This window comes from Carettochelys insculpta, chromosome 1 (assembly GCF_033958435.1).
Source record: "Carettochelys insculpta isolate YL-2023 chromosome 1, ASM3395843v1, whole genome shotgun sequence".
Classification (NCBI taxonomy): Eukaryota; Metazoa; Chordata; order Testudines; family Carettochelyidae; genus Carettochelys; species Carettochelys insculpta.
Genome location: NC_134137.1, coordinates 131439099 through 131509888, shown reverse-complemented (window position 1 = coordinate 131509888; position 70790 = coordinate 131439099).

The following is a 70790-nucleotide window of genomic DNA, read 5'->3' as shown; positions in this document are numbered from 1 at the left end:
TAGTCCAGGAGGTCTCCGACCCTGGTGATTCCACCTAGGACCAACCTCCGGCGCACCACGGGAGACTCCGCCGCCTGCACACGAAGGTGGGGGTTGTGTAGCAGGGGCTCCGCGAGGAGGTCTTCCCCCGGGGTGGCCCCTAAGGACCTGGAGGCTGCGAGCAGCCGCCAAGTGCGGAGGAGGTCCTGGTAGAAGGCCGGCAGCTCCGAGAGGCCTCGCGGACGGTCTCTCCAAGATAAATAAAAGAGCTGCCGGTCGTATCGGAGCCCTCGGTGACGGCGGAGGAAAGCGTGCGCCAGCGTACTCCATGCCGGACTATCTGCACTGTTGGTGTTGGCGTTGAGAAGTCCCTGCAGGGCCCGGAGGCGGAAGACATGGACCTGAGTGCGCATGCAGGTCAGGCCCTGTCCTCCCTCCTCCGGGGGGAGGTGGAGTACCCCTGCAGAGACCCAGTGCAGTCCTGGCCAGAAAAACTCCAGGATTAACTTCTGGAGCTGGTCCAGGAACTTCGGGGGTGGGACCAGGGTGCTGAGGCGGTACCAGAGCATGGACAGGACGAGTTGGTTCAGCACCAGTGCTCTCCCCCGTAGGGAGAGACACCGGAGCAGCCCTGTCCACCTCCGTAACCGCTCAGCGACCCTGCCCTCTAAACCCTGCCAGTTTTCCGGCGGAGAGGGGTGCGTGGCAGATAGAAAGACGCCTAGATAGAGCAGCGGACCCGCGCTCCACCGGATGGCCTGAAGCGCGGGCGGGAGGCGGCTCGTCTGCCATCCAGTCCCGACCACCAGGCCAGAGCTCTTGACCCAGTTGACCCGGGCGGAGGAGGCTGCCGAGTAGATAGCTTGGCAGGCCTCCAGACGCGCCAGGTCTCCCGGGTCCTGAACCACGAGGAGCACGTCGTCGGCGTACGCCGACAGGACTAGCCGCAGCCCTGCCTCTGGAAGCACCAACCCCATCAACCGTCGACGAAGGAGACAGAGGAAGGGCTCGATGGCCAGAGCGTACAGCTGTCCTGAGAGCGGGCAGCCTTGTCGTACTCCCCGTCCGAAGCTGACCGGAGCGGTCAGGGTCCAGTTGAGCTTGACCATGCACTCCGAGGCAGCGTACAGCACCCGGAGAAACCCGACGAAGCGGGGTCCGAAGCCGAAGGCCCGCAGGGTGCCCAGGAGATACCCGTGGTCCACCCTGTCGAACGCCTTCTCCTGATCCAAGGACAGGAGGGCGAACGACAGGCCGTCCCTACACCCAAGCTCTAAGAGATCCCGGACCAAGGACAGATTATGGAGGATGGTGCGGCCCGGGACGGTGTAGGTCTGGTCGGGGTGGACCACGTCCTGCAGCACGGACCCCAAGCGACGGGAGATGGCTTTGGCGATGATCTTGTAGTCCGTGCTGAGGAGCGAGATGGGACGCCAGTTCCTGAGGTCGCGGGGATCCCCCTTCTTGGGCAGCAGGGCAAGGACGGCACGCCTGCATGACAGGGGGAGGACCCCGCTTTGCAAGGCCTCGGCCCAGACGCTGAGCAGGTCTGGGCCGAGGACGTCCCAAAACACGCGGTAAAACTCCACGGTCAGCCCGTCCATGCCCGGGGATTTGTTGGTGGGCATGAGGCGGAGGGCTTCCGAGAGCTCGGCCAGAGTGAGAGGGAGCTCCAGCCGGTCCCGGTCGCCCGTGCTGACCGACGGCAGTCGGTCCCAGAGCACCCCGCAGGCGTCAGCGTCGGTCGGATCCGGGGAGAAAAGGGTGGCATAGAAGGCGCGGGCCCTCTCGCGCATCTCCACCGGATCCGTAAGAGGGGTGCCGTCCTCCGCAAGAAGGCAGAGGATGTGTTTTTCGGCACCCCTCTTTTTCTCCAGGGCGTAGAAGAAGCGGGAGCCGCGGTCCATCTCCCGGAGGAGTTGGATTCGCGACCTCACCAAGGCCCCCTGTGCCCGGAGGGCGTCGAGGGCCCTGAGCTCGTCCCTCTTCTCCTGGTACGTGCCGCAGAGGGATGGATCGCTGGGGCTGGCGGCTAGACGCCTCTCCAGCTCAAGAACCTCCCGTTCCAGCTGCCCTATCAGCGCATCCCGCCGCCGGCTGGCCCCCCGAGTATAGTCGCGGCAGAAAAGCCGCGCGCGCACCTTTCCCAGATCCCACCACCGCCGTGCCGAGGGAAAGGCACGCCGTTGCTCGCGCCAGGCCAGCCAGAACTCCCGGAAGGACGCCTCGAAGCCCACGTCCTCCAGCAGGCTGTTATTGAAGTGCCAGTAGGCCGACCCCCGCTTCCCCAGCGAGAGGGAAGCCTTCACGGCCACCAGGTGGTGGTCCGAGAAGGGGGCCGGCCGCACGCTGGAGGCGTGGGCCCGGGAGAGATGGTGCCGTGAGATGTAAATGCGGTCCAACCGGGAGTGTACAGATTTATGGCCCACCACTCGGACGCAGGTGAAACCAGCGTCGTCGTCCGAGTGGTGGCTGCGCCAGACGTCCACCAGGGAGCGATGGATGAGAAGCTCCCTGAGGACGCCCGCGGCGGCCTGGCCATGCTCGGTCCCCGTGCGGTCCCGCTCCTCGAGGGTGCAGTTGAAATCCCCGCCGAGGACCAGGCACTCGCGAGGATCGATGGTGTCGAGGAAGGCGGCCGCCTGCCGGAAGAAGGGAGTTCTCTCCGGGTGGCGTGTCGGGGCATAGACATTGACGAGATGGAGAGGCAGCCCCTCCACCCGCACCCGGAGATACAGCAGGCGGCCGGGCACAACCTCGACGCTCCCCAGCACCTCGGGCCGCAGGTCTGGGGAGAACAGGGTCGCCACCCCGGCCCGGTGGGCCGAAAGGTGACTAAAGTGGACCCCGTCTCCCCACTCCAGCCGCCACTTAGCTTCGGCGGCTGGGGTAGTGTAGGTCTCCTGTAGGAAGGTGACCGAGTACCCCCCCTCCCGAAGGAAGGAGAGCACTCGGCACCTACGGAGACCCGACCCGCAGCCCCTGGCATTTAGAGTGGCAAAGAGGATCGGCGCCATTTGGAGGGCTGGGGAGGATCCTCGCCGGAGGGAGTACCGACGGTTCCCGTGGGGCCACGCAGCAAACCGTGACCAACCCCGAAGGCGACGAGGGCGTCACGGAAGCTGCGGGCCCGTTGGTAAGCCGAGGCGTCCCTCCTCCCGGTCCCCCTGCCCTCCTTGAGAAGAGCCCTCACGGATTTCAGGATGGTGTGGAAGTCCCCCCAGCGCTGGAGGGCGAGAGCAACCTTGTTCTTGGAGCCACGAATGTCCTCCAAGAACCGGCGCATCTCTCCCACCAGCGCATGGGGTGCCGAGGCCTCGGGGTCTCCAGTACCCGTCGGCCTCGTGTACCCTTGGGCCCCACGGCCAGAGAAAGGATTGGGGTGGGGACTGGGGTCTGGTTTTGGGGGGGATGAGGGCGGCGGAGGGAGAGCAGCCCCGGAAGTGCTGGGAGAGGGCGATGTAGGGGGGGCCTCCCGAAGGATTACGGTTTCGGGGGCAGGTATGAGTGGGCAGGGGTCGAGGGGAGGGGTAGGAGGAGGAGGGGTGGGGGGGAGGGCAGGGGGGATGGGACTCATCAAGGGAGGGGAAGGTTCATGAGGGGGAGGGAGGGGGGGCAGTGGGGGAGGGGGAGGAGGAAGTGGAGGGGGAGGAGGGTCTGGAGGGGGTGGGATTGCAGGTCCTGGGGCGGGGTGTTGGCTGGGAGAAGGTGCGGGGATAATGGCGGGTGGTGGGGCTAAGATGGGAGCAGGAGCGGGGATATGGAGAGAAGGTGTCTCGGGAGGAGGGGCTTCCTCGGATGGTGGGGCGGGGGAGGGGGATAGGGGCGAGGTGCCGACATACTCGGCAGGAAGTGCCAACTGGTCGAGGGGGTGGGTGTTGGGGTCCTCGGTTTCGGGGCCAAAGGTGGGGGGCATGGGGAACTCTGCTTCCCCCAGGGTGCCCAGGGGCTGGCCAACTCCCGTGGGGAGGTCATCTCTGATTAAGGGGGGGGTCGCCTCCTGCGACGTCCCAAGGCAGAGGGAGGCATTGGTGGATGAGGGATCACTGGTAGACGGTGAGGGGGAGAATGGAGGGGGTGGGGGTGAGTGGATGGACGGCCCACAGGCCTCCAGTAGGAGGCTGTCCACGTCCAGGGCCACCGGGGTGAGGCCTAGGGCCTCGACCTCCTGCGAGAGGAGGGCGAGGCCGGGGCTCACCTCCTCCGGACGCTCCACAGCAGTAGTCTGGGTCGCGGCCGGAGGGGTGTCAGGGGAGGGCGCGGGTGTGCAAAAAACCCTCTCAGCTTCCTGAGGCTCTGGCTCCGGGGCGGAGGGGGTGTTGCCGTTCTCAGCCGCCACCGCGGCAGCCCCCGTCGCCCCCGGCAGATGATCGGCAGCCGGGGGTTCGGCAGGTGGGTCTGGGCTGGCGGCTCTTTTTAGCGCTTTGCGCGGCGCCTCCACCCCGTCCTCCGACAGGGTGGGGTGCCGGGTGCGCGCACTTTTTTTCTTTCGTTTCCCCCCCACCAGCACCCAGCCCTCCGAGGAGGCGGGCTGGGCAGTAGAGGAGGAGGGGCCAGGGGACAGGGCCGACGAGGAGGGAGGCAGGTAAGAGGGGGGCGGGGCGGCAAGGGGGAGGGACGACCCGCCCCGGGACGGGCCCCCTTCTGGTCCTGCCGCCGGCCCCTCCTCCCTCTCCTCCGCAGGCCCGGCTCTTGTGCCCGCTCGGGCGCCAGCGCCTGCTTCTTCTTGCCCGGCACCATGCGTCCGGGCATCCTCCGACGCCCGAGCGGCGATGGATCCGTCCGGGACGAGAGGAGGAGGGTCGGTCCCGGGGCCTGTCGCGGTCGGGGCGCCGCCGATCCCGTGGCTGACGCCCCCCGGGTCGGAGGAGGTCCCAGGCTCCCCTTCGTGCCGGGCCAGGGGGCAGTCCCTCCGGACGTGCCCCGCCGCCCGGCACATAAAGCACCGGGCCTCCCCCAGGGTATAAAAGACCCGGTACTGGGCCCCTTGATAGGGCACCAGTATAGTCCCCTCCTGGGCCACCCCGCCCCGTGCTGCCGCCGGCGGCAGTTGGACCCGGGCCTGCCGGCGGAAGGAGAGCACGTGCCGTAGGGCGGGGTCTCTACAGCCTAGGGGGAGGGGACTCAGGACCGTCAAAGGCCGGCCCAGGGCGGTGAGGAAGGGCAGAAGGGCAGAGTTGGGAAGGAAGGGTGGAACAGAAGAAAAAACCACCCGCACGCCCAGGTCTTCCAGCGGCTCCAGGGGCACGTGCACGCCCCCAACCGCCAGGCCCCTCTCCACCGCCTCCTGGGCGGCGGCCTCCGAAGCCAGGAAGAAAACGATCTTCCCGAACATCCGGGAGGCCGCCACCACGGCCGCGGGCCCCACCACCCGTGCCAACGCCCGCACGTAGGTCTCCACGTGGGGCGAGGCAGCCACCAGGAGGCAGCGGACTCCGTGCCTCCTGGTGAGCGCGGGGAAGGGGCCGCGACCGTTGGGGATGGTAGTCCCGGCGGAGGCAGCAGGAGCAGGGTGCGAGGCGGCGGCCGCCGCCTGGGCGTATGACCTGGGGGCCGAGAGATCGGGGCCCCCAGGAGCGGTGGAGGGAACAGGGGGAAGGGGAGAAGGGGAGGCTGCACTGGATGTTTGGGCAGCCTGGGGGAGAGTCCCCGCCACGGGAGGTTTGGCCTTCCGGGCGGGGCTCTTGCCCTTTCTTTTCCCCTGGCCCCTCCTGCCCTTTTGGGGGGGGGGGTTTGGGGCTGGGTCGCCAGGGGGCGCCGCGGCGGAGGCAGTAGGAGCCCCGGAGCCTGCGCCCGCGCCCTCAGCCGACGTGGTTGTGATGTTCTGGGCAGCCCTGGACGAGTGGGCCGCCATTTCGGGGAGAGGAGGGGTGACAGTGGAGGGGAGAGGGAGGGAGGGGTCACCAGATGACCCTCCAGTGGGCATGGGGGCCATATTGGTGGGTTTGAGGGGGAAAAAGTTCATTGGGGGTGGGGGCCTTTAAGAGAAAGCGGGGGAGGGGGAGGAGAGTGGAAGGGAAGGAAGGAGTGAGGCGTGGCTGCCCCTCCCCCACCGGCTGGGCTGAGGACCCAGTCAGACGGGGGAAGGGCAGGGCAAGGGGAGTGAGGGCAGGGAAAGGGAGACACAAAAGAAAGACCACAACTCCCAGCACAAGAGGGTAAGATGGCTCCTGTTTCTGCACTGGGGTGTGGAGGGAGTCAAAGTTTGTGTGTGTGTGGGTTGTGGGGGGGCCTCAGGCGCTTAAGTAAACAGAAAAAAGGGGGGGGGAAGGGGCGTGGGCACGTGGGGGAGCAGGGAGGAGGCACAGCCCACTTAAGGGGGATGGCGGGGTTAATGGGGAGAGGGGTGTGCCCACGTGCGCCTGAGGGGTGGGCCCGTAGCAGCTGCTGCTGCAGAGCCTCGAGATGGCAGGGGAGAAGGCAGGGGCAGCTGATTGGAAGGGCCCAGGTGGAGGGGCCCCAGCGGCAGCTGGGTGTGGGGGGGGCAGTAGGAGGGGGGGGTGGCTGCAGGGGTGGGGCAGGGGCCACGCCCTAACACCCCACCCCTGGCTATGCAGCTCCCCCCCGGAGCCCCGGTGGAGAGGGGCCCTGCCCAAGCTCACCCCTCCCCAAGCCACTCCACAGGAGGCTGTGTGGAGGGAGCCCAACCGCCGCTTTGAGAGAGCCCCCTACCTTCTCCAGGTGGTGAGGATGCAGCAGCTGCTGGATGGAAGGTGGGCCCAAATGGGGGGCCAGCAGTGTCTCCCCCAAAAGATGGAAGAAGGGGGGGGGGGGGCCCCTGCTGTAGGGCAGGGGGCAAGAGGCCCCCACCCTCCACCCACTCAGCAGTTCCTAAAAGGACTGGGTGAGGGTTGGGGGGAGAAGATAGACCCTGCCTGCCCGAGGCAGGAGGGAGGCTGACCCCAGAAAGGGGAGGGGGGGGGAAGGCAGCCCTGTGGGGGCTTCAGCCAGCCAAGGCCCGCCAGCCCCCAGATGCTCGCCTTCCAGCCGTGGGAGAGGGTCCCACGGCGGCGGCGGCAGCAGCAGCAGCAGCAGCCCTGCAGGAGCACCTGCAGCTGGTCTCCTGCACCTATTGGTGTTCCTGGGGGGAGAGGTGTGGGCAGGCATGTCCTGCCCACGGCTAAAAGGCCCCTCTCACAGTGAGGGGGGGCCCACTAAAAACCCAGTCACCAAATAAATACGGGGGACAACAAAGGAAAAAAAACAGGGATGGGAGTGAGGGTCAAAGGTTTAGAACGAGGGAGCCGGAAGGGGATACCGAGCAGAGGGCCCCGGACAGCGCCCACCGCTCCTCGAAGGTGTCCAGGGAGTTGGTGGACGCCGCCCAGAGGAACTCCGCTCGGATTCGTGAGCGAAGGGAGGAACGGAAGTAGGCCCCACAGTCGCAGGTCGCCCCCTCTGCCAGCCTCCTCTCCCTGGTTTTGTAGATGGCCATTTTGGCCGTGGCCAGGAGGAGGCAGACGAGGAGGTCCCGCGACTTTGTGGGGCCGCGGACAGGGTGTGACAGGATAAGGAGGTGCGGGGAGAAGTGCAGCCAGAACCTCAAGAGGAGGTTCTGGAGGAGCCGGAAGAGGGGCTGCAGCCTGGCGCACTCAACGTAGATGTGCGCCAGGTTCTCCCTCATGCCGCAGAAGGTGCAGGTGTCTGGGATGGGGGTGAACCGTGCCAGGTACACGCCCGTGCTCACCGCTCCATGGAGGATTCTCCAGCTGATGTCCCCGGTGGGCCGCGGGACCAGGGTGGAATAGAGGCTGGCCCACCGGGGCTCCCCACCCTCCGATGGCGGCAAGAGGTCCCGCCACTTGTGGTCGGGGCGGGACACGAGGGTGGGGAAGTGGAGCGTGTGAAGCACGAGCGCGTACAGAAGGTGTCTAGGCGCGGTTCGGAAGGGGACCGGCTGCAAGGTATGCAGCCGGCTGGGGTGGTGGAGGGGAGGGGGGCGGGCAGGATCGCGAAGCCGGGGGCCCACGGAGAGGTCCGGAGGGCTAGGAGTGAGAGGGGGGCGGGGCGCACCCTCTCGCAGGACCCGGCCGAGGTAGACGTGAGCAGTGGGCGGCAGGGCGGCCTTCACCTCCTCGAGTACGCGACGGGGAGAGCGTAGGCAGGAGAGCCCCATGCGCTGGGCGAGCGCCGGGGCCTCCATCCAGTCTCCCCGGTCGTAGTCCAGGAGGTCTCCGACCCTGGTGATTCCACCTAGGACCAACCTCCGGCGCACCACGGGAGACTCCGCCGCCTGCACACGAAGGTGGGGGTTGTGTAGCAGGGGCTCCGCGAGGAGGTCTTCCCCCGTGGTGGCCCCTAAAGACCTGGAGGCTGCGAGCAGCCGCCAAGTGCGGAGGAGGTCCTGGTAGAAGGCCGGCAGCTCCGAGAGGCCTCGCGGACGGTCTCTCCAAGATAAATAAAGGAGCTGCCGGTCGTATCGGAGCCCTCGGTGACGGCGGAGGAAAGCATGCGCCAGCGTACTCCATGCCGGACTATCTGCACTGTTGGTGTTGGCGTTGAGAAGTCCCTGCAGGGCCCGGAGGCGGAGGACATGGACCTGAGTGCGCATGCAAGTCAGGCCCTGTCCTCCCTCCTCCGGGGGGAGGTGGAGTACCCCTGCAGAGACCCAGTGCAGTCCTGGCCAGAAAAACTCCAGGATTAACTTCTGGAGCTGGTCCAGGAACTTCGGGGGTGGGACCAGGGTGCTGAGGCGGTACCAGAGCATGGACAGGACGAGTTGGTTCAGCACCAGTGCTCTCCCCCGCAGGGAGAGGCACTGGAGCAGCCCTGTCCACCTCCGTAACCGCTCAGCGACCCTGCCCTCTAAACCCTGCCAGTTTTCCGGCGGAGAGGGATGCGTGGCGGATAGAAAGACGCCTAGATAGAGCAGCGGACCCGCGCTCCACCGGATGGCCTGAAGCGCGGGCGGGAGGCGGCTCGTCTGCCATCCAGTCCCGACCACCAGGCCAGAGCTCTTGACCCAGTTGACCCGGGCGGAGGAGGCCGCCGAGTAGATAGCTTGGCAAGCCTCCAGACGCGCCAGGTCTCCCGGGTCCTGAACCACGAGGAGCACGTCGTCGGCGTACGCCGACAGGACTAGCCGCAGCCCTGCCTCTGGAAGCACCATCCCCATCAACCGTCGACGAAGGAGACAGAGGAAGGGCTCGATGGCCAGAGCGTACAGCTGTCCTGAGAGCGGGCAGCCTTGTCGTACTCCCCGTCCGAAGCTGACCGGAGCGGTCAGGGTCCAGTTGAGCTTGACCATGCACTCCGAGGCAGCGTACAGCACCCGGAGAAACCCGACGAAGCGGGGTCCGAAGCCGAAGGCCTGCAGGGTGCCCAGGAGATACCCGTGGTCCACCCTGTCGAACGCCTTCTCCTGATCCAAGGACAGGAGGGCGAACGACAGGCCGTCCCTACACCCAAGCTCTAAGAGATCCCGGACCAAGGACAGATTATGGAGGATGGTACGGCCCGGGACGGTGTAGGTCTGGTCGGGGTGGACCACGTCCTGCAGCACGGACCCCAAGCGACGGGAGATGGCTTTAGCGATGATCTTGTAGTCCGTGCTGAGGAGCGAGATGGGACGCCAGTTCCTGAGGTCGCGGGGGTCCCCCTTCTTGGGCAGCAGGGCGAGGACGGCACGCCTGCATGACAGGGGGAGGACCCCGCTTTGCAAGGCCTCGGCCCAGACGCTGAGCAGGTCTGGGCCGAGGACGTCCCAAAACACGCGGTAAAACTCCACGGTCAGCCCGTCCATGCCCGGGGATTTGTTGGTGGGCATGAGGCGGAGGGCTTCCGAGAGCTCGGCCAGAGTGAGAGGAAGCTCTAGCCGGTCCCGGTCGCCCGTGCTGACCGACGGCAGTTGGTCCCAGAGCACCCTGCAGGCGTCGGCGTCGGTCGGATCCGGGGAGAAAAGGGTGGCGTAGAAGGCGCGGGCCCTCTCGCGCATCTCCACCGGATCCGTAAGAGGGGTGCCGTCCTCCGCAAGAAGGCAGAGGATGTATTTTTCGGCACCCCTCTTTTTCTCCAAGGCGTAGAAGAAGCGGGAGCCGCGGTCCATCTCCCGGAGGAGTTGGATTCGCGACCTCACCAAGGCCCCCTGTGCCCGGAGGGCGTCGAGGGCCCTGAGCTCGTCCCTCTTCTCCTGGTACGTGCCACAGAGGGATGGATCGTTGGGGCTGGCGGCTAGACGCCTCTCCAGCTCAAGAACCTCCCGTTCCAGCTGCCCTATCAGCGCATCCCGCCGCCGGCTGGCCCCCCGAGTATAGTCGCGGCAGAAGAGCCGCGCGCGCACCTTTCCCAGATCCCACCACCGCCGCGCCGAGGGAAAGGCACGCCGTTGCTCGCGCCAGGCCAGCCAGAACTCCCGGAAGGACGCCACGAAGCCCACGTCCTCCAGCAGGCTGTTATTGAAGTGCCAGTAGGCCGACCCCCGCTTCCCCAGCGAGAGGGAAGCCTTCACGGCCACCAGGTGGTGGTCCGAGAAGGGGGCCGGCCGCACGCTGGAGGCGTGGGCCCGGGAGAGATGGTGCCGTGAGATGTAAATGCGGTCCAACCGGGAGTGTACAGATGTATGGCCCACCACTCGGACGCAGGTGAAACCAGCGTCGTCGTCCGAGTGGTGGCTGCGCCAGACGTCCACCAGGGAGCGATGGATGAGAAGCTCCCTGAGGACGCCCGCGGCGGCCTGGCCATGCTCGGTCCCCGTGCGGTCCCGCTCCTCGAGGGTGCAGTTGAAATCCCCGCCGAGGACCAGGCACTCGCGAGGATCGATGGTGTCGAGGAAGGCTGCCGCCTGCCGGAAGAAGGGAGTTCTCTCCGGGTGGCGTGTCGGGGCATAGACATTGACGAGATGGAGAGGCAGCCCCTCCACCCGCACCCGGAGATACAGCAGGCGGCCGGGCACAACCTCGACGCTCCCCAGCACCTCGGGCCGCAGGTCTGGGGAGAACAGGGTCGCCACCCCGGCCCGGTGGGCCGAAAGGTGACTAAAGTGGACCCCGTCTCCCCACTCCAGCCGCCACTTAGCTTCGGCGGCTGGGGTAGTGTAGGTCTCCTGTAGGAAGGTGACCGAGTACCCCCCCTCCCGAAGGAAGGAGAGCACTCGGCACCTACGGAGACCCGACCCGCAGCCCCTGGCATTTAGAGTGGCAAAGAGGATCGGCGCCATTTGGAGGGCTGGGGAGGATCCTCGCCGGAGGGAGTACCGACGGTTCCCGTGGGGCCACGCAGCAAACCGTGACCAACCCCGAAGGCGACGAGGGCGTCACGGAAGCTGCGGGCCCGTTGGTAAGCCGAGGCGTCCCTCCTCCCGGTCCCCCTGCCCTCCTTGAGAAGGGCCCTCACGGATTCCAGGATGGTGTGGAAGTCCCCCCAGCGCTGGAGGGCGAGAGCAACCTTGTTCTTGGAGCCACGAATGTCCTCCAAGAACCGGCGCATCTCTCCCACCAGCGCATGGGGTGCCGAGGCCTCGGGGTCTCCAGTACCCATCGGCCTCGTGTACCCTTGGGCCCCACGGCCAGAGAAAGGATTGGGGTGGGGACTGGGGTCTGGTTTTGGGGGGGATGAGGGCGGCGGAGGGAGAGCAGCCCCGGAAGTGCTGGGAGAGGGCGATGTAGGGGGGGCCTCCCGAAGGATTACGGTTTCGGGGGCAGGTATGAGTGGGCAGGGATCGAGGGGAGGGGTAGGAGGAGGGGAGGTGGGGGGGAGGGCAGGGGGGATGGGACTCATCAAGGGAGGGGAAGGTTCATGAGGGGAAGGGAGGGGGGGCAGTGGGGGAGGGGGAGGAGGAAGTGGAGGGGGAGGAGGGTCTGGAGGGGGTAGGATTGCAGGTTCTGCGGCGGGGTGTTGGCTGGGAGAAGGTGCGGGGATAATGGCGGGTGGCGGGGCTAAGATGGGAGCAGGAGCGGGGATATGGAGAGAAGGTGTCTCGGGAGGAGGGGCTTCCTCGGATGGTGGGGCGGGGGAGGGGGATAGGGGCGAGGTGCCGACATACTCGGCAGGAAGTGCCAACTGGTCGAGGGGGTGGGTGTTGGGGTCCTCGGTTTCGGGGCCAAAAGTGGGGGGCATGGGGAACTCTGCTTCCCCCAGGGTGCCCAGGGGCTGGCCAACTCCCGTGGGGAGGTCATCTCTGATTAAGGGGGGGGTCGCCTCCTGCGACGTCCCAAGGCAGAGGGAGGCGGTGGTTGAAGGATCACTGGTAGACGGTGAGGGGGAGAATGGAGGGGGTGGGGGTGAGTGGATGGACGGCCCACAGGCCTCCAGTAGGAGGCTGTCCACGTCCAGGGCCACCGGGGTGAGGCCTAGGGCCTCGACCTCCTGCGAGAGGAGGGCGAGGCCGGGGCTCACCTCCTCCGGACGCTCCACAGCAGTAGTCTGGGTCGCGGCCGGAGGGGTGTCAGGGGAGGGCGCGGGTGTGCAAAAAACCCTCTCAGCTTCCTGAGGCTCTGGCTCCGGGGCGGAGGGGGTGTTGCCGTTCTCAGCCGCCACCGCGGCAGCCCCCGTCGCCCCCGGCAGATGATCGGCAGCCGGGGGTTCGGCAGGTGGGTCTGGGCTGGCGGCTCTTTTTAGCGCTTTGCGCGGCGCCTCCACCCCGTCCTCCGACAGGGTGGGGGTGCCGGGCGCGCGCACTTTTTTCTTTCGTTTCCCCCTCACCAGCACCCAGCCCTCCGAGGAGGCGGGCTGGGCAGTAGAGGAGGAGGGGCCAGGGGACAGGGCCGACGAGGAGGAAGGGAGGTAAGAAGGGGGCGGGGCGGCAAGGGGGGGGGACGACCCGCCCCGGGACGGGCCCTCTTCTGGTCCTGCCGCCGGCCCCTCCTCCCTCTCCTCCGCAGGCCCGGCTCTTGTGCCCGCTCGGGCGCCAGCGCCTGCTTCTTCTTGCCCGGCACCATGCGGCCGGGCATCCTCCGACGCCCGAGCGGCGATGGATCCGTCCGGGACGAGAGGAGGAGGGTCGGTCCCGGGGCCTGTCGCGGTCGGGGCGCCGCCGATCTCGTGGCTGACGCCCCCCGGGTCGGAGGAGGTCCCGGGCTCCCCTTCGTGCCGGGCCAGGGGGCAATCCCTCCGGACGTGCCCCGCCGCCCGGCACATAAAGCACCGGGCCTCCCCCAGGGTGTAAAAGACCCGGTACTGGGCCCCTTGATGGGGCACCAGTATAGTCCCCTCCTGGGCCACCCCGCCCCGTGCTGCCGCCGGCGGCAGTTGGACCCGGGCCTGCCGGCGGAAGGAGAGCACGTGCCGGAGGGCGGGGTCTTTACAGCCTAGGGGGAGGGGACTCAGGACCGTCAAAGGCCGGCCCAGGGCAGTGAGGAAAGGCAGAAGGGCAGAGTTGGGAAGGAAGGGTGGGACAGAAGAAAAAACCACCCGCACGCCCAGGTCCTCCAGCGGCTCCAGGGGCACGTGCACGCCCCCAACCGCCAGGCCCCTCTCCACCGCCTCCTGGGCGGCGGCCTCCGAAGCCAGGAAGAACACGATCTTCCCGAACATCCGGGAGGCCGCCACCACGGCCGCGGGCCCCACCACCCGTGCCAACGCCCGCACGTAGGTCTCCACGTGGGGCGAGGCAGCCACCAGGAGGCAGCGGACTCCGTGCCTCCTGGTGAGCGCGGGGAAGGGGCCGCGACCGTTGGGGATGGTAGTCCCGGCAGAGGCGGCAGGAGTAGGGTGCGAGGCGGCGGCCGCCGCCTGGGCGTACGACCTGGGGGCCGAGAGGTCGGGGCCCCCAGGAGCGGTGGAGGGAACAGGGGGAAGGGGAGAAGGGGAGGCTGCACTGGATGTTTGGGCAGCCTGGGGGAGAGTCCCCGCCACGGGAGGTTTGGCCTTCCGGGCGGGGCTCTTGCCCTTTCTTTTCCCCTGGCCCCTCCTGCCCTTTTGGGGGGGGGGGTTTGGGGCTGGGTCGCCAGGGGGCGCCGCGGCGGAGGCAGTAGGAGCCCCGGAGCCTGCGCCCGCGCCCTCAGCCGACGTGGTTGTGATGTCCTGGGCAGCCCTGGACGAGTGGGCCGCCATTTCGGGGATAGGAGGGGTGACAGTGGAGGGGAGAGGGAGGGAGGGGTCACCAGATGACCCTCCAGTGGGCGTGGGGGCCATATTGGTGGGTTTGAGGGGGAAAAAGTTCATTGGGGGTGGGGGCCTTTAAGAGAAAGCGGGGGAGGGGGAGGAGAGTGGAAGGGAAGGAAGGAGTGAGGCGTGGCTGCCCCTCCCCCACCGGCTGGGCTGAGGACCCAGTCAGATGGGGGAAGGGCAGGGCAAGGGGAGTGAGGGCAGGGAAAAGGAGACACAGAAGAGAGACCACAACTCCCAGCACAAGAGGGTAAGATGGCTCCTGTTTCTGCACTGGGGTGTGGGGGGAGTCAAAGTTTGTGTGTGTGTGTGTGTAGGTTGTGGGGGGGCCTCAGGCGCTTGAGTAAACAGAAAAAGGGGGGGGGAAGGGGCGTGGGCACGTGGGGGGGCAGGGAGGAGGCACAGCCCGCTTAAGGGGGACGGCGGGGTTAATGGGGGGAGGGGTGTGCCCACGTGCGCCTGAAGGGTGGGCCCGTAGCAGCTGCTGCTGCAGAGCCTCGAGATGGCAGGGGAGAAGGCAGGGGCAGCTGATTGGAGGGGCCCAGGTGGAGGGGGCCCCAGCGGCAGCTGGGTGTGGGGGGGGCAGTAGGAGGGGGGGGGTGGCTGCAGGGGTGGGGCAGGGGCCACACCCCAACACCCCACCCCTGGCTATGCAGCTCCCCCCCGGAGCCCCGGTGGAGAGGGGCCCTGCCCAAGCTTACCCCTCCCCAAGCCACTCCACAGGAGGCTGTGTGGAGGGAGCCCAACCGCCGCTTTGAGAGAGCCCCCTACCTTCTCCAGGTGGTGAGGATGCAGCAGCTGCTGGATGGAAGGTGGGCCCAAATGGGGGGCCAGCAGTGTCTCCCCCAAAAGATGGAAGAAGGGGGGGGGGCCCCCTGCTGTAGGGCAGGGGGCAAGAGGCCCCCACCCTCCACCCACTCAGCAGTTCCTAAAAGGACTGGGTGAGGGTTGGGGGGAGAAGATAGACCCTGCCTGCCCGAGGCAGGAGGGAGGCTGACCCCAGAAAGGGGAGGGGGGGGGAAGGCAGCCCTGTGGGGGCTTCAGCCAGCCAAGGCCCGCCAGCCCCCAGATGCTCGCCTTCCAGCCGTGGGAGAGGGTCCCACGGCGGCGGCGGCAGCAGCAGCAGCAGCAGCCCTGCAGGAGCACCTGCAGCTGGTCTCCTGCACCTATTGGTGTTCCTGGGGGAGGTGTGGGCAGGCATGTCCTGCCCACGGCTGAAAGGCCCCTCTCACAGTGAGGGGGGGCCCACTAAAAACACCCAGTCACCAAATGAATACGGGGGACAACGAAGGAAAAAAAACAGGGACGGGAGTGAGGGTCAAAGGTTTAGAACGAGGGAGCCGGAAGGGGATACCGAGCAGAGGGCCCCGGACAGCGCCCACCGCTCCTCGAAGGTGTCCAGGGAGTTGGTGGACGCCGCCCAGAGGAACTCCGCTCGGATTCGTGAGCGAAGGGAGGAACGGAAGTAGGCCCCACAGTCGCAGGTCGCCCCCTCTGCCAGCCTCCTCTCCCTGGTTTTGTAGATGGCCATTTTGGCCGTGGCCAGGAGGAGGCAGACGAGGAGGTCCCGCGACTTTGTGGGGCCGCGGATAGGGTGTGACAGGATAAGGAGGTGCGGGGAAAAGTGCAGCCAGAACCTCAAGAGGAGGTTCTGGAGGAGCCGAAAGAGGGGCTGCAGCCTGGCGCACTCAACGTAGATGTGCGCCAGGTTCTCCCTCATGCCGCAGAAGGTGCAGGTGTCTGGGATGGGGGTGAACCGCGCCAGGTACACGCCCGTGCTCACCGCTCCATGGAGGATTCTCCAGCTGACGTCCCCGGTGGGCCGCGGGACCAGGGTGGAGTAGAGGCTGGCCCACCGGGGCTCCCCACCCTCCGATGGCGGCAAGAGGTCCCGCCACTTGTGGTCGGGGCGGGACACGAGGGTGGGGAAGTGGAGCGTGTGAAGCACGAGCGCGTACAGAAAATGCCTAGGCGCGGTTCGGAAGGGGACCGGCTGCATGGTATGCAGCCGGCTGAGGTGGTGGAGGGGAGGGGGGCGGGCAGGATCGCGAAGCCGGGGGCCCACGGAGATGTCCGGAGGGCTAGGAGTGAGAGGGGGGCGGGGCGCACCCTCTCGCAGGACCCGGCCGAGGTAAACGTGAGCAGTGGGCGGCAGGGCGGCCTTCACCTCCTCGAGTACGCGACGGGGGGAACGTAGGCTGGAGAGCCCCATGCGCTGGGCGAGCGCCGGGGCCTCCATCCAGTCTCCCCGGTCGTAGTCCAGGAGGTCTCCGACCCTGGTGATTCCACCTAGGACCAACCTCCGGCGCACCACGGGAGACTCCGCCACCTGCACACGAAGGTGGGGGTTGTGTAGCAGGGGCTCCGCGAGGAGGTCTTCCCCCGTGGTGGCCCCTAAAGACCTGGAGGCTGCGAGCAGCCGCCAAGTGCGGAGGAGGTCCTGGTAGAAGGCCGGCAGCTCCGAGAGGCCTCGCGGACGGTCTCTCCAAGATAAATAAAGGAGCTGCCGGTCGTATCGGAGCCCTCGGTGACGGCGGAGGAAAGCATGCGCCAGCGTACTCCATGCCGGACTATCTGCACTGTTGGTGTTGGCGTTGAGAAGTCCCTGCAGGGCCCGGAGGCGGAGGACATGGACCTGAGTGCGCATGCAAGTCAGGCCCTGTCCTCCCTCCTCCGGGGGGAGGTGGAGTACCCCTGCAGAGACCCAGTGCAGTCCTGGCCAGAAAAACTCCAGGATTAACTTCTGGAGCTGGTCCAGGAACTTCGGGGGTGGGACCAGGGTGCTGAGGCGGTACCAGAGCATGGACAGGACGAGTTGGTTCAGCACCAGTGCTCTCCCCCGCAGGGAGAGGCACTGGAGCAGCCCTGTCCACCTCCGTAACCGCTCAGCGACCCTGCCCTCTAAACCCTGCCAGTTTTCCGGCGGAGAGGGATGCGTGGCGGATAGAAAGACGCCTAGATAGAGCAGCGGACCCGCGCTCCACCGGATGGCCTGAAGCGCGGGCGGGAGGCGGCTCGTCTGCCATCCAGTCCCGACCACCAGGCCAGAGCTCTTGACCCAGTTGACCCGGGCGGAGGAGGCCGCCGAGTAAATAGCTCGGCAAGCCTCCAGACGCGCCAGGTCTCCCGGGTCCTGAACCACGAGGAGCACGTCGTCGGCGTACGCCGACAGGACTAGCCGCAGCCCTGCCTCTGGAAGCACCATCCCCATCAACCGTCGACGAAGGAGACAGAGGAAGGGCTCGATGGCCAGAGCGTACAGCTGTCCTGAGAGCGGGCAGCCTTGTCGTACTCCCCGTCCGAAGCTGACCGGAGCGGTCAGGGTCCAGTTGAGCTTGACCATGCACTCCGAGGCAGCGTACAGCACCCGGAGAAACCCGACGAAGCGGGGTCCGAAGCCGAAGGCCTGCAGGGTGCCCAGGAGATACCCGTGGTCCACCCTGTCGAACGCCTTCTCCTGATCCAAGGACAGGAGGGCGAACGACAGGCCGTCCCTACACCCAAGCTCTAAGAGATCCCGGACCAAGGACAGATTATGGAGGATGGTACGGCCCGGGACGGTGTAGGTCTGGTCGGGGTGGACCACGTCCTGCAGCACGGACCCCAAGCGACGGGAGATGGCTTTAGCGATGATCTTGTAGTCCGTGCTGAGGAGCGAGATGGGACGCCAGTTCCTGAGGTCGCGGGGGTCCCCCTTCTTGGGCAGCAGGGCGAGGACGGCACGCCTGCATGACAGGGGGAGGACCCCGCTTTGCAAGGCCTCGGCCCAGACGCTGAGCAGGTCTGGGCCGAGGACGTCCCAAAACACGCGGTAAAACTCCACGGTCAGCCCGTCCATGCCCGGGGATTTGTTGGTGGGCATGAGGCGGAGGGCTTCCGAGAGCTCGGCCAGAGTGAGAGGAAGCTCTAGCCGGTCCCGGTCGCCCGTGCTGACCGACGGCAGTTGGTCCCAGAGCACCCTGCAGGCGTCGGCGTCGGTCGGATCCGGGGAGAAAAGGGTGGCGTAGAAGGCGCGGGCCCTCTCGCGCATCTCCACCGGATCCGTAAGAGGGGTGCCGTCCTCCGCAAGAAGGCAGAGGATGTGTTTTTCGGCACCCCTCTTTTTCTCCAAGGCGTAGAAGAAGCGGGAGCCGCGGTCCATCTCCCGGAGGAGTTGGATTCGCGACCTCACCAAGGCCCCCTGTGCCCGGAGGGCGTCGAGGGCCCTGAGCTCGTCCCTCTTCTCCTGGTACGTGCCACAGAGGGATGGATCGTTGGGGCTGGCGGCTAGACGCCTCTCCAGCTCAAGAACCTCCCGTTCCAGCTGCCCTATCAGCGCATCCCGCCGCCGGCTGGCCCCCCGAGTATAGTCGCGGCAGAAGAGCCGCGCGCGCACCTTTCCCAGATCCCACCACCGCCGCGCCGAGGGAAAGGCACGCCGTTGCTCGCGCCAGGCCAGCCAGAACTCCCGGAAGGACGCCACGAAGCCCACGTCCTCCAGCAGGCTGTTATTGAAGTGCCAGTAGGCCGACCCCCGCTTCCCCAGCGAGAGGGAAGCCTTCACGGCCACCAGGTGGTGGTCCGAGAAGGGGGCCGGCCGCACGCTGGAGGCGTGGGCCCGGAAGAGATGGTGCCGTGAGATGTAAATGCGGTCCAACCGGGAGTGTACAGATGTATGGCCCACCACTCGGACGCAGGTGAAACCAGCGTCGTCGTCCGAGTGGTGGCTGCGCCAGACGTCCACCAGGGAGCGATGGATGAGAAGCTCCCTGAGGACGCCCGCAGCGGCCTGGCCATGCTCGGTCCCCGTGCGGTCCCGCTCCTCGAGGGTGCAGTTGAAATCCCCGCCGAGGACCAGGCACTCGCGAGGATCGATGGTGTCGAGGAAGGCTGCCGCCTGCCGGAAGAAGGGAGTTCTCTCCGGGTGGCGTGTCGGGGCATAGACATTGACGAGATGGAGAGGCAGCCCCTCCACCCGCACCCGGAGATACAGCAGGCGGCCGGGCACAACCTCGACGCTCCCCAGCACCTCGGGCCGCAGGTCTGGGGAGAACAGGGTCGCCACCCCGGCCCGGTGGGCCGAAAGGTGACTAAAGTGGACCCCGTCTCCCCACTCCAGCCGCCACTTAGCTTCGGCGGCTGGGGTAGTGTAGGTCTCCTGTAGGAAGGTGACCGAGTACCCCCCCTCCCGAAGGAAGGAGAGCACTCGGCACCTACGGAGACCCGACCCGCAGCCCCTGGCATTTAGAGTGGCAAAGAGGATCGGCGCCATTTGGAGGGCTGGGGAGGATCCTCGCCGGAGGGAGTACCGACGGTTCCCGTGGGGCCACGCAGCAAACCGTGACCAACCCCAAAGGCGACGAGGGCGTCACGGAAGCTGCGGGCCCGTTGGTAAGCCGAGGCGTCCCTCCTCCCGGTCCCCCTGCCCTCCTTGAGAAGGGCCCTCACGGATTCCAGGATGGTGTGGAAGTCCCCCCAGCGCTGGAGGGCGAGAGCAACCTTGTTCTTGGAGCCACGAATGTCCTCCAAGAACCGGCGCATCTCTCCCACCAGCGCATGGGGTGCCGAGGCCTCGGGGTCTCCAGTACCCATCGGCCTCGTGTACCCTTGGGCCCCACGGCCAGAGAAAGGATTGGGGTGGGGACTGGGGTCTGGTTTTGGGGGGGATGAGGGCGGCGGAGGGAGAGCAGCCCCGGAAGTGCTGGGAGAGGGCGATGTAGGGGGGGCCTCCCGAAGGATTACGGTTTCGGGGGCAGGTATGAGTGGGCAGGGGTCGAGGGGAGGGGTAGGAGGAGGGGGGGTGGGACTCATCAAGGGAGGGGAAGGTTCATGAGGGGGAGGGAGGGGGGGCAGTGGGGGAGGGGGAGGAGGAAGTGGAGGGGGAGGAGGGTCTGGAGGGGGTAGGATTGCAGGTTCTGGGGCGGGGTGTTGGCTGGGAGAAGGTGCGGGGATAATGGCGGGTGGTGGGGCTAAGATGGGAGCAGGAGCGGGGATATGGAGAGAAGGTGTCTCGGGAGGAGGGGCTTCCTCGGATGGTGGGGCGGGGGAGGGGGATAGGGGCGAGGTGCCGACATACTCGGCAGGAAGTGCCAACTGGTCGAGGGGGTGGGTGTTGGGGTCCTCGGTTTCGGGGCCAAAAGTGGGGGGCATGGGGAACTCTGCTTCCCCCGGGGTGCCCAGGGGCTGGCCAACTCCCGTGGGGAGGTCATCTCTGATTAAGGGGGGGGTCGCCTCCTGCGACGTCCCAAGGCAGAGGGAGGCGGTGGTTGAGGGATCACTGGTAGACGGTGAGGGGGAGAATGGAGGGGGTGGGGGTGAGTGGATGGACGGCCCACAGGCCTCCAGTAGGAGGCTGTCCACGTCCAGGGCCACCGGGGTGAGGCCTAGGGCCTCGACCTCCTGCGAGAGGAGGGCGAGGCCGGGGCTCACCTCCTCCGGACGCTCCACAGCAGTAGTCTGGGTCGCGGCCGGAGGGGTGTCAGGGGAGGGCGCGGGTGTGCAAAAAACCCTCTCAGCTTCCTGAGGCTCTGGCTCCGGGGCGGAGGGGGTGTTGCCGTTGTCAGCCGCCACCGCGGCAGCCCCCGTCGCCCCCGGCAGATGATCGGCAGCCGGGGGTTCGGCAGGTGGGTCTGGGCTGGCGGCTCTTTTTAGCGCTTTGCGCGGCGCCTCCACCCCGTCCTCCGACAGGGTGGGGTGCCGGGTGCGCGCACTTCTTTTCTTTCGTTTCCCCCCCACCAGCACCCAGCCCTCCGAGGAGGCGGGCTGGGCAGTAGAGGAGGAGGGGCCAGGGGACAGGGCCGACGAGGAGGAAGGGAGGTAAGAAGGGGGCGGGGCGGCAAGGGGGGGGGACGACCCGCCCCGGGACGGGCCCTCTTCTGGTCCTGCCGCCGGCCCCTCCTCCCTCTCCTCCGCAGGCCCGGCTCTTGTGCCCGCTCGGGCGCCAGCGCCTGCTTCTTCTTGCCCGGCACCATGCGGCCGGGCATCCTCCGACGCCCGAGCGGCGATGGATCCGTCCGGGACGAGAGGAGGAGGGTCGGTCCCGGGGCCTGTCGCGGTCGGGGCGCCGCCGATCTCGTGGCTGACGCCCCCCGGGTCGGAGGAGGTCCCGGGCTCCCCTTCGTGCCGGGCCAGGGGGCAATCCCTCCGGACGTGCCCCGCCGCCCGGCACATAAAGCACCGGGCCTCCCCCAGGGTGTAAAAGACCCGGTACTGGGCCCCTTGATGGGGCACCAGTATAGTCCCCTCCTGGGCCACCCCGCCCCGTGCTGCCGCCGGCGGCAGTTGGACCCGGGCCTGCCGGCGGAAGGAGAGCACGTGCCGGAGGGCGGGGTCTTTGCAGCCTAGGGGGAGGGGACTCAGGACCGTCAAAGGCCGGCCCAGGGCAGTGAGGAAAGGCAGAAGGGCAGAGTTGGGAAGGAAGGGTGGGACAGAAGAAAAAACCACCCGCACGCCCAGGTCCTCCAGCGGCTCCAGGGGCACGTGCACGCCCCCAACCGCCAGGCCCCTCTCCACCGCCTCCTGGGCGGCGGCCTCCGAAGCCAGGAAGAACACGATCTTCCCGAACATCCGGGAGGCCGCCACCACGGCCGCGGGCCCCACCACCCGTGCCAACGCCCGCACGTAGGTCTCCACGTGGGGCGAGGCAGCCACCAGGAGGCAGCGGACTCCGTGCCTCCTGGTGAGCGCGGGGAAGGGGCCGCGACCGTTGGGGATGGTAGTCCCGGCAGAGGCGGCAGGAGTAGGGTGCGAGGCGGCGGCCGCCGCCTGGGCGTACGACCTGGGGGCCGAGAGGTCGGGGCCCCCAGGAGCGGTGGAGGGAACAGGGGGAAGGGGAGAAGGGGAGGCTGCACTGGATGTTTGGGCAGCCTGGGGGAGAGTCCCCGCCACGGGAGGTTTGGCCTTCCGGGCGGGGCTCTTGCCCTTTCTTTTCCCCTGGCCCCTCCTGCCCTTTTGGGGGGGGGGGTTTGGGGCTGGGTCGCCAGGGGGCGCCGCGGCGGAGGCAGTAGGAGCCCCGGAGCCTGCGCCCGCGCCCTCAGCCGACGTGGTTGTGATGTTCTGGGCAGCCCTGGACGAGTGGGCCGCCATTTCGGGGATAGGAGGGGTGACAGTGGAGGGGAGAGGGAGGGAGGGGTCACCAGATGACCCTCCAGTGGGCGTGGGGGCCATATTGGTGGGTTTGAGGGGGAAAAAGTTCATTGGGGGTGGGGGCCTTTAAGAGAAAGCGGGGGAGGGGGAGGAGAGTGGAAGGGAAGGAAGGAGTGAGGCGTGGCTGCCCCTCCCCCACCGGCTGGGCTGAGGACCCAGTCAGATGGGGGAAGGGCAGGGCAAGGGGAGTGAGGGCAGGGAAAAGGAGACACAAAAGAAAGACCACAACTCCCAGCACAAGAGGGTAAGATGGCTCCTGTTTCTGCACTGGGGTGTGGAGGGAGTCAAAGTTTGTGTGTGTGTGTGTGGGTTGTGGGGGGGGCCTCAGGCGCTTGAGTAAACAGAAGAAGGGGGGGGAAGGGGCGTGGGCACGTGGGGGGGCAGGGAGGAGGCACAGCCCACTTAAGGGGGATGGCGGGGTCAATGGGGGGAGGGGTGTGCCCACGTGCGCCTGAGGGGTGGGCCCGTAGCAGCTGCTGCTGCAGAGCCTCGAGATGGCAGGGGAGAAGGCAGGGGCAGCTGATTGGAGGGGCCCAGGTGGAGGGGGCCCCAGCGGCAGCTGGGTGTGGGGGGGGCAGTAGGAGGGGGGGGTGGCTGCAGGGGTGGGGCAGGGGCCACGCCCTAACACCCCACCCCTGGCTATGCAGCTCCCCCCCGGAGCCCCGGTGGAGAGGGGCCCTGCCCAAGCTCACCCCTCCCCAAGCCACTCCACAGGAGGCTGTGTGGAGGGAGCCCAACCGCCGCTTTGAGAGAGCCCCCTACCTTCTCCAGGTGGTGAGGATGCAGCAGCTGCTGGATGGAAGGTGGGCCCAAATGGGGGGCCAGCAGTGTCTCCCCCAAAAGATGGAAGAAGGGGGGGGGGGCCCCCTGCTGTAGGGCAGGGGGCAAGAGGCCCCCACCCTCCACCCACTCAGCAGTTCCTAAAAGGACTGGGTGAGGGTTGGGGGGAGAAGATAGACCCTGCCTGCCCGAGGCAGGAGGGAGGCTGACCCCAGAAAGGGGGGGGGGGGGGGGGGAAGGCAGCCCTGTGGGGGCTTCAGCCAGCCAAGGCCCGCCAGCCCCCAGATGCTCGCCTTCCAGCCGTGGGAGAGGGTCCCACGGCGGCGGCGGCAGCAGCAGCCCTGCAGGAGCACCTGCAGCTGGCCTCCTGCACCTATTGGTGTTCCTGGGGGGGAGGTGTGGGCAGGCATGTCCTGCCCACGGCTAAAAGGCCCCTCTCACAGTGAGGGGGGGCCCACTAAAAACCCAGTCACCAAATAAATACGGGGGACAACAAAGGAAAAAAAACAGGGATGGGAGTGAGGGTCAAAGGTTTAGAACGAGGGAGCCGGAAGGGGATACCGAGCAGAGGGCCCCGGACAGCGCCCACCGCTCCTCGAAGGTGTCCAGGGAGTTGGTGGACGCCGCCCAGAGGAACTCCGCTCGGATTCGTGAGCGAAGGGAGGAACGGAAGTAGGCCCCACAGTCGCAGGTCGCCCCCTCTGCCAGCCTCCTCTCCCTGGTTTTGTAGATGGCCATTTTGGCCGTGGCCAGGAGGAGGCAGACGAGGAGGTCCCGCGACTTTGTGGGGCCGCGGACAGGGTGTGACAGGATAAGGAGGTGCGGGGAGAAGTGCAGCCAGAACCTCAAGAGGAGGTTCTGGAGGAGCCGGAAGAGGGGCTGCAGCCTGGCGCACTCAACGTAGATGTGCGCCAGGTTCTCCCTCATGCCGCAGAAGGTGCAGGTGTCTGGGATGGGGGTGAACCGTGCCAGGTACACGCCCGTGCTCACCGCTCCATGGAGGATTCTCCAGCTGATGTCCCCGGTGGGCCGCGGGACCAGGGTGGAATAGAGGCTGGCCCACCGGGGCTCCCCACCCTCCGATGGCGGCAAGAGGTCCCGCCACTTGTGGTCGGGGCGGGACACGAGGGTGGGGAAGTGGAGCGTGTGAAGCACGAGCGCGTACAGAAAATGCCTAGGCGCGGTTCGGAAGGGGACCGGCTGCATGGTATGCAGCCGGCTGAGGTGGTGGAGGGGAGGGGGGCGGGCAGGATCGCGAAGCCGGGGGCCCACGGAGAGGTCCGGAGGGCTAGGAGTGAGAGGGGGGCGGGGCGCACCCTCTCGCAGGACCCGGCCGAGGTAAACGTGAGCAGTGGGCGGCAGGGCGGCCTTCACCTCCTCGAGTACGCGACGGGGGGAACGTAGGCTGGAGAGCCCCATGCGCTGGGCGAGCGCCGGGGCCTCCATCCAGTCTCCCCGGTCGTAGTCCAGGAGGTCTCCGACCCTGGTGATTCCACCTAGGACCAACCTCCGGCGCACCACGGGAGACTCCGCCACCTGCACACGAAGGTGGGGGTTGTGTAGCAGGGGCTCCGCGAGGAGGTCTTCCCCCGTGGTGGCCCCTAAAGACCTGGAGGCTGCGAGCAGCCGCCAAGTGCGGAGGAGGTCCTGGTAGAAGGCCGGCAGCTCCGAGAGGCCTCGCGGACGGTCTCTCCAAGATAAATAAAGGAGCTGCCGGTCGTATCGGAGCCCTCGGTGACGGCGGAGGAAAGCATGCGCCAGCGTACTCCATGCCGGACTATCTGCACTGTTGGTGTTGGCGTTGAGAAGTCCCTGCAGGGCCCGGAGGCGGAGGACATGGACCTGAGTGCGCATGCAAGTCAGGCCCTGTCCTCCCTCCTCCGGGGGGAGGTGGAGTACCCCTGCAGAGACCCAGTGCAGTCCTGGCCAGAAAAACTCCAGGATTAACTTCTGGAGCTGGTCCAGGAACTTCGGGGGTGGGACCAGGGTGCTGAGGCGGTACCAGAGCATGGACAGGACGAGTTGGTTCAGCACCAGTGCTCTCCCCCGCAGGGAGAGGCACTGGAGCAGCCCTGTCCACCTCCGTAACCGCTCAGCGACCCTGCCCTCCAAACCCTGCCAGTTTTCCGGCGGAGAGGGATGCGTGGCGGATAGAAAGACGCCTAGATAGAGCAGCGGACCCGCGCTCCACCGGATGGCCTGAAGCGCGGGCGGGAGGCGGCTCGTCTGCCATCCAGTCCCGACCACCAGGCCAGAGCTCTTGACCCAGTTGACCCGGGCGGAGGAGGCCGCCGAGTAGATAGCTTGGCAAGCCTCCAGACGCGCCAGGTCTCCCGGGTCCTGAACCACGAGGAGCACGTCGTCGGCGTACGCCGACAGGACTAGCCGCAGCCCTGCCTCTGGAAGCACCATCCCCATCAACCGTCGACGAAGGAGACAGAGGAAGGGCTCGATGGCCAGAGCGTACAGCTGTCCTGAGAGCGGGCAGCCTTGTCGTACTCCCCGTCCGAAGCTGACCGGAGCGGTCAGGGTCCAGTTGAGCTTGACCATGCACTCCGAGGCAGCGTACAGCACCCGGAGAAACCCGACGAAGCGGGGTCCGAAGCCGAAGGCCTGCAGGGTGCCCAGGAGATACCCGTGGTCCACCCTGTCGAACGCCTTCTCCTGATCCAAGGACAGGAGGGCGAACGACAGGCCGTCCCTACACCCAAGCTCTAAGAGATCCCGGACCAAGGACAGATTATGGAGGATGGTACGGCCCGGGACGGTGTAGGTCTGGTCGGGGTGGACCACGTCCTGCAGCACGGACCCCAAGCGACGGGAGATGGCTTTAGCGATGATCTTGTAGTCCGTGCTGAGGAGCGAGATGGGACGCCAGTTCCTGAGGTCGCGGGGGTCCCCCTTCTTGGGCAGCAGGGCGAGGACGGCACGCCTGCACGACAGGGGGAGGACCCCGCTTTGCAAGGCCTCGGCCCAGACGCTGAGCAGGTCTGGGCCGAGGACGTCCCAAAACACGCGGTAAAACTCCACGGTCAGCCCGTCCATGCCCGGGGATTTGTTGGTGGGCATGAGGCGGAGGGCTTCCGAGAGCTCGGCCAGAGTGAGAGGAAGCTCTAGCCGGTCCCGGTCGCCCGTGCTGACCGACGGCAGTTGGTCCCAGAGCACCCTGCAGGCGTCGGCGTCGGTCGGATCCGGGGAGAAAAGGGTGGCGTAGAAGGCGCGGGCCCTCTCGCGCATCTCCACCGGATCCGTAAGAGGGGTGCCGTCCTCCGCAAGAAGGCAGAGGATGTATTTTTCGGCACCCCTCTTTTTCTCCAAGGCGTAGAAGAAGCGGGAGCCGCGGTCCATCTCCCGGAGGAGTTGGATTCGCGACCTCACCAAGGCCCCCTGTGCCCGGAGGGCGTCGAGGGCCCTGAGCTCGTCCCTCTTCTCCTGGTACGTGCCACAGAGGGATGGATCGTTGGGGCTGGCGGCTAGACGCCTCTCCAGCTCAAGAACCTCCCGTTCCAGCTGCCCTATCAGCGCATCCCGCCGCCGGCTGGCCCCCCGAGTATAGTCGCGGCAGAAGAGCCGCGCGCGCACCTTTCCCAGATCCCACCACCGCCGCGCCGAGGGAAAGGCACGCCGTTGCTCGCGCCAGGCCAGCCAGAACTCCCGGAAGGACGCCACGAAGCCCACGTCCTCCAGCAGGCTGTTATTGAAGTGCCAGTAGGCCGACCCCCGCTTCCCCAGCGAGAGGGAAGCCTTCACGGCCACCAGGTGGTGGTCCGAGAAGGGGGCCGGCCGCACGCTGGAGGCGTGGGCCCGGAAGAGATGGTGCCGTGAGATGTAAATGCGGTCCAACCGGGAGTGTACAGATGTATGGCCCACCACTCGGACGCAGGTGAAACCAGCGTCGTCGTCCGAGTGGTGGCTGCGCCAGACGTCCACCAGGGAGCGATGGATGAGAAGCTCCCTGAGGACGCCCGCAGCGGCCTGGCCATGCTCGGTCCCCGTGCGGTCCCGCTCCTCGAGGGTGCAGTTGAAATCCCCGCCGAGGACCAGGCACTCGCGAGGATCGATGGTGTCGAGGAAGGCCGCCGCCTGCCGGAAGAAGAGGGTTCTCTCCGGGCGGCGTGTCGGGGCATAGACATTAACGAGATGGAGAGGCAGCCCCTCCACCCGCACCCGGAGATACAGCAGGCGGCCGGGCACAACCTCGACGCTCCCCAGCACCTCGGGCCGCAGGTCTGGGGAGAACAGGGTCGCCACCCCGGCCCGGTGGGCCGAGAGGTGACTGAAGTGGACCCCGTCTCCCCACTCCAGCCGCCACTTCGCTTCGGCGGCTGGGGTAGTGTAGGTCTCCTGTAGGAAGGTGACCGAGTACCCCCCCTCCCGAAGGAAGGAGAGCACTCGGCACCTACGGAGACCCGACCCGCAGCCCCTGGCATTTAAAGTGGCAAAGATGATCGGCGCCATTTGGAGGGCTGGGGAGGATCCTCGCCGGAGGGAGTACCGACGGCTCCGGTGGGGCCACGCAGCAAACCGTGACCAACCCCGAAGGCGACGAGGGCGTCACGGAAGCTGCGGGCCCGTTGGTAAGCCGAGGCATCCCTCCTCCCGGTCCCCTTGCCCTCCTTAAGAAGGGCCCTCACGGATTTCAGGATGGTGTGGAAGTCCCCCCAGCGCTGGAGGGCGAGAGCAACCTTGTTCTTGGAGCCACGAATGTCCTCCAAGAACCGGCGCATCTCTCCCACCAGCGCATGGGGTGCCGAGGCCTCGGGGTCTCCAGTACCCGTCGGCCTCGTGTACCCTTGGGCCCCACGGCCAGAGAAAGGATTGGGGTGGGGACTGGGGTCTGGTTTTGGGGGGGATGAGGGCGGCGGAGGGAGAGCAGCCCCGGAAGTGCTGGGAGAGGGCGATGTAGGGGGGGCCTCCCGAAGGATTACGGTTTCGGGGGCAGGTATGAGTGGGCAGGGGTCGAGGGGAGGGGTAGGAGGAGGGGGGGGTGGGGGGAAGGGCAGGGGGGATGGGACTCATCAAGGGAGGGGAAGGTTCATGAGGGGGAGGGAGGGGGGGCAGTGGGGGAGGGGGAGGAGGAAGTGGAGGGGGAGGAGGGTCTGGAGGGGGTAGGATTGCAGGTCCTGGGGCGGGGTGTTGGCTGGGAGAAGGTGCGGGGATAATGGCGGGTGGTGGGGCTAAGATGGGAGCAGGAGCGGGGATATGGAGAGAAGGTGTCTCGGGAGGAGGGGCTTCCTCGGATGGTGGGGCGGGGGAGGGGGATAGGGGCGAGGTGCCGACATACTCGGCAGGAAGTGCCAACTGGTCGAGGGGGTGGGTGTTGGGGTCCTCGGTTTCGGGGCCAAAGGTGGGGGGCATGGGGAACTCTGCTTCCCCCAGGGTGCCCAGGGGCTGGCCGACTCCCGTGGGGAGGTCATCTCTGATTAAGGGGGGGGTCGCCTCCTGCGACGTCCCAAGGCAGAGGGAGGCGGTGGTTGAGGGATCACTGGTAGACGGTGAGGGGGAGAATGGAGGGGGTGGGGGTGAGTGGATGGACGGCCCACAGGCCTCCAGTAGGAGGCTGTCCACGTCCAGGGCCACCGGGGTGAGGCCTAGGGCCTCGACCTCCTGCGAGAGGAGGGCGAGGCCGGGGCCCACCTCCTCCGGACGCTCCACAGCAGTAGTCTGGGTCGCGGCCGGAGGGGTGTCAGGGGAGGGCGCGGGTGTGCAAAAAACCCTCTCAGCTTCCTGAGGCTCTGGCTCCGGGGCGGAGGGGGTGTTGCCGTTCTCAACCGCCACCGCGGCAGCCCCCGTCGCCCCCGGCAGATGATCGGCAGCCGGGGGTTCGGCAGGTGGGCCTGGGCTGGCGGCTCTTTTTAGCGCTTTGCGCGGCGCCTCCACCCCGTCCTCCGACAGGGTGGGGCGCCGGGTGCGCGCACTTGTTTTCTTTCGTTTCCCCCCCACCAGCACCCAGCCCTCCGAGGAGGCGGGCTGGGCAGTAGAGGAGGAGGGGCCAGGGGACAGGGCCGACGAGGAGGAAGGGAGGTAAGAAGGGGGCGGGGCGGCAAGGGGGGGGGGGGACGACCCGCCCCGGGACGGGCCCTCTTCTGGTCCTGCCGCCGGCCCCTCCTCCCTCTCCTCCGCAGGCCCGGCTCTTGTGCCCGCTCGGGCGCCAGCGCCTGCTTCTTCTTGCCCGGCACCATGCGGCCGGGCATCCTCCGACGCCCGAGCGGCGATGGATCCGTCCGGGACGAGAGGAGGAGGGTCGGTCCCGGGGCCTGTCGCGGTCGGGGCGCCGCCGATCTCGTGGCTGACGCCCCCCGGGTCGGAGGAGGTCCCGGGCTCCCCTTCGTGCCGGGCCAGGGGGCAATCCCTCCGGACGTGCCCCGCCGCCCGGCACATAAAGCACCGGGCCTCCCCCAGGGTGTAAAAGACCCGGTACTGGGCCCCTTGATGGGGCACCAGTATAGTCCCCTCCTGGGCCACCCCGCCCCGTGCTGCCGCCGGCGGCAGTTGGACCCGGGCCTGCCGGCGGAAGGAGAGCACGTGCCGGAGGGCGGGGTCTTTACAGCCTAGGGGGAGGGGACTCAGGACCGTCAAAGGCCGGCCCAGGGCAGTGAGGAAAGGCAGAAGGGCAGAGTTGGGAAGGAAGGGTGGGACAGAAGAAAAAACCACCCGCACGCCCAGGTCCTCCAGCGGCTCCAGGGGCACGTGCACGCCCCCAACCGCCAGGCCCCTCTCCACCGCCTCCTGGGCGGCGGCCTCCGAAGCCAGGAAGAAAACGATCTTCCCGAACATCCGGGAGGCCGCCACCACGGCCGCGGGCCCCACCACCCGTGCCAACGCCCGCACGTAGGTCTCCACGTGGGGCGAGGCAGCCACCAGGAGGCAGCGGACTCCGTGCCTCCTGGTGAGCGCGGGGAAGGGGCCGCGACCGTTGGGGATGGTAGTCCCGGCAGAGGCGGCAGGAGTAGGGTGCGAGGCGGCGGCCGCCGCCTGGGCGTACGACCTGGGGGCCGAGAGGTCGGGGCCCCCAGGAGCGGTGGAGGGAACAGGGGGAAGGGGAGAAGGGGAGGCTGCACTGGATGTTTGGGCAGCCGGGGGGAGAGTCCCCGCCACGGGAGGTTTGGCCTTCCGGGCGGGGCTCTTGCCCTTTCTTTTCCCCTGGCCCCTCCTGCCCTTTTGGGGGGGGGGGTTTGGGGCTGGGTCGCCAGGGGGCGCCGCGGCGGAGGCAGTAGGAGCCCCGGAGCCTGCGCCCGCGCCCTCAGCCGACGTGGTTGTGATGTTCTGGGCAGCCCTGGACGAGTGGGCCGCCATTTCGGGGATAGGAGGGGTGACAGTGGAGGGGAGAGGGAGGGAGGGGTCACCAGATGACCCTCCAGTGGGCGTGGGGGCCATATTGGTGGGTTTGAGGGGGAAAAAGTTCATTGGGGGTGGGGGCCTTTAAGAGAAAGCGGGGGAGGGGGAGGAGAGTGGAAGGGAAGGAAGGAAGGAGTGAGGCGTGGCTGCCCCTCCCCCACCGGCTGGGCTGAGGACCCAGTCAGATGGGGGAAGGGCAGGGCAAGGGGAGTGAGGGCAGGGAAAGGGAGACACAAAAGAAAGACCACAACTCCCAGCACAAGAGGGTAAGATGGCTCCTGTTTCTGCACTGGGGTGTGGAGGGAGTCAAAGTTTGTGTGTGTGTGTGTGGGTTGTGGGGGGGCCTCAGGCGCTTGAGTAAACAGAAGAAGGGGGGGGAAGGGGCGTGGGCACGTGGGGGGGCAGGGAGGAGGCACAGCCCGCTTAAGGGGGATGGCGGGGTTAATGGGGAGAGGGGTGTGCCCACGTGCGCCTGAGGGGTGGGCCCGTAGCAGCTGCTGCTGCAGAGCCTCGAGATGGCAGGGGAGAAGGCAGGGGCAGCTTATTGGAGGGGCCCAGGTGGAGGGGCCCCAGCGGCAGCTGGGTGTGGGGGGGGCAGTAGGAGGGGGGGGTGGCTGCAGGGGTGGGGCAGGGGCCACACCCTAACACCCCACCCCTGGCTATGCAGCTCCCCCCCGGAGCCCCGGTGGAGAGGGGCCCTGCCCAAGCTCACCCCTCCCCAAGCCACTCCACAGGAGGCTGTGTGGAGGGAGCCCAACCGCCGCTTTGAGAGAGCCCCCTACCTTCTCCAGGTGGTGAGGATGCAGCAGCTGCTGGATGGAAGGTGGGCCCAAATGGGGGCCAGCAGTGTCTCCCCCAAAAGATGGAAGAAGGGGGGGGGGCCCCCTGCTGTAGGGCAGGGGGCAAGAGGCCCCCACCCTCCACCCACTCAGCAGTTCCTAAAAGGACTGGGTGAGGGTTGGGGGGAGAAGATAGACCCTGCCTGCCCGAGGCAGGAGGGAGGCTGACCCCAGAAAGGGGGGGGGGGGGAAGGCAGCCCTGTGGGGGCTTCAGCCAGCCAAGGCCCGCCAGCCCCCAGATGCTCGCCTTCCAGCCGTGGGAGAGGGTCCCACGGCGGCGGCGGCAGCAGCAGCCCTGCAGGAGCACCTGCAGCTGGCCTCCTGCAGACCCGGAGGCAGGGGAAGTTATGCAGAGGCCCTGGTGGGCGGGGCCGGAGTCAGGAGACCAGAGGCCCGTCCCTCAGAGGGCGGGGCCGAGGGCTAGAAGAGCCAAAGGCGGGACTCGGGAGCCATTCAGTGCTGGGCCTCTGGGCAGGGAGGACGTGCCTGCACGAGCTCCCCGGGGCCAAAGGGAGAGGGCCTGCGGCCGCCCGGCCAGGCCAGAGGAGCAGGCCCCCAGAGGCTCCATGCAACCCCGGGTCCGTATGCCCCAAGGAGACTACCCGGACTTCCCGGACCTACCAGGACCTTCCCGCCGGTGGAGACCCCCTGCCGTGGAAAAGGCCCCGGGAGCAGGCTGCCCCCGAGCCCCGGCGGATCCCTACACCACTCAGACCCAGGACCGACCTGCATCTCCTGTATTGCCACCGCCTGACTACCCTAACGACGTGGTCATGGACGATTGGCTGGAGCCCCCACAGGTGGATGACCCAGAGGAGACCGACTTAGGCGGACCCCTCGACCAGATGGACTGGGACCTGCCGCCAACAGAGGGTGAGGTAGAAAGTGGCCCGGGGAACGTCGCTCAGGAACCAATGGCAGTGTGTTGCGGTCTGGATCCCCACTGCCGGGGTTGCATGTGAGCGACCCCCAGGGCCCCGGGCCGGGTCGCAGTGGAGTGGGAGGGCCTGCGACCCCCTACCCCCGTCCCTGACAGGGCCAGCCGCCGCTGAGCCTGTCTGTAGACCCTTGTGTTGCTGCCCCGCCCCAAACTGAGGGCTGAGCTGGTGTTTTCCCTTGTGTTGCTGCCCCGCCCCAAACTGAGGGCTGGGCTGGTGTTTTCCCTTGTGTTGCTGCCCCGCCCCAAACTGAGGCCTGGGCCGGTGTTTATCCTTGTGAACTGCTGCCCCGCCCTGGACTGAGGGCTGGGCCCAGAACTATATAACTCTTGTGAACTGCTGCCCCCCCCTGGACTGGGGGCTGGGCCCGGAACTATATAACTCTTGTGAACTGCTGCCCTGCCCTGGACGGAGGGCTGGGGCCTGTACGGGGGTAGCGGTGACTGCCCGAACTGAGTGCGGGCTGGTGCCCTAACCCCCTCCTTTGTTGCCGCCCGCCCTAGACCCAGGGGCTGGGCGTCACGGGACTTGCTACACGTGGTGGAGAATGTGGGTACCCGATACCCACCCCTGACGTAAGGGGTGAGGAAGTGGGCGCAGACCCATGGAGGGGAAGGTCCCTGGACAGTGAGGGCAACTGTCCGCTATCTTTTTTTTTTTCTCTCTCCTCTTTCCCTCTGGTGCTTGTTTTGTGGGTTCTTGTATCACTGCTAACTCTGCTTCCCCAGTGGAGATGGACAGGTTACTGCAGTATTTGGCGGAGAGCCAGCAAAAGCAGCAAGCTGCCCAACTACAGCAGCAGCAGCAATTACTCCAGCAGCTGGAAGCCCAGCAGCAGCAGCTCCTGACAGAACTGATGGCGCAGAGCCAGGAGCACCAGCAACGGTGCCTGCAGCAGCTGGCAGCCCTGCTGCCGTTACCCACTGAGCCACGGCAAGAAGCTCCAGGGGAGGGCCCAGCGTCGGCCCCACCGGTACGCCTGACGAAGATGGGCCCCGCGGATGACCCGGAGGCCTTCCTGGTCACCTTCGAGCAGGTGGCAGTGGTGGCCAGGTGGCCCCGGAGCCAGTGGGCCACATTACTGGCCCCTTATTTGACGGGGGGGGCCCAGAGAGCTTATCGGGCTTTGTCGGTGGAAGACGCCCGCAATTATGACCAGGTAAAGGCAGCCGTCCTAGACGCATTGGACGTCAGCCCGGAGACCTTTTGCCAGCGCTTCCGGTCCCTGACCTACCCCCCGGGAGCCCGGCCACGGTGCGTGGCACAGGAGTTGAGGGACGCGTGCCAGCAGTGGCTGCAGCCGGAGATGAGAACCTCCGCAGAGGTCGTGGAGCAGGTGGTGCTTGAACAACTCCTCTGCATCCTCCCACCTCGAGGACGGGCTTGGGTGCGGCGCCACCGCCCTGCCACCGTGCAAGTTGCTGTGGGCCTCATGGAAGACTTCCTAGCGGCGGAGGAGCCAGAGGCACCCACGGGCCTGGTCCCATCGTCCTGGCCCTTGCGTCGGGGAGCTGGGAAGCCAGAGGAGCCCCGCTCCAAATCGTCCGGCCAGCTGCGGGACCCACCCAATCCATGTCGGACGACGCCCCTGAAGCAGGACCCAGGTAAACCCCAGGGGCGGATGGAGGGGGCTACTAGCATGCGACCACCAGATCCTAAAGGGCGCCAAACCCGAGGGCGGGCCCAACCCACGGTAGGACCCTGCTTCAGTTGCGGTCAATGGGGGCACCTCCAACGGGACTGCCCGGAAGGCATCTGTAGCTTTGGCCGAGTGTGGGCGGCTGAAAAGAGGGCGCGACCCCCTCAGGCACCCACAATTACAGTCCCAGTCCTCGTGGGAAACAAAGCCGTAATTGATCTAGTGGACTCGGGGTGCAGCCAGACTCTAATACGACAACGTGCCGGCCTAGAGGCTGACCCCGCTCTAGGGACTATCCGGCTCCAATGTATCCATGGCGATGTGCGCCCTTACCCCAGCGCACGAGTGCCCCTGACGGTGGCAGGGGTGACCCATTATCTGGTCGTCGGCCTAGCCCCCCAACTAGCGTACCCTGTGGTGTTGGGTCGGGACTGGCCAGGCTTCACAGACATCTTCCGGCCGGCCACGGGACCCAACGAAGAGGCGGCCCCTGTTCTAGAAGGGGACACGCCCAAGGACCCACCCGAGGAGAGTGGGGAGCTGAGCCTGGAGTCCCCAGAGGAAAGACCTGCTGAAGGCCCAAAAGGGACCAGCCCCGACGACGGGGCAACCTCGGACTTTTGTCGCGACCAAAAAGACGACCCCACACTAAGTCGGGCCTATTCTCAGGTGGCGGCCATCGACGGGGTGGCGACAAACCCCCAGCTCATGACGCAATGGCCCCACTTTGAGCTACGCCAGGATCGGCTCTACCGGGTGAATCGGGACCCCCAGACCCAGGGCCAATGGGCACAGCTTTTGGTGCCAAAGTGTCACCGACGGGCCGTGATGAAGCTGGCCCATGACATCCCTGCTGCAGGCCATCTGGGCCAAGAGAAAACCGTGGCCCGAATACTGTCCCGATTCTTCTGGCCCGGGGTCTACCAAGATGTGAAGGACTATTGTAGTTCTTGCCCCGCGTGCCAGCTTGCTGCGCCCCCGTGGGTCCCTAGGGCCCCTCTGGTTCCAATGCCAGTGGTGGGGACCCCGTTCAAACAGGTGGCTATGGACCTAGTGGGCCCCCTCCCTAAGAGCGTAGCCGGCTATAAGTTTGTGTTAGTCCTCGTGGACTATGCCACTCGCTTCCCGGAGGCAATCCCACTGCGCAATATCACGGCCCGCACCATCGCGGGGGAACTAATGAAGATCTTTGCCCGGGTAGGATTACCGCGGGAACTGCTTACGGACCGGGGAACTAACTTCACATCACGCCTGATGAAACAGGTCTGTGCCCTCCTGGGGATCAAACAGTTACACACCTCCGTGTACCACCCCCAGACAGATGGCCTGGTCGAGCGATTCAACCGTACGCTAAAAGAAATGATGCGCAAATTCCCCCCAGAAGACCTGCGACGGTGGGATCAGTTGTTGCCCCCCTTGCTTTTGGCCATCCGTGAGGTTCCCCAGTCCTCAACGCGGTTTTCGCCATTTGAACTGTTATACGGACGGCGTCCCCGGGGAGTCCTGGACCTGGTGCGAGAGGTCTGGGAACAAACCGTGTCCCCCTCAAAGGGACTGCTGCAATACGTTCTCCAGCTCCAGAAGCACCTGGAACGGGTAGGGACTCTCGCAGAGGAAAATTTGAGAACTGCGCAGGTGTCCCAGGCTCGATCGTACAATCAGGAGGCACGGAGCCGCAGCTTCGAGCCAGGTGACCGGGTCCTGGTCCTACTGCCGTCCAGCGAATCAAAGCTGTTGGCTAGGTGGCAGGGACCCTACGAGGTTGTTCGAGCCGTAGGGCCGGTCACCTACGAAGTCCGCCAACCCGACCGCCGCAAGAAGACACAGCGGTACCACATTAACCTTTTAAAACCATGGCGGGACCGGGAGGGCTTCATGATAAACCCCTGCCCCCCGGAGCCCGAACTAGGACCCCAGGTGCCTCATGGGGAGGAACCGGTACAACCGGCCCTTGGGGCAACGCTAACGGGGGAGCAGCGGAAACAGGCCCAGTGCCTCTTCCAGGCGTTCCGAGAGAACTTCACAGCCCTCCCAGGACACACCTCCCTGGTCTGCCACGTCATCTGCACAGAGCCAGGGAAGGTGGTTCGTGACGCCACACGTCCACTACCCTTTCGAATGCGTGAGGTAGTAGAGGAGGAGGTACGGGCGATGCTGGCTCTGGGAGTCATAGAGCCCTCCCAAAGCGAGTGGCGCAGCCCCGTGGTGCTTGTCCCGAAGCCCGACGGCACCCAGCAGTTCTGCATCGATTTCAGGCGGGTGAATGCAGTCTCCAAATTCGATGCGTACCCGATGCCCCGCGTCGATGAGCTTCTGGGACGGCTGGGGGCCGCCCGCTACTTTAGTACCCTGGATCTCAGCAAGGGGTACTGGCAGATCCCCCTGACACCTTCCTCACGAGAGAAGACCGCCTTCGCGACCCCATCAGGCCTATATCAGTTCACCCAGATGCCTTTTGGTCTCCATGGTGCCCCGGCGACTTTCCAGCGGCTTATGGACCGTCTCCTTCAGCCCCACCGGGACTATGCCGCGGCCTACCTTGATGACATCGTTATATATAGTCATCACTGGGAGGAACATCTTGACCGGGTGGCCGCGGTCCTTAGGTCTCTGAGGGCCGCGGGCCTAACAATGAACCCAAAGAAGTGCCGGATTGGTTGGCAGGAGACGACCTACCTTGGGTATACCATAGGAGGGGGCCGGGTAAAGCCCCTCGTGGGCAAGGTACAGGCCTTAGCGGCCTGCCCTCCCCCCAGTACCAAGCGACAGGTACGACAGTTCCTGGGACTGGCAGGATATTACCGATGCTTCATCCCTGAATTCGCCTCAGTTGCAGCCCCCCTGACGCATCTGTTAACGAAAACCCAGCCACAAAGGGTGGTGTGGACGGCGGCTGCCGACGGGGCATCCCGGGCACTAAAACAATGCCTAATACGGGAACCAGTCCTCTACAGCCCCGACTTCACTCGTCCGTTCTTCCTGCAGATGGATGCCTCTGGTGTAGGCCTGGGAGCTGTCCTGTCCCAGGAGGTGGACGGAGAGGACCACCCCGTAGTTTACATCAGCCGGAAGCTCTTCCCCAGGGAACAGCGCTATGCTGTGATAGAAAAGGAGGCCCTGGCGGTGAAGTGGGCCTGCGACGCCCTTCGGTACTACCTGCTGGGTGCCCCCTTCACCCTAGTTACAGACCATGCACCCTTACAGTGGCTGGCGTGAATGAGGGATACGAATGCCCGTATTATGCGGTGGTACTTGGCATTACAACCGTATGCCTTTGATGTATGTCATCAGGCAGGTAAGGACCACATAAATGCAGACTTCCTGTCCCGCCTGGGGGAAATGGAAGAGCCCGCCCCCATGGCATGGGAGACGGACTTGAGGGGGGGGGGAATGTAGTGGGTCAGTATGGCCTCCTGCAGACCCGGAGGCCGGGGAAGTTATGCAGAGGCCCTGGTGGGCGGGGCCGGAGTCAGGAGACCAGAGGCCCGTCCCTCAGAGGGCGGGGCCGAGGGCTAGAAGAGCCAAAGGCGGGACTCGGGAGCCATTCAGTGCTGGGCCTCCGGGCAGGGAGGACGTGCCTGCACGAGCTCCCCGGGGCCAAAGGGAGAGGGCCTGCGGCCGCCCGGCCAGGCCGGAGGAGCAGGCCCCCAGAGGCTCCATGCAACCCCAGGTCCGTATGCCCCAAGGAGACTACCCGGACTTCCCGGACCTACCAGGACCTTCCCGCCGGTGGAGACCCCCTGCCGTGGAAAAGGCCCCGGGAGCAGGCTGCCCCCGAGCCCCGGCGGATCCCTACACCACTCAGACCCAGGACCGACCTGCATCTCCTGTATTGCCACCGCCTGACTACCCTAACGACGTGGTCATGGACGATTGGCTGGAGCCCCCACAGGTGGATGACCCAGAGGAGACCGACTTAGGCGGACCCCTCGACCAGATGGACTGGGACCTGCCGCCAACAGAGGGTGAGGTAGGAAGTGGCCCGGGGAACGTCGCTCAGGAACCAATGGCAGTGTGTTGCGGTCTGGATCCCCACTGCCGGGGTTGCATGTGAGCGACCCCCAGGGCCCCGGGCCGGGTCGCAGTGGAGTGGGAGGGCCTGCGACCCCCTACCCCCGTCCCTGACAGGGCCAGCCCCCGCTGAGCCTGTCTGTAGACCCTTGTGTTGCTGCCCCGCCCCAAACTGAGGGCTGGGCTGGTGTTTTCCCTTGTGTTGCTGCCCCGCCCCAAACTGAGGGCTGGGCTGGTGTTTTCCCTTGTGTTGCTGCCCCGCCCCAAACTGAGGCCTGGGCCGGTGTTTATCCTTGTGAACTGCTGCCCCGCCCTGGATTGAGGGCTGGGCCCAGAGCTATATAACTCTTGGGAACTGCTGCCCCGCCCTGGACTGAGAGCTGGGCCCAGAACTATATAACTCTTGTGAACTGCTGCCCCCCCCTGGACTGGGGGCTGGGCCTGGAACTATATAACTCTTGTGAACTGCTGCCCTGCCCTGGACGAAGGGCTGGGGCCTGTACGGGGGTAGCGGTGACTGCCCGAACTGAGTGCGGGCTGGTGCCCTAACCCTCTCCTTTGTTGCCGCCCGCCCTAGACCCAGGGGCTGGGCGTCACGGGACTTGCTACAGGACCTCAGGAGGTTCTCTAGTCCAACCCCCTGCTTCAAGCAGGATCAACCCTAACTACGTTTTCTCAGCCCAGTCCTGAAAATCTTCTCCCCCAGCTAGAACTAACCCCATCTGATTTGTGACTAGTTTCACACTGACTAAACTTTCACATTTTGACAAATCAGCTATTCTATCAAAATCAGCCTTAAAAACCAATGAGTGTTGACAGCCAACACCCTCTTGCTGATTCTGTGAGTTGTTGGATTATTATGGAAGATTAATCAGAGTTTAATGAGGCCAAAGATTAGAGGGGAGTGTGTTTAGTGACAATCAGAGCTGGTCTAAGCCATGCTCAGAGGCCAACAGAAATGAATGTAGAAAGATAATAACTAGGTTTACATCAAAGAGGGCCACCTAATACTACAGGGCACCTTCCCACTCTTATTTCCTGAGGTTCTTTGTCATCATTCATGCATCAAGAAGTGCCATTTTAAGGAGTTACTCTATTTTATCTGGGGGTTGGCCAAAGTAAGCCATGCTTTGCTCTAACAACAGGCTGAGAAAACCAGGAAAAGACTCTCTCCTCTCCCTTCTACTGTCTCCGGTTTGGCCGTCAAAGAGGCAGGATTATGGAAGACCCATTGACGTCTTATAATAAAAACAAGAACGTCCCTCCTCTGGCTGTAAAACACTTATGACATTAGCTATTTGCCCTCCCTGCAAGGACCGTAATAACAGACCTTTTTCTGAAACTGAAAGCAAGTAGAATATTGTTTTCTCCTAATACTCCACCCCAGGAAGTTGGGAATACTGAAAAAGGGCACATTCATAGGTCAAAAAGAGACACTGAAGAAGCTACGAGAAAATAAACCTGACTACCAAGACATTCTATGAATTTTGCACACTGCCTAACACCCTTTGGAGACAAAGCGCGTATGGCTACTATAAAAATCTAAACCATTCAGCCTTAGTTAGCTTGTCTAAACAATGCTCTTATTAAATTATTTCATTTAACTTTTTCCAGATACTAAAATACAACATGATATTGTTAATATGGCACCTGGTTGAAATTTAGGAGACTCTGGTTCAGCCATTGGCATACAGTATAAGCTTAGGTAACATCTTCAAAATCACTTAAGTGACTTAGGGGCATAAGTCCTATTTTCAAAAAAGACATAAGCATTTAGTGGCCAATAACCAGTTACAAATACCTTGCAGCTGTCTGAACACTCACAAATAATGAATTGTTGATCTACATTTATTGACCTAAACTCTGTACCTGTAGCCATGAAAATACTTGAAAATCAGATTTGTTAGAGCAGCTCTAGAGAACACACCATTTTCTATGTTCGTATTGACTTACTTCTTCAGAACTGAGGAGCGGCACAATGCTTCCTCTACATCAAGACTGATTATTCTGATTTTGTACCAGTGAGTAACTGCTGGGTTTAGAAATCAACTCTCCACTCTGGCATTCCACTAACCATTTTTTTTAAACTATCAGACCTTTTCTGGACTCCATATTTCTCCGTCTCTCTACTGCTGCCCAACAGCCCTGGGGACTACTTCAGGTCTCTGACCTGTCTGCAGATGCTTATAACTGATTAACCAACATTTCCAGTTATGTTCTGCCTTCCGATTCTCTGCTTTTCACTAGATGAAGAGTAGAGAGTTCTCATTTTGCATTAGGACCTCAGTACAGATTGTGAAAATCAAAAAATGTAAACATACACAGTGCTGACATTGAAGGAGTTCAGTATACAAGGTTCTGACTCTAAAGTAAATGCTATTTCATATTCCTACATGATAAAATATGCTAATATTTTGGGCAAAGAAGCAGGACTTGAAAGTGCTATAAACTATTTACATTTGAATTTAAGGATTTCATTTGTGATAGCACACATTAAATTTAAAGCATACATATACATGGGGAGCTGATTTAAACATGAATTTCTAGCATTTTAGAAATGATTGAGTTTATGAAAATTTCTCACATTCAGTTGCAGAGTTCCAGCTTCAGACCCTGTTTCCTGCTACCCTTTTCCTTCCTTCAGTGCTCTGTTTTGCACACAGCTAGTCTGCACAAAGATATCCTGTGACTGTGACCTCCCCTGCTCACCTGTTTGTCCCAACTACCTGCTTCAGACTGTATGCTCTTTGTGGCAGGGACTCTTTTTGGAGATATAGACACCCCTTTTTCAGATGGAGGACATGGCAGGCATTACTCTAGACTAGAAAAATGGTGCCCCGAAAATCAGAATTTTGTGCACTCTTTATCTGAGCTTACTAACACCCACACAACATATTTTTTCTTCATATATTAATGGCCTGGGTTTCATCCACAGGGCCCTATCTCTAAATTCAACTGCAGGCCTTAGACAAAACTCAGCACAGAAACATGCTCTCTGCGTCTGCTGGCATTTTTCTCTGAAGTTTTCATAGCAGCAGGAGTAGGATAGCTGAGGTAAAATTCAGCAAGAAGTCCTGTGGCACCTTATAGACCGACAGATATTTGGGAGCATAAGCTTTCATGGGCAAAGGCCCGCTTCGTCTGATGCATGAGTAGGGGGTGGGGGTTTCAGAGAAAAATTTCAGGTAAAAGTTTCAGGTAAAATTAAAATACACAGGCAGAACACTGACACTCACTTTGGACATCAAAAGTTAAGCTAGCCAATGGAACAGGCTTAGTTCTGCTGCACAGCCAAGCACCCTGATTACATTTTTGATACAGCTTCAACTTGGTTATGCGGTATTCCTGTAATGCTGCAAGGTGGCAAGGTTGGATATGTAGGGGGATCTCAGCAATATGCTTCCTCCATTGAAATAAGCATTGGAACATTTAGGAGGCTATGAGTCTGCTACAGGCCGTCTAGGATGAGGAAGCATCAGCAACAACCTGATCTTTAGTTCTATGCATCAGGCAGCCAAGTCAGTCTGGTGATTGCAGCAGATACATGGCTGTAATAGGCTGTCCTGCGTAAGCTTCTGTAAAAGCCACATTTCTCAGCAGTGCTGGCTAGTTTCATGCATAGTTGGCATCTCTTTTCACACTCTTTAGATCCAGCTCTTTGACTTTGCAGGAGTGTAAGTTGTTAATGCACTGCAGTTAAAGGAAAGCAAGAGAATTTAGCACGAGTAGCATTATCCCACAATATTGGTCATAAATACTTTATTAAAATTCCTGCTTTTTCTACATAAAGCTGTCAGCCAGAAACTGGCAACAGTACAAATGGAGATTATTGAAATTCAGTTCCCTAAAGCAGCCATTAAATCACTTAATTTTTTTTCCATTAGACAAACACTGTTCTGTAAGTTTTTAATTGCCTAGATTGTCAGCTTTTGACATCTTAATCTCTCTTGATCGGCTTGGCATCTTACAGGAGCTGAGCCGGCATACTAAATTGTACCTCACAAACAGCAACAGTGGGCTGCAGCTGGAGTCCAAACTGCATTAATGCTGCATGTCTACAATACATCCTGGTCCTGATTCCATACTCCCATTCTTGTAGTGCTATAATTCCACTGTAATTCCTGGGGGTTGTTCTCTGTTTACTCCTTGTGACAGGGTCAGGCCAGAGGGCTAGCCTAGAAGCAGAGATGACCTAGCTAATTAGTAGAGGGATACCTCAGGGCAGCAAGGGACAGCTGACCTGTGGAAGCAGCTAAGAGGCTGCTATGAATCAATTAGGGCCAGCTGAGCTCACTTGAGGCTGCCACAGGACCGTTTAAAAATTCTTCCCCCGCTCGATGAAGAGTGGAAAAGAAAGTTAGAGGGGGGTGAAAATAGATAAGGTGAGTGCTGAGAAGATGGATGGTAGAGACAGCAGGGAGCTGAAGAGTTCCCCCAGGGGGTGTTGGGATCCCTTCCCACAGGTGACCTCTGGAGTCAGCTGGAGACGGGGGAGGACTGCTTACCCAACCCAGACAGCCTGGAGGCCCCCTAACCCAGTCCCCTTCAGCCAAGAGACATAAATCCCCACTGAAACTAGGGCTCTTGCAGCCCAGACTAAAGGACCCAGATTATCTGAGGGATTGTGAGCAGAACCAGGGAACGGAACCAGCAGTGAGGCTGACTGTGCCATGCCGGTTGAGTTGAAAGTGTCTGTGCTTAAAGCTTTCTAAAACAGGGGATCAACTTTCAATCAATCAGAATATACCTTTGAGCCAAATACTACTGGGCCAGTTCCTGCACAGGTGTGAATATCTACGGCACCACTGAAGTCAATTTACACTAATACCATTGACTCTGGAGTTAGGTTGAAGGATACCAATTCAGGAAGCAGTCTATTGTCTTAATGTAGATTTACCCCTTGGTAGTAGTAGCATCCATCAGTCTACGTAGACTATGGATCGCGCCCTTTGTAGTTCCGTTTGGCATCCTCATTTGCAGCGTCGGCTGTGACTGTGAAGACCCACATGAGAGTGACAGTCCTTGCTGCATCTGTTGCATATGTACTGGCTGTCTGGCAGGTCCTTGCTGTGGGCTCGCTTCTCCTTTGCTAGCTGTCTGATCCTCAACTAACCCTTCTGAAGGCCCTTGTATAGTTCCTGCCTCCATCTGCTGTGATTGTCTGCCAGCTCCTCCCAGCTGTCTGGCTTGATGTCTACTTCCCTGAGGTCTCTCTTGCAAACATCTTTGTAGCACAGCTGGGAGCATCCGGGAGGTCTTTTGCCGGAGGCTAGCTCTCCATACAGGGTGTCTTTTGGGATCCTTCCATCATTCATCCTGTGGACGTGGCCAAGCCAGCGGAGCTGACACTGCCTGAGGAGGGTGTGCATGGTTGGGATTCCAGCTTGCTCAAGGACGGCGGTGTTGGACACTCTGTCCTTCCACGATATTCCAAAAGGCATTCTGAGGCAGCGCAAGTGGAAGATGTTCAGCCTCTTTTCCTGGTGGGCCTACAGGGTCCCAGTCTCGCTGCTGTAAAGGAGGGTGCTGAGGATGCAGGCTCTGTAGACTTGCATTTTGGTGTGAGTGCACAGCTTGTTGTTATTCCACACGCTCTCACTGAGTCTGGACAGAGTTGTGGCTGCTTTACCGATCCTCCTATTTAGCTCAGTCTCCAAGGACAGGGAGTCAGTGATGGTGGACCCAGGGTAAACGAACTCGTGGACGACCTCTAATGTATAGTTGTCAATGCTGATTGATGGAGAATCAGCAACATCCTGAGCAAGTACATTTGTCTTCTTTAGGCTGATGGAAAGCCCAAAGTCCTTGCATGCTTTGGAGAACCGATCCAGCAGTTTCTGAAGCTGGTCTTCTGTGTGTGATGCTACAGCAGCGTCATCTGCGAACAGCATATCTCTGATGAGGACTTCCCACACCTTAGATTTAGCTTTCAGCCTTGCAAGATTAAACAGTTTCCTATCAGATCTTGTGTGCAAAAAGATGCCCTCTGTTGAAGATCCAAAAGTGTGTTTAAGGAGGAGTGCGAAGAAGATCCCAAACAATGTCGGAGCAAGGACACATCCTTGTTTGACGCCGCTCCTGATGCTGAAAGCATCCGATAATGTGCTATCGTATTGGACGGTTCCTCTCATGTCTTCATGGAAAGATGGATCATCTTGAGTAACCGTGGTGGACAACCTATCTTGTGGAGCAGTTTGAACAGTCCATCCCTGCTGACCAAGTCGAAGGCCTTGTTTAGGTCGATGAAGGCAATACAGAGTGGCTTCCTCTGCTCCCTGCATTTCTCCTGCAGCTGCCTCAGAGAGAAGACCATGTCGGTGGTAGATCTCTCTGCGCGGAATCTGCACTGTGATTCAGGATACACCCTCTCAGCAATCTTCTGGAGTCTGCCGAGGATGACGCAAGCGAACAGTTTACCAGTGACGCTTAGGAGGGAGATTCCATGGTAATTCTTGCAGTCGCTTCTGTCTCCTTTGTTCTTATACAAGGTTATGGTGTTAGCATCGCACATGTCATGTGGAACCTCTCCCTCTCTCCAGCACAGGCAGAGTAGCTCATGTAGGGGTTCCAGGAGAGTGTCTGTGGCACACTTGATTACCTCTGGTGGTTTACCATCCTGGCCCGGGGCCTTTCCTACTGCAATGTTGTCGATGGCTTTCTTCAGTTCATCCACAGTTGGTTCCTGATCCAGTTCGTCCATTACTGGTAGGAGTTTGACAGCATGGAGGGCTGAGTTGACCACAATGTTCTCACATGAGTACAGCTCGGAGTAGTGCTCGACACAGCGCTCCATCTGTTTGGCTTTGTCAGTGACGACATCACCAGATTTGGATTTCAGAGGTGCCATCTTGTTATGGGTGGGTCCTAATGCCTTCTTGATGCTCTTGTACTTTCCCCTGAGGTTACCAAAGTCAGCACTGGTCTGGATGCTGCTGCATAGCTCGAGCCAGTAGTTGTTGGTACAGCGCCTGGCCATCTGCTGTACTGTTTTTCTGGCTGCTCTGAGCGCTTGCAGGGTATTCTGGCTTGGTGAATGTTTGTACTCCAGGAGCGCAGCACGCTTTTTTTCGATGGCTGGAATCATCTCATCGGAGTTAGCTTCGAACCAGTCATTTGTGTTTCTAGCTCTTCTTCCAAACACCGACAAGATCGTGTTGTACAGTATATCCATCAGATGTTGCCATCTGGATGTCACATCAGCACCCCCAGGGTTGCTGCACAGATTCTTCTCGAGGGTCGCTCTGAACTTTTCAGCTCTCTCTGAGTTAGCCGTCTTTCTGGCATCGATGCGGGGCCTTCCAGTTGGTTTAGAGCGGTGCAGCTTTTTGGGAATCGCCTTGAGTTTGGAGCAAACTAACGAGTGATTTGTATCGCAGTCAGCACTATGATAGCTGCATGTCAGAAGGACGTTTTTGAGGTTATCATGTCTAGCGATGACCACGTCTAGTTGATGCCAGTGTTTTGAGTGTGGGTGTCTCCATGACACTCTGTGCTGTGGCTTGGTTTGGAAAAACGTGTTTGTGATGCACAGATTGTGGTATGTGCAAAGTTCAAGAAGACGCTGATCATTTTCATTCATTTTTCCCACACCGAAGTGGCCTAAGCAGGAAGGCCACGAGTCACAATCGGCTCCAACTCTCGCATTGAAGTCACCCAGAATGTACAGTTGTTCGCAAGCAAGTATTTGTGCTATGGCAGCACTAAGCACGTCATAAAACTTGTCTTTTACTTCCGGTGCGGCGTACAGGGTTGGGGCGTAAGCGCTGATCAGGTGGACAGGACCAGCGCGAGTTTGAAGTATGACCTGAAGGAGTCTTTCTGATCCACCCTTGACTAATTCCACCATTTGTAGAAGGGTGTTTCTGATGGCGAAGCCAACACCATGCTCCCTGGGTTCTTCTCGGGCTTTACCCTGCCAGAAAAAGGTGTAGTCCATTTCTTTTAGATATCCCAAATCTGTGAGACGTGTCTCTTGCAGAGCAGCAATGTCAACTTGGAGCCTCTTCAGTTCCTCATTGATGACAGCGGTCTTTCAGGTGTTGCTGATGCCCCGAAGATCTTCAGTCAGACCCGTCTGCAGGGTCCGCACATTCCAGCAAGCAAGCTTAAAACTTTGATGATTTCCTTTTCTTGTTGATTTTCTTATTGGTTTGCCTGGTGCTCAGCTTTCAGGTCACTTGTCAGGTTTGGGAAGCTTAAGCCTCACGCAACCAGTGAGGCAGGTGAACTGTGGTGGGACAGTACCCTATTGGCTGTGGGCTGCCCAGCTTGAGGCAGGTGGTGACTGTCCAGTGAGATGCGATGATCTCTCCCACCGTCAGAGGCAACCCCTGGCACTTGTTCTCTACGCCAATCCAGCAAGAGCTTATAACCGGTATCTGTTACCTCCCGTGTTGGTTCAACGCTGTTAGTGATGCTGGAGTACCTCTCCAGGCGCGAGCTTGGGAGATTACTGGGACCCTGGGCTGCCCAGACGCCAGTGTTCCCCTCTCGGCTTTACTGATATAGTCCAAAAGAGAGGATAAACTCTACGTCTGGTACCAGCTGCAGAAGTTGCCGGGTCAATGCCAGAAGTTGGCACAGAACCGCCTTAAAACTCCCCTCCAGATTTTCTGTCAGTGTTTACTCCCTTAGCCTTGCTCCTTTCCAGGATAACTCACAAGGCAGTGGGGTAATACCCTTGGTATTTCATTAATTAAATGATTTTCATGTGTTCTCCATCTTGCATTGGTAAATATGTTCTGTATTTGCTCTTCCAACAGGAAGAAAAAAAATCAATCTGATCAATATTTCCCAGAGTGCACAATCAAAATAGTTGTTCCCACTCTGTGGTGTGTAGGGGAAATAACACTACTCCATTGTGCAGATAGTTGCAAGACAACCTTCTGAATGCCCAGAAAGTGGAATATTCTGCGGGAGATGTGGTTGGCATGCGAAAAATGGTACAAAGGGCCTTGCTGACACCACAGGTTTCATAGGCAAAGCTGGAATAGCATTTTAGAGCAGGGTACACATTCTCCACGAAAATGCCTATAAGGAGGAGACAGATATGACAGGGCTTAACACAGTGATGCTCCCATCCTGAGACTAAAGACTTAGGCCATTGGCTGTCTGGGTGCAGGACCTGGTACCCAAATCTCGGTTAGCTGGTAATATGGATGGGTTACATATGGCCTCTATGCCACTTTCTCTTTTTTCATAAAAGCCCTAGAAAATTCATAACTGCATTCAGGCAAGAAGCTCCTTGTGGGTAGTAAGTCTCTAAGAAAGGAAGTGGGGATGGGTGGGGCGGGAGCTAGCCTTTGCCCCTACCTGATCCTGAGGAGAAATTCTTTTTAGCATACCATATTTGGATCTAGTATGGAAAACAAAAATAGTATCTAGGCAATTTCTGTACTCCTCACGTGAAGGCAAGTAATTCCAGTGCCCCACCAGACTGATTATTGACAATATATCAGTGAAACTTTCTTAGCCACAAAAGCTGAGGCCTTTGAGTAGGACAGTGAGATACATAAGCTGACACGCTTCATACTATGTTGCTTGTGTGCACAGTTAGCGTCAGTCTCCTGGGAGTCCAGGCTGGCCCTTTTGAATTTTTTTTTTTTTATATTCACTCTAAAGTAAATTTAGAAGCACAAGACAAAAATGAAAAATATACAGAATGCCTTAACTCTGCAGCTAATTGGTTAAGCTGATGTAAAATAACATCTGAGAGCTTCTTCCTAACTTGGTCCCTTCCCCAATATAAAGCTGCCTCACCATCATGGGGCCAGAAATACTCCATGAGTGGCCCAGGGAGAATTTCCCCAGCACAGAAATTGTGTGGTGATGCCATTAAGTGGCATAATGCAGACCCCTACCCAAGCTGTGTTGTTGGAGATTTTCTGGAGACAGGGAAATGGGTGGAAAAGGGCAGGGCTGGACCACCGAGTGTGGATGTGGGAGTCATCATAGTGCATTGGGATTCTGGGCATCCCGTAATATTTTGGTTGCAACACTGGAGCTACCTGAGAAGCAAAAGGATATTACATTGGCTTAAAGCCACTTTTGCCTTATGATTGTGCCTCCATTCTCGCTCCATGGATATTATTTTCCTAAGTCTCTTTACTTTCTTCTCAGATTGCTTTTTTACCAAAAATTTCCCAGGTATTACCAAAGTGTAATTCAGTTTGTTCTAATTTTCACCCTTCTTTAAATATATAAACCATAATGTGTTTTATTAGGCATATACAACATATGAGTTATGATGATACAGCCTGTGTATGAGCAAAGCTACCTTTTTAAGCAAGGTTACAAATTAGTGGTGGAGATAAGCATGGTAAATAAGCATGCTCTGAAGTGCATGCACATACACATTTGAATATATTAGTGAAACGCATATCACTGCACGGATAGCAGTTCAAGAATCTGACATACTGAAATGGAAAAAAAATGAAAATCTGCATCAGAATACAAGAAAGTATTCAGAAGTTCAAAAAAAAGCAAAACAAAACAAAAATGAAACCAGGAGAAAATGATGTAGTTGAGTGTATGCTTTTGTACTTTCCACAGATTTTTCCAGATTCCTATTGACTGCTTTGTGTCCATTTATTCTTTGGCAAAGTGATTGTCCAGTCTGTCCAATATACATAGCAGACTGGCATTAGTGGCCTATATAATACTGGTTGAGGTACAGGAGTATGAGCCTCTAGTTCTGTAAGTAACATGGTTAAGTCCAGCATTGGTGTGGACAAAGTTGGCAACAGGGTTTGTTCCAAGGAAAAGTTCTGGGTTAGTACTACTGTGGCATGGCTTGTGGTTGCTAGTGAGAATTTTCCTGATGTTCGGTGGTTATGTGTGGGAGATAACAGGCCTCTCACCCAGAGCCTTTCGGAATATAGCATCATGTTCCAGTATGGGTTGTTGATGATGCTCTGCAGGGGGTTGAGCTGGGGGTTACAGGTAATGACAAGAGGTGAATTACCAAAAAGCCAACTACTTCAAGATAGGCCCACAAAGGTCAATAACAGAGCACCACTTGTCACTCCCTATAGCCCTCATGACAGTTTTGCCATTACTTTTAATGGACCCATTCAGTCAAATTCTCGCTGGAGAAAGGTGCTCCACAACAGTAGGATGACCACTTTGTCAGTCAAAATCAAAACAGACCTCTATAGAAAGATTTAATGTGCTGGTACAAATCTTTGATGTTTTCATGTGCCACATGGACAAATCATGACAATTACAGTATTACAACTCAATTTATGATTCTTGACAACCAAGTCTCTATTCCTTAATATTAAATCTATACATAGTTTTAACACAATCAAAGAGCTAGTGATCTGGCCAATAAATGAACATGAAGCAGTCATACAAAGAGTAAACGTGAGCAGATGTTTGTGCTATTTTGTCAAACTGTCAACTGGATAGTGGATCATCTGAAACAAGGTTCATCAAGAGTGGTTTATTGACCAACGTTATGCTGATGCTGCCTTGCTTTAGAGACAGAAAATTTCAGCCCTTCCCTCCAAGGCTTCCAAGATGCTGTCTGTGACATAAGGTTAATGTTTCATGGCAGAAGATCAAGGACCATAACCTCTATGTTGGACCATGAGTACCCACACTGAAGGTGGAGTTAAGTAACAGGCTATGTCTACACTAGCCCAAAACTTCGAAATGACCATGCAAATGGCCATTTCAAAGTTTACTAACGAAGTGCTGAAGTACATATTCAGCACCTCATTAGAATGCCAGTGGCTGTGGCACTTTGAAATTGCCGCGGCTCGCCACCGCGCAGCTCTTGCAGACGGGGCTCCTTTTCTAAAGGACCCCAGCAACTTTGAAATCCCCTTATTCCTATCTGCTGGTAGGAATAAGGGGATTTTATAGTTGCCGGGGTCCTTCCAAAAAGGATCCCCATCTGGACGAGTGAGCTGTGGCAATTTGAAGTGCCGCAGCTGCCGGCATTCTAATGAGGTGCTGAATATGTATTTCAGCGCTTCATTAGTAAACTTGAAAATGGCCATTTGCATGGCCATTTCAAAGTTTTGGGCTAGTGTAGACACAGCCATAGAGAGCATTGATGAGTTCATCAGACTTGGCTGCAAGCAGAGCTCTAATCCTTGCAGCAAACCAGACATTCTTCGATTAACAGTTGTCTCCAGCATTTCCACGTCTTGCTTATGTATGCAAAAAAGTCTTTGCTGTGAGATAAAGTTTAGGAGCTATCCAACCTGTGTGCTGCTGCTGCTATGTGTCAGATACCAGGACCCTCTTACAGGCAGACTTAGAGTTGCTAGAAGTTATCCACATGAGTTCTTGGAGCCAAAGTCTGAGAATAAAGTGGCCTGTCCTTTTGAAAATGTCAATATTTCACAAAGATCTGGCCTTCCTTTCCTCACTCCTTTTATTCAAAAGGAACAATGCACACATGTGGCCAGGTTGGGCAAAAATCCTCCATCAATGTGCAAAGGGTGCGCTCCTCATTGCCTCCCATGGGGCTGTCCCAGAGACTTGTGGTTTAGCAGCACTGAGACAGATCTGGGAGGTTCACAATTTATTCAATGCGTGGTGCAACACCATCAACCAGCATCATTCTGACTGGCTATGCACGCTTGACATTTGCAAAAATACTTTCATTTCTTGGTGCTAAATGGGAATCAATGCACTAGCATATGACTAAGAAAACATGAAGGAAATAATTATTTTTTTCTCAAACAGTCCTATTTTTTTAGATTGGCTACCAGAAATTTTATCTGAAATTAAACAAAACCTATTCTTTCCCACAAATTGCAGCTCTACTACTTGATTTTTAAACAAAGTTTGCCTGCAAAAGGAATACGAACCCATACCCTCTGCTTTTTTAAGGCTAGATCTTAACTGCTGAGTCAAATATATAAATAAAAGATGTGGAATAAAACCTCCTGTGACCAATAAACCTACCCCTCATTCTGTTGCATTCCTAAGACTTCTGGAAAGGAGAGATTAGCCAGAAAGCATTTCTGTTAAATAAAGAAATAACAATTAAAACGTTAACATAAAGAGAGGTAATTTGAAACCAAGATGTTCAAAAGCAGATGCCTAAAATTAGGCTTCTAAATCCATGTATAGACATCTATATCAGAGACCTCATTTTCAGAAGAACTGAGGATTCAGCAGAGGCCTGATGTGCAAATCTTGGCCTTACTTCTACAGAAGGGTTCAGAAAGAGGAGCTGAATTGGACGTACAAGGTGGGATGGGATTTTGGAGTTCATGAGCTTCATATGCAGCAACTGACTTGTTTATTTCGGGCTCCTCAGAAGATTTTCACACCACCAGGGAAACAAAAAGGAAAATCACTGTGAAGATGAAGGGCCTGATCCCAAAGATATTATTCAGGAAAGGCCATTTTTGAAACAAATGAGAGCATGATAAAAGTTTGCGGGTTGAGCTCTGAAATCAGAAGGCAAATACAGAGAAAACTTTAGTACTACCAAGATGTTTGCTTAAGGAACATGACATTTCTGATGTTATTAAACAGACAGAACATGTTGCAAGATGTCTCTCGCAGCTCAGTTACAAACAGGAAATGGAGCACACACTGAGAACAGTCGGCTTCAGTTCATCAGGCAGAATTCCGAGGTTTCTGAACAGCACATTCATAAAAAAGCCTAAGAATTGTACACACAGTGAAATCAGAGAGCTGCTCATAGTCGGAACAGTCAGTGCCAACTTTGGAGATAAAGGTATCAAGAGCTGAAAGGCAATGAACTGAAGACAAAATGCAAAATGTCACAAGAAGTGGGCTGCTACATCTTTGTTTCCCCGTCGTAAGCAAAATGCAGTACTGATAGCAACTACACTGGAGTGAGACTTTAAATAGACTATAACCTATGAAATGGTTCCTCAGAGTGGTGCTTTTCCTGAACAATATGTTGGTTTATGTTATCTGCTGCAAACCCAGCTTGATTTAGGACTGAGAACTCTTTCTGACTTCTGTGACAAATTCAGCTCTTCCCCAATGTTGGCAGTTTTCTATTTTTATCAAAACAATTATTCAATGCACAGAGCTGTTTGTAAATGCTGAAAGCAGGCTGGAATGTTCCTTTTCCTCTAGCACTAGTTTTGGCTCTGTACAAAATGGACTTTGGACTTCTAGTGCTGTTTAATTTCACTACCAACATTCATTTTGCATTTAAAATGGAAATTAATCCAGTTTTCTGGGATGCAGCATTTTAATTTTAGCAACCCCCACCCCCTCTCAACCAAAATGAGTTGCAAGGTGAGTAATGGACCTGGCAGAGTCTTACAAAGTAATGAGTTAATGTGAATAACAAGAAGTGCAGATATTATTATATGACAGGTTGTGAGTGGCACCTGGTGACGTGAGCTGACAACCACAGAAGATTCTTTTCCCTATCAAAAAAAAATGCTTTGATGAGCAGAACAATCCAGGCTTTAACTTTTCTTTTCAATAATATTAAAAAAAAACACACAAAATCTGGATCCTTTTTTGTTCCTTAAATTATAGCTTGTTCAGTCATTACTATGAATATATTAATCTTTCTAAATAATCATTGTCGTCTTAATATTCACTTGCATAATACCCCATGAAGAGTCACATTCAAGAGCAATGTTTTAGTTCTGAGTCACTTTCCTACTGTAAGCCATGATCTATGCCAGCAGTGGGCAATCTTGACTATTGAGGGGGCAGCATAAGCGGCCCTCCATCTCAGTGGGCTGAAATATTGTCATAACCAAGACACTGCATGGAATAGGGTAGTTTTGCTAACTGCACTTGCATACCTAGAATGTGCAGGATTTGCTGACTGAACTTTTAGCCACACTTCTGAGACCCTTTCCATTCCCTTGAGCACGTCATTCGCATGTTGCAGGCCCATGCCTCCTCTTATTTCAGATGGGATCCTATGATCCAATCACTCACTGAGTTTCTGGATTACACCCCTTCTTGTTGCCAACTTTGTTACTTACCAGGTCTAATTAGGTCTTGCCAGAGCTCTCTTTCTGGGGCCTGTGAAGAGTAACAGGCTGCATGAAACAGAAGAAAATTATGATTTGTTTTGCCCAAATGGTATGCAAAGTAGAGGTGACTTAACCTATGGAGCCCTGCCTCATTCTCTTTTGTCACCAGCTTGCCTGCAGCAGACCCCAGCTCCTATGGCATGTAGCTACTGCCATTAATGTTGTTATAACTGACATTGCTCAGCAAGCCACACCCTGAACAATAGTAACAGAGAAGTAGCAATGTTAGCTGGTACTCTAACAAAACAAGCCAGCAGTCATGTAGCAGTTAAAGACTAACAAAATAGTTTATTAAGTGATGAGCTTTCATGGGACAGACCCACTTCTTCAGATCTGGAGATAGTGCTGATTGATCATTACTAAGTACTTGCTGATTTGACCTGTGATCAGAGACCTGACTCTTTAACCAACCAAATGTGGAATTCCCATTAATCTCTAGGGATACATCTACACAAGAGGGGTTTTCTGGCAAAACTGGGCTTTTGTTTAAAAAGAAAAAAGAAAAGAAAAAATGGAGTATCTACATGCAAAATGCGCTCTCTCATCAAAACCCAGCACATCTACCTGCAGCATTGTGCCTCTCTGCACTGAGGAATAACACCCTTGTTGACAGTTTCCTGTTGACAAAAAAGCCATGTAGATACTCTGGGGGGTGGGGGAACTCTGTTGACAGACAGGGCTTCAGGTTCACCAGGCAGCCCTGTTTGCTGAGCTTCTAGTTGGACGTTCTGTTGAGACAGTGGCTGGGCAATCTGTCCACTCTCTGTCAGAGTGGATTTCTCTTTCAATCCACTTTTGTGTGTGGATGTGATCTGTCAACAGAAGTTTTGCTCAAACATCTCTTCTGACAGTAACTTCTGTCGACAGACCCATGTAGTGTAGATGTAGCCAAGGAGTTTCTCAAATAGCAACTTCAGCTTCAGCAGTGCTTGTTAGGAAACACAGGCTTGATCATTTTAAATACCAGAGTTTAACAGTCAGTGCAATTCTGAAACTAGTCATGACAAACAAGTAGTCATGTAACACCTCAGAGACTAACATTTTATTAGGTAACAAGCTTTCATAGGTAACACCTAGAAGTGGGTCTTACCTAATAAATAAACTGGTTAGTCTTTAACCTACAGGACTGTTTGTTTTTTGTCAAGCTACAGACTAATACAGCTACCTCTCTAAGCCTATCAGTCTAGGTCTACACTCCCAGAAGGTCGATGGTTTATACACGATTTTAGGAATGCCAGTTGCATACCTAAAATTGACTCTTCGGATGTCAACTTTTGTCCCTGTCTTCATGGCAGAAAGTCAACAGGAGTGTTCCTCCCATTGACCTTTCTTAATCCTTGTGGCTCTTGAGGAGTTCCAGGGTCGACATTGACCCAGGAACATGCCCTTTTGTGCATGCGCAAAATGGCCCATTGGCAGATTGAACCTGAGAGGTTGATCTTTTGTGATCAGTATAGATGTAGCCTTAGTCATGACAGTTAGTAGTTAACAGCAAAGCTAGAAACCCTTATGAGAATTTCCTTTGAAAAAAACACTGTCTCAAGATAAAACCATAAATAATACTTGAGATTGTGCTATTGGTTTTGATGTAACACACAAATTTTCATGCCGAACATTGTTACATTTGTATGAATGACATTAGATTCCCACCTTAGTACTTGCGGGTAACAAAGCCAGCAAACCTGGGGTTTAGTAGGAAAGAAGGAAGGGCAAAGACAAAGGTAATCTGAGACTTCAATCCAGGGAAGAATGTAAGCACCTGATCCCACTGGTGCAATGTAACCACAGGGATAGATTGTACTGCTGTAGAAACACTAGTGGAAAGTGAGCGAGTGTACATGGGAGATAAGTGGCATGTTACTGAATGAAAACACAAGTAACAAGGCAAAAACTCTACAAAAACAAAAACAAAGAAAAAAATAAATACTCTTGATTTTGAAAGGGAGCATGAGTTAAATGGAATTTCTTATACCCACCTGCCCCATCAGCCTTCCAGTTGTGCTGAAATGTGTGGGTGATATCATTTGGTGCACTTCAACTAGCTTGCATAGCAGTGTGGATGTTGAGCCTTGGTGGAGACTCAGGCTAATTATTTAAGCCTCGGGAGTCAGGTGGGCTTGATCATTCCAAGCTGTAACATCCATACTGCTATTTTTAGCACACTAGCTGAAGCCTTGATAGCAGGGCCTGCCTAGGGTGGGAAGTTTGCTGTCAGTTACAGTGTATACAAACTGAGACAGTAAGTTACAAAGATTACAAATGGAGTGTGAGGAAGGGCACAGACTTGTCCTAGGACTCTTGAATCCAAGCTGATACCCCAACCTCTGGGTCTTTCTTACAATTGGTATATTACAGTTAAATCCAACTTCAAGCCACCAGCAAGACCTTACTCCAGTTATTTATAAACAAGACACACATCTGATCTCCTGCCCCATCCTGACCAATTTCTCCCCCAAACCAAACCATCAATGTTCTCCTACATACTCAAGTGATTTTGAGATTTCATTCCACACTGAGGTGTTTCCTCACAGAACACACGACTTGTGGCACTCAAATGCCACACGTGGCTGGTGGTGTCCTTAACCTGATGTCATACACAAAGCGATCTCCCTGTGTCCAGTCACACTCCACCCCCACACATTATCATGTGCATGTTATGGGCATGTCTCCTTTGCATACCTCTGTGGTAGGTATTCCAGGTCAGTTTCTTCTTAACTTTCCATGGCTTTCCCAGAAGCAGATCTTTTGGTTTTGCCAGAGAAGATCGGGGGTAGAGGTAGGAACAGCTGTAACAAATGGCTGCACAAACCTTCAGCCTCTGAACAGTACTCTTGGCTGGAATGCTCCCATGTGGGTCAATTGCAAGAGCAGCCTATAGTGGTTAGTGGAAGAAATTGTTTGTATAAGATTCGAAATATGTCTTTTAAAATTCCAAGCTTGACTTAATAATGTCCATTTAAAGTGCAGAAATAACATTCTGTCCACTTTATTCAATGCACGCTGGGTAATAAAATGAAAGAACTCCATGCTTATCAAAACAGTCTGACTATTTATTAAGAAAATTATTTACTAAGAAAACTATTTACAGAGGTGCTGCAACTGCACCCAGCAAACCAGCCATGTGCATGCAGACTAACTCTGTGCTGCCTCCTCCAAGCTCTTCTCCCCTACACTCAACCTGTGCCCCTCCAAATTCTACGGAGTTTGATTTAAATATACCTCTGGCTCAAAATGCTTGTAAGTATAATGGAGAATAGTTGGATGTGCAAACGAAATGATTTCAAATGTGTTGGTGTTTTTTATCTTACTGAGAAAACACAATCAATATATTCTTTCCGTCAAACAAAAGCATTTGCTGCCTCTATTACAGCTTCTTCTTGAAGACAAGGGTGGAAAATACTCTTCTGAGATATAGAATATAGTTATAGATATATAGAATATAGAAGATATGGATACAGATATAGGTATAGATATAGATATAGAATATAGAACCCTTGATTTAAGGCACTAACAGGGGGAAGGGGTGTCCGTTAATGCTGGAAGTCTGTTATATCTGAATGGCTATACTGTGATGATGCACTGATCTTCCCAGCCCATCACGTGCTCCTGTCCTCTGCCTCCCTCCTCCCTTCCTCCCTCCTGCCCCTTTCTTCCTGTGACATCTCCAACTCCATCTCCCATTACCAAGAGAGGAGCTGAATGCCAGTGTGGCTCCTTCCACTTCCTGCAGCTCTCAGATATGCTGCTCCTCCAGTCCCTGGCTCTGAGCCATGCACACTAATCTAGTGGCCACCCCCAGCCTGCCAGCGGGCAGCAGCCTCTGACACCATGGCTGCTGTTCAGCGCCATTTCAGGCAGTGGCAGCCAGGCGGCAACATGCTCCATGCACACTGGGCTGGGGGAGGAAAACTCCTGAGCCCTGCCATGGGGCCCGGACCCCTCCCCCACCCCACAGCTCCTCCAGCCCCAGCCACTTGGGCAGCTCCTCCAGTCACAGCAGTGGTTCTGGTGATTCTCTGGCATTTACTTGGGGTGGCAGGCTGGCAGACAGCATCCGTCCATTATTTCCGAAGTCTGTTATATCAGGGTCCGTTAAATTGAGGATTTACTGTACTGGGGAGTTGTACATAATCAGTTAGACAAACAATTAGATGTAGAAATTAGACTAGAAGTCTGTTGAGACAATCAAAGAAAAACTGCAGCCTGACTGCAGTAAAGCAGGCCAGCTTCCTCAGTGGCTGTATTGCTTTGTGCTTTATGCCATTTCTTTGCTTTGCTCTTACCCAGAACGTCTTTAAATGTTCTGCATTTCCCATGTTAGTTTCAAAGTGGAAACCAGGAAGGCATGCCAAGTCAGGAAGGAAGGCCGTGATATGCTTCTCAGCAGCAGAGAGAGGTAGGATGAGCTAGGACACCCTCTACTCATCAGTCATGGTTGTTTTGCTTCCAGTGGTCATCGCTGGCCAACATGATTTTAAAGGTACTTGCACTCTATGCAGATTCATGTTTAAAATGACGTCAACTTGTACTTTGAAAATGCGTTGGCTATCTTCTTACTGTAGGTCCAGCTCAAAAAGTTCTATACCACTCTGGTACAGATGTGCTGAAATGTATTCGCTGCAGTTCATAATCTGTACTTCATCTGCATTGGGCTTCATAACAGTCAAAATGCCTCCCAACGTTGAGATTGCAAGGCCTGTGGGACACAGAGTACGTTGAGTGCTAACTCTGTAAAGTGTTCAGTGAGGTCTGGTCCTGACTGGAGCCTCTGAACACTTTGCTAATATGAATAACTGAGCATTCCAAGCTAACCACTCACAAATAGATTCCCTCATGGTGGAACTTTTTCTTCTTTATGTATTTCCAGTGGCATGACATCCTCATGGGGCTTGAGCAAAGCATTAGGAATATGTTCATGGTATTAGATTATTTACTATCATATTTTTCTGGGGTTATTTTTAAATACTCTTTAAATCACAATACAAAGGCATTTCTCAGATGTGGTAACAACTTTAAATATGGAGTCCATGCCAAAGGAGCTCTGAGGAATAGTAACTAAAGTTGCCTGTTAGAAATATTTGAAGAATCCCACATACATTAGGCAGAAACTAAATAACTGTCAGGGTGACGGAAGCCCCAGCTGTGGAAGATTTATGCAGATTTTCAGTTACTTCATGCTGGTTATGTTCTTTGATGTTACAGTATGTTGTTCGGATACATTCAGTTCTGTATCAGATGCCCCATTACCCATCCAAATGATACCCCAATGATCTTTTCAAGGTTTAAGGTTGCTGATGCTTAGTTCTCTCATTAATACCAGCCAAAATGACTCAAACTGCAGAATTTGCACATCAAGCATAAGGATATCTGACAAAAGGACTGAATGTAGGGCTTGCCATCAAGGGGAAAGAAATCACGCACTGTTATAAATGCATGCACATAAGTGTGTCTGTAGCCTTATCAAACCAAAGCTATCACTACACAAATTATAAAGAATAGAGTAGTGCCAAAATAAATCACTCCCTTAGGTCCATTATTTTCCAAATGGACGCTCATATGCTGCTGTGGTTTCAATTATGAGTATTTATATTTACACAGATGGGGGGGCAGAGAAGGTCTGCACAGGTCTGAGAAGTTCTATGCCTGTTGGGTCACTGTCCTCCCCACAGGGCTGGGACGCTTATGACCTGTGTGTGTGTGGGTGGCAGGGGACATACCTATTCTTACCTCTCCCTGGGTTCTGGTTCTACTGCCAGCTGGGAATGGTAACCCAACACCACTCCTACTTCAAGGCTCATGGTCTGGCAGGTTGCCTCAAGCCAATCCAATGCTTCTAGCAGTGGTATGGTGAGATCAGACCCAAATGGGTAGGCAAGTTTCTCTTCATTTAATTGATGGTGGGCACAAGACCTGAGCGATTCTGTGAACCCCCGTTCTCCCAGGGCTCTATCGAATTTGACCAAGTGCAAGCAGTCCCGCCATCTCTCACTCAAATTTGGCCAAGGGCAAGCAGTCCCACCATCTCTCACTCAAATTTGGAGCAGCTACCTAGGATTGCAACACCACTCAGTCAAATTTCACCTGGTCAACTTGCCATTATTTTAGTGCACACAGACTTTTTTTTTCTGGCTTCACCATATAACATGCCCCTTTTACAGTATGGACAGCCCACTTTTCTTCCTCTCTTTAATGCCCTCTTTTAGCAGTGCATCCTCCCATCTCTCATCTTACTCTGTTTGTACATTCCAATGCCTGACAAATAAAGTGTCAGCTCTAATCTTATTTTCATTTTGAAGATGGGGTAGGATGCATCTGGACTGAGTATGAATGTTCACAAGGGAGTTGCTGTCTCTTTAGTATGCTATTGTATGAAGAACAGGAATGGAACAGCAGGTTGTTCCCAGTAAGCAAAATGGGCTACAACTGAGGGATCATGCCATTTCCTCCTACCCACCAGTGTCTTTGTTCATCTCAACACTACCCCAAAACCCTCTGAAAGAGAGCTTCTTGCAGTATAGCAGAGGACAGAGATGTCAGGACTTTATTTGGCTCTTAGCCATTAGACATATGATTTATATTTAGTTAAGAGTCAAGGTTTGAATGACACTTAATACTCTTTGTGGAATACATCATAGGGCCTTTGCAACCCCAAGAAGCTGGACAAGGCGTTCCTACAACATATTGACTCCAAACCAAAACTAGATTTCCCTTTTCCTTCCTCTTTTCTTAAAGGGCCAGCTGAACACTTATTAGATTTATAAACCACTTTAACACACACATTTACCCCAAACAACAATGCCCTCATATATAGCTATGGGCATCCTAGAGAAACACTATTATGAAAAAAATAAAGCAAGTCCCCATTTAGAGATTCCAGCTCCAACAAAACCAAATAAGAGGCACTCCTAAACCTCCTGTCTAGCCTGAAGGGTAGCATCCTTCAGGTCCCACGATCTCTTCCAAAGGCTAAGCAGAAATTTGAGCTTTGCAGTTTGCCATAGTGTTCACGTGTTCTAGACTACGTGTACAAAACTCTTCCATGCTTGAGGGTCCTTCACAGAATGGTGTATGTCCAGTCATAGTAGGGACCCTCATGCTTCTGGGCCATGGGCCCCTGTTCTGTCCATAAACTCAGCGGAAATTCCCGGTACCCATGTTTGTATTATGTATGAAATTCCCACCACCTCCTTTATACAGTGGATCACAGTAACCACTTTGGTTACCCAGGTAGAGGGGAGCAGTGCCTTCTGCCCCAGCTCTGCCTTTTCTTGCCTCTTTGACTCTACCCTTTCCTGCACTCCCTGCTGCCTTATATAACCCTTCTCTTCAGGAGCTCACAGCTGCCAGCCATCTGGCCTGGGTTTGCTCAGCCACCTGCCATTAACTTCTTAGGGTGGGGCTGCTGTAACAGAGCTCTGGTTCAGTCTCTCTGGCCTGTAGTTTGTCACATAGTTCATTGACTTCAATGGGACTACCTGTAGGGTACAGTACTCCAGTGTAAAAGAGGAAGGCAGAATCCGATCCTTTGGTGTTTGTAAGGAATAGCCTCTCCTTTTCATGGGTCAAACTTTTACAACAGGGAATTAAACTCAAGTTGACTTAACAGTGCATCAAACCAGAAGTCAGTGGAGTCCATGTTAATGCTTTTGTTATGCCATAGTAGTTAGAAATTGAGTTAATTTAAAATATATTTTCTCTGACTCTCCTCCTAAAATTACTGTAATATGCTATATTAGCTACATAACAAACTGCGGAAATCCTAGAGTGAGTGTTAGTGTTAAGGACCCTTCCTGCAGAAGCGACTGTGTGCTGAAGTTACCAATACAGCAGTAGTCTTCTGTGATGGGGCACATACCCACTTTCGAGCTGGTGAGCTCATTTAGTGCAGGGGTGCAAACCCTCCGGCCCACAGGCTGCACATGGTTCATCAGGGTTTGCCACTGGCAGGATGCCAGATTGCTTGCTCACCTGATTCTCCATATGCACAGAGCCACGCAGCTGCTTGTGGTCACAGTTTGCCTTTCCCTGCCAAGGGGAGCTGTGGGATGCAGTGGCCAAGCTCACACCACTTCCTGCAGCTCCCGTTTTCCAGGACTGGAGAATCATAGCCACTGGGAGCTGTGAGTGATCATGCCTGGGGCTGCTCAGGTAAACAAGCTGTCTCACAGCTTGCCAGTGGAAAATCCTGATGGACCATATGTGGCTGGCATGCTGGAGGTTCCCCACCCCGCAGTTAGTACTCCTGGTTGAAGATGAAGCCCAGCTAGGGGAGAACCTGTAAATTGAGTATAAAGTAAGGCAGCTGAAAGAGGAAGGGGGCTATGAGATGGCTATTAATATACCCACAAATAAATAACTATTTACAAGTGCGGGCATGAAGGAGTTTGGGGAGGAATGGCAAGACTTATGGACTAAGGTAACAAAAGGGTGAAGGATCTACAATATATGCTGAAAGATACAGATACCACTGTACTACACAGGCATGACAGGAAAAATGAAGTAATCATGTTTAGAGTGTGAATAGATCATTGAGTATTGAATGATAAGTGAAATTATTAAAAAGACAACGAAGGGCCAGGTAAAGCGAGCCATACCAAGGAAACCATTGGCCATGTTTCATGCTACTGTAGGAAATATTTTATCGAAAGAAAGTTTGTTTATGAAAAATTGTGTCATCTTGGAGTCAGATTTTTTTCTTATGGGACTAGTGAGAATGTCAGAAAAATGGAATACTGCCCTGCCCCCACAAAAATACTCTGGCTAAATATGAAGGAAGAAAATTGAAGCTCAGCATTGGAGGATGAGGCCACCAACAACCAAACCAAGATAAGACAAGCAGGGGAGACACCAGAAAAGCTCTCCTATCACTTTATGGTTACTAGAACATGAAGGACAGGCCTGGAGAGAGGCAGCTGTTTGGTAAGTCCTGGAAGCAGCTGAAGGAAGGTCAGAACAGGAAGAAGTACAAGAAGACTATGAGAAATCAGAGAGATCAGACTTGTTGCTCATCACAGGGCCCCTGGGTTTCCCTGATGGTCAGTGGTAAAGGTGGTACATAAATACCCTGACCAAAGGTGGAAAAAAGACTAATGAGTTTTGAACCTGGCTTCTGTGGTAAAAGCCCTAGGAGTCTTTGCTCTGCACAAGAGTGGGAGGACAACCATGCACAGCCCAGGAAGGGATGAAGAGTCTGTGGGGAGGAGTCAGGTGTGAAGAGAGATGTTTAATTTATTGGACCATTTGTTCCTTCTTCAAGGATGGGGTTTGGAAAAGGCTACAAATGACCAGGCTGGGGGACATAGTAATCTTTGGCAGAGGGCACTAGAGGGGAGAAAGCCCACAATGGCATGTCCAGTCATGACAGAGAACACCAGTCATGAGTCAGCCCATTGACATCTTAAAATAACTTAGAAAACAGATGAGTGGAAGGTCTGGTAATATAACCAGAGAACTGGCTTGCAAGACTTACCCCATCTGAACACTTTGAAATGGGCAGGGAGGTGGGCTTCCATACCTTGGTTGCAGACAAATTAAGATTTTTACATTTCTAGGAATCTGATCATTTCCTCAGTCATCCCTGACACAGCCCCATGGCTATATCCAGAGAAGTCTCTCCCTGTCCTTTGCCTGAGTTGCTTACTGAGTCCCACCTGTTAGAGTTCACTGTCAGGTGAAGCTAACACTAATTCCACAAAGGAGTGTTTAATCAAGAGTAGCATGTGAAGTTTTTGCCCCTCATAAAGGATTACTGTCCCCTCTTAATCTCGAAGAGATCTCCCCACTTTCCTGTCTCTGACAGGTTGTATCCCTAGGTATCTCCACAACTCCCAAGCTGATTACTGGTTCCTTAGACACTCCTTTAGGACTCCTTGACAATCAAAGTGACTGTTTTGTTTTTTGTTTTTTTTTAAATCCAGATGACTGTGGTTCTAGATTATAGATTTTAGCTCATGTCCACATGCTGAATGTATCCACTTCATCTCAGATGATCACAAAAGTAATACAGAATTGCTGATTTCCAATTCCTTCATCAATTTTCCCTTGTCTTGAAACTTAACTACTGGCAAACACTCATTGCCTCTGTCCCAAGGGATTCTGATGACTAAGATCTGTAGGATCAGGCCCTATGAATATGAAATATACTCTCAGAGAAGGCTGTCAGCTGTTCATGACATTCAATCTTGACAGCAATTTTTCCTATATTCCTTTCCCCATACAGCAATGTTCTTACAAAATGAACAGACTAGTCTCATTTAAACTTTATGCTGTATATTCATTCTTCTTCTTTACAGAGGGTGGAGAAGAATGAGAGCTGATTTTACAGTGCACACCTATTCCAGAGATTCACAAAATCACTTCTAGATGCTTTCAGTTTCTCAGTATTTTGTCTGTTTTGCTTTTCAGTCCCTCAAAACATCATTTATCATAACATTCGTAAGGGATTGATCCATATGGCATCACAAGACAAATGCAAAGTAAACATTTGTCACCTGTATACACATAAGCTACTCTTCTTTTATATCCTTTCAAGTTAATTTACCAAAAACGTATAATACCTGTAGTCTCCTTTATTATTTATCTACTTCCAAAGAGAGTACTTTGACTCTGTGCCAGATCCTTATTTACAGTGAGACCCTTCTGGCAGTGTGAACAGGCTTTAAAATGTAGCATATACCTACCTTTTAAGATTACTTTACACTTTTAGAGCATCATAAAGGGGCCTGGTCTAAATGAGAATCAAGCCCTGGTACAGGCTGTTGAACGATGCTGACAGTAACCCCACCACATACTGTCAGGGAGAACTGATAGCAACTTGTGGTTACTTTTTTAAAAGTATGCTTTAAAGTAAGAAACACACAAATGATTGTGGTATTTTTGGTCTTTGAACCAAACTCCAGTAACAAATTAAGCCCATATACCGGTGGTTCCCAAACTTTTCAGTAGTGGGGACCCCCAATCACCTCCCACTGTGTGCAGACCCCCATCAAAGACAATTCTACTCACACAAAGGTGCCACAACATAGATTTTTGGATGGCCATGAACAACATTGTTGGAAGATATTTAATTTTAAAATAATAATTGATTATAACTTTGCAATTTATTTAAAACTTATTTTCCATGGTCACTTTTAGTTACCTTTTATTGTTTTCATGGACTCTCTGCAGTGCCCTCATGGACCTTCAGAATTCTGTGGCATCCAAGTTGGGAACCACCGACCTAGACTAAAAATTCAGAATCTCCATTTCCATTTGGTCTGGGAGAGGAGAAAAGGGTGTGTTTTGTTTTGTTCTGTTTTTGCCACTGCTTGATATCTTAACTCAGCTGCACTGGGAAACCTCTGCTCATGAAAAGAGAGCTGTTCGTATGAGCAGATCATACTCTGCTGTCTGAAGCCAGGGTTTCTGGCAGGTACTGTGTCTTTGTTCAGGGAGATTCTATCACAGTCCTGCCAGGTGGATGCCATGAAACAGAGCTCTGGCCAGCTGACCAGCATGCTTTATTGCCAAAATTCTCTAGCAGAATGAGACTGTGCTTCTTGCCTGCCAAGTATCAATTATTTTTGATACCCTATTGGATCCATTATATTTTTTTTAAAAAATGCAGTTGCTTCAACAATCTTGTTTAAAAGCAGCTCTTCTATTACCTGATTTTTCACTTACAAGACCATTTCCCCTTTGAAAGGCAATGCTCGATAGTAACATGAACGTACAGCTCTGGGGGAAAAAAAAGTAAATAAGCATCAGATGTTCCAGTGACTCATGAGCCCCACTACAGTGTAAGCAGAGACTTTCTAGGGACCTTGATTTAGCATTCATAACAGAAAAATTTTTCAGAACTGAAAATCCCTTGTGTTCTGAAGACTATGAAATCCTACAATGAAAGGGAAGAAATACCTCACAGCTGGGAGAACACCGAACTGATATGCGCTCAGCCTGATTCTGACTTGGTGTAATTCAACTGAGTTACACAAAATAGCTAAATTACACAAAATAGCTGGACTCAGTGCTTTGGTTTGTTTTTTTTTTAGCAGAGGGGAAAATAATAAATGCAGTTGCAGGTCTACATTTATAGCTGAATAGATCTTAGGGCCAGAAGGGACAACTGATCATCTAGGCTGCCTTCCTGCACAAGCCAGAACTTCCCCAAAATAATTCCTGTTTTGATCTTTTCTTTAAGACATCTTCTAGTTGAATCTTGATTTTAAAATAGTCAGTGGTAGAGAACTCACCGGCCCCCCTTAGTAAGTGGTCCCAACTGTTAGTTATGAGCGCACTTAAAAGTGTACACCTTATTTCCAATCTCAGCTTCTCTTCCTTCAGCTTCCAGCCACTGGACCCTGTTCTACTTTTGTCTGCAAGGCCGAGCAGCTCCTTATCAAATACTCATTCTCCATATAGATACTTACAAATTGTGATCAGGTCACCAATTAATCTTCTCTTTCACAAGTTAAATATATTGAGCTCCTTGTGAGGTGATCAATCTACCATCCACAAGATCCTGCAACGATTTAAGCATGCATATAGTCCCATCATTGAAACTAGTCACAAATGCATTTTTATACATTTGCTTACACTTCTGCAGGATTAAGGGCAATAATTGTTCATAAAATCTGTTAGAACTGAGATTGAAAGTGTAATTCAGGAGAGTCCAGGTAAATAATACTAAACCAATGTTGGACTTTGACAAAAATTCTCCTTTTAAGAAATCTATGGGTATAGCTATACTCGGGAATAAAGCTGAATTTATTAAAGTCAACTTTTTAACTAGATTTCGTAAAATTGAAATTAAGTGTCTGCACCTTCGCACAATGTCAACTTAGTCTGTATACAGTAAATTGCCTAAGTTCACCTGTTGCAGTGGTGCGTCATAGGCACCTATCCCCCAGTTGCTTCAGTCCCTTTGTATTGTAGGATTTTTGGCAGTGTGTTATGGGAAAAAATGTATCACATATGGTTGTGGGTGTGTGATGTCACTACCCCGGAGTGTATTGCCCTCACTCCCCCTGCCGTTGAAAACAAATGGCCATTTTTCTGAAGCCTGCCCCTGACTCAGGATGCTTCCTGGAGTCCAACCCTGTAATGACTGACACCATCAGAGCTGGCTATATATGGGTCAATCTGCCCATATCAAAGTAGACAGTCAAAACTGAGGAAGTAGTAGAGGATACTAAAGTTGAGGAAAGTGAAAACCTGTACAAGTGGTCTTCCTTTTTACTCATAGAAACCTTTTGTAAAGTAGAAACCTTTACAAAAGGGCCTGGCTGTGCCTGAGTTACAAAGGATTTCTGGCTTCCTGCTTCTTTACATAGACATGCCCAACCTGGGGTATGGATCTCATTAGAAGCTACTTGGGAGATTGTACAGAATTCCAATCATTTGGCACTTGTTTACCCCACTCAAGAATAATTTTGCCTCCAAATAGCAGGGATTCCCTTGTCTCTTCCAGTATAGATGCACTAGCTCAACTGCCCGTGTGGGAGAGGGATGGAAGAAAGATGCCCACAAGCTCCTTTACTTTATAAGAAATTGTCCCCCAAGCTGCAGCAAGTTGACATACTTAAGCCAACGGGAAACAAGAGGGTAGCTAGCCTAATGGACCCTAGATCCTGGACCACAGATGGGTTTTATTTATTCCCTCATTGGAGGCATGTAACTCATAGTATCAGTTTTTCCATCAGGGAATACTCTAATTTACAAGATCAAAATTCACTTTCCAAACGTACTCTATAGCAGTGGTTCCCAAATGTTTCACCATCATGCCTCACTTTTGACCTTTGAGCAACCCTCACTCCCCACCCACCTCCTCTTTACCATCATCCAATCCCCCTTTTCACACAAAATTCAATTTGTGATTAAAATAAAACACAAAAACTCAATATAAAAATGTTATTCAAAAGTAAAAATAAGCACAAACAGTTTTTCTTGGCCCTTTGTGGGTGCCTGGTTCAGCCACAGGTAGCCAGCTGCCAGAGCCCCATTCCAGCCAGCAGAGCAGCCTCCACCACCTGCCTACCCTCCTGAGACCTGTGCTGCCAGAACTGCCTGCCTGAACCCCGCGCCGCTGGGATCAGCCACCAACCCAACCACTAGGGCCAGCCACCCGCTTGCCAGCCCAAGCTGCCTCAGCCCCAAGCTGCCAGGGCCAGCCACCTGAGGCCCAAGCTGCTGGGGCCAGCCGCCTGCCCACCAGCCACCCGCCCCAGCTGTGGGCCAGCCGTTCCAGCTGCCTGCCTGAGCCGCATGCTGCCAGGGCCTGCTGCCCACCCAGAAGCACAAGCTGCCTGAGTCCCACACTGCTGGGGCCAGCCACCTGCCTGCCAGCTACCCAAGCTCCATGTTGTGGGGGCCAACCACCAGCCTGAGCTGCCTGAGCCTCATGATGCCAGAGCCAGACACCCAAGCCCTGCAAGTCCTGCAAGCTGCCCACCCGAACCCCTTCCCTCCCCCAAAGCCAGGAACCACCAGCCCCCATTCTTACCCCATCCCACTTACCCAAGCCAGACACCCCCCAGCTCCCATCTAACTCTATCATCATCACCCTCCTCCTCCCTCAACCCACACTCACTCACCTTTGCAGGAGGCAGCTAGCTCCACGTGGGCCTTTGTTGGCTGCCTGCTTTTTACAGCAGCTGCGCTGGGTCACTTATGTGAAATGGCGGGGGCTGAGAGCCGGAAGCAAGGCCAGCTCTTTCTTTGTGTGGGGGGAATGAAGGGGGAGTTTGGTCATCTTGCATGCCCCCATCCCTCCCCCCGAATTCCTTCATGCGGGGGCATGCCCCTCAGTTTGGGGAACCATGCTTTATTGGCTTAAAATTCTAGGTTCTACACAGACGTCCATCAAGTAACTTATTTGACAGAATATTTCGTAAAGGGTACAAACACAGACACAACACTATCAGTCTTGGGGTTTGTTTACTTTTGTTGCTGTCTGGGTTTTTGTTGGAGTTTTTTGAGAAAATAATTGTGGAATATTTATTGAGGCAGTCATGGCGCTTGACTTGTGACCCATAAACTGGCAAACAAAGAAGCAAACCTCATAAAGTTCAGCTCTTCTGATTCTGGGCACAGCATAGTCCATGACATAGGATCACCAAGCAAAAGTATGTGAAAGACTGCTCAGTTCTTACAGGTGATTTAAAGTCATGGGGTGAGCACTAATGTACTGTATCACCATGGACCAAAGCAAGTGTTCCTATGCCATCTTTCAATCCCCTGTTATTCCTCTTTATAAGAGAAACCTGCCCTTTGCTCTTGGAGCATACCCATCTGTGGTGGGGTCTCCTGCCCCACCTTGCTCCCAAGGGCTCCTGCATTACCCCTGGGGCTCCACAGCCCAGTCAGGCCTCAGCAGCCTAGGTTCTACCTGCCTCAGGCTCACAGGGAGGTGGGGGTAGGGGAGCTTGGGCCCTTCTGCTCCACCTAGCTCCAGCCCAGGGCCCTGTTGGTGGTGGGTGTGGGACCCCAGCCACCAGCTCAGCAGAGATTCTCACCACAACACACTGAGCTCTCTGGTAACCTTCCCGGTTCCCCCACCCTGGGCTACTCACTACCCTGTTCCTGGTGTGGTCTCCTGTTTCTGCTCTGGTCACGCTCCCTCCAGCTGATCTGTTCGTGACCGCTTCTCCAGCAGTGACTGCCACCCCTGTTGCTGCTGCTCCTCAAGCGTTTGCTGTGGCTGTTCTTCCAGTGACTGTGGCTCCCAGGCTTCTGCAGGAGATCCTTCCCCCCATACTGGCCAGTCCCAACTCTCTGGCTTCCCCAGCCTTGATACCCAGCCTACAGCTGGAAAATGCCCAGCAGGGCCTTGGGGGTGGGTCTTTCCTACACAATAGGCCTGGCCCTCACCCCCCTGCTCAGTGCGGGGTTGGTATACACCATCACGCCATCCCTTGCCCAGAGAATCATTTTTCTACTGTGCAAAGACCATTTAACTGGTTGTGAATTAGCTATAAACTAATTTAAAATATAGCTGATCACATAGGAGGAGAGCTTCTGGAGCTGGATCCAGAAGCCAATAAATTATTTTGTGCATTTTGGAAGTAATATAAGTCATTGTCCTGAAACCTAGTTTGTAAGGAATACCCATAGAAAGGCTTAACATTGTGCTAGCAAAATGCAGAACAGTCTACTGCAACTGTTTAACACACGCTGTTAGATAAAAACACTAGACTTTAAAAAGTATTACAACCTCACAGGTTAAAAATTCAATTCTTTCGCTGATGTAGAAATCAGTTCAGTTGCACACCTGTATAATCAAATTTAACACAGGGCCTTGAGTTGCTAACCAGGGCTACTTAACCAAATGTGTTCTCTTTTGGGTAACAAGATGTAAATGCTTCTCTTTAACTAGCTTCAGATTTACTTTCCTGGTAGAATTGATGGTTTTGTCCTGTGAGCATGAATAAGTGGAGTTAACTTGGAGGACTGTTATTTCCTTTGATTGAAATGCCAGTTTATTTTAGAGAAAATATACAAAAAGTGCCAAATTTTATATTTAAAAATGAAATATAGTAAAGCACAGTAATTGGCACATAACTTAGTACTGGATAGCAATGACTAAAATTATACTGAAGGACCATATTTCCCTCCTATGGTCCATTCCTTGTTGTGGTGAGGTGACTTGTGTGTCTCAATGACCCAGAGAGACATGTCAATGGGAGCTACAGCTCCTGGAAGGGTCACCGAAACTGGACAGATCAAAGGGTAGAGACCAGACAAATTTGGATCACCTCCCCTCAAAGTTAAAGTGGTTGGCTTAGAGTTAACAACCCTATCCATTAAAAAAAAGCCACAGAAATATCTACAAGGAAACTTACAACTACACAAGTCTTGGCAGGAGTCAGCAATCCAAACCAATTGAGTATGAAGCATGGTAGGGAAAGCTGAAAGGAAGTTGCCCCACAAATGACCCTTCTCTCATCCAGTACAACAACCCAGTTTGGTATGTGAAACATTTGGACCGTGTATCAAGAGGGGAATACAGCACAGATTGCATTGGAGATGAAACAGTACAAGCTTGCAGTTTTGGGCTTGTGTGAGCCAAGATGGACACACATCTGGACAGCTGCACCCGGCAACAGTTGAAACCCTTATCTATTCAGGACATGAAGAAGAGGGAGCACCAAATACAGAAGGCATGGTATTGATGTTATCAAGAGAGGCATATGGTGCTTTAATAGGGTGGACAGCGGTACCAGCATGCATCATTACAGCCAGATCTACATCAAAGTGCGGAAGGTACCGATTGTGCAACGTTACGCACCAACAAAGGAAGCGGCTGAGGAACATAAAACAGATTTCTGTGGGAAACTACCAAATGTTGTGAACCGGACAGCAAAGAAAGATACCTTGATTTTGATGGGTGACTTCAATTGAAAATATGAAGCACAAATACAGGCAGAGAACAGGTATGGGAAAAGAAGGCCTAGATAACATGAATGAAAATGGAGAGCACTTCTGTAACTTTTGTACCATCAATGGATTGGTGATAGGTCGTGGTGTTTTTCCACACAGAAGGATCCACAAGGTCACTTGAGTTTCATTGGACCATCAGTTAGAAAACCAGACTGATCACATCAGCATCAACAGCTCTTTCAGAAGATTGATGCAGGGTGTTCACGCTAGAAGAGGAGCAGATGTAGGTTCACACCACGATCTGGTCATGATAAAATGCAACTTCAAACTTAAGAGGTACACAACAAAAGTGACCAAGCCAGGTCTGAGATTCAACAAGGAGCAGCTGAAGGATTTAGAAACAAGAGCTGGTGTTCAAGTGGAGCTTTCCAATAGATACGCACTTCTGACAAACCTTATCCTGGAAGATGTTACCATGGAACAAATTTGGAAACACGTGAGAAAACATTGAGAAAGGACAAGGCATCACAAAGAATGGATCAGAACAGAAACTCTGAGGAAAGTGAAGGAACAAAAGGACAGAAAAGCAGTCAACAACAGAATAACAAAAGCAGCCAAGGTGAAAGCTCAGAGACTGTATTGAGAAGCCAACAGAGAAGTTAAAAAGGCTGTAAAATGGGACAAAAAGAACTTTGTGAAAGACCTTTCACAACAAGCGGAACAAGCAGCAGGACGGAGAAAC